Source organism: Juglans regia, chromosome 12 (genome assembly GCF_001411555.2).
Source record: "Juglans regia cultivar Chandler chromosome 12, Walnut 2.0, whole genome shotgun sequence".
In the NCBI taxonomy this organism is placed as follows: Eukaryota; Viridiplantae; Streptophyta; class Magnoliopsida; order Fagales; family Juglandaceae; genus Juglans; species Juglans regia.
In genome coordinates this window covers 19,735,400-19,794,322 of record NC_049912.1, presented here as the reverse complement: position 1 = coordinate 19,794,322, position 58,923 = coordinate 19,735,400, and the positions used below count along the sequence as shown (strand labels likewise).

General features: G+C 35.9%; 6 protein-coding genes across 12 annotated transcripts; 2 read left to right on the top strand and 4 right to left on the bottom strand.

The window, feature by feature from the left end:
- The first annotated feature begins 15,918 nt into the window (after positions 1-15,918).
- On the top strand, positions 15,919-17,568 carry LOC108994833 (glucan endo-1,3-beta-glucosidase, basic vacuolar isoform-like). The gene is made up of 2 exons (XM_018970219.2): positions 15,919-16,119; positions 16,299-17,568. The coding sequence occupies exons 1-2, from the start codon at positions 16,029-16,031 to the stop codon at positions 17,324-17,326; spliced, it is 1,119 nt and encodes a 372-aa protein (XP_018825764.1). The 5' UTR covers positions 15,919-16,028; the 3' UTR covers positions 17,327-17,568.
- A 711-nt stretch (positions 17,569-18,279) lies between these two features.
- On the top strand, positions 18,280-21,392 carry LOC108994789 (ubiquitin-conjugating enzyme E2 32-like). Its single transcript, XM_018970147.2, has 5 exons — positions 18,280-18,533; positions 19,147-19,278; positions 19,419-19,503; positions 20,514-20,677; positions 20,755-21,392. The coding sequence occupies exons 1-5, from the start codon at positions 18,423-18,425 to the stop codon at positions 21,172-21,174; spliced, it is 912 nt and encodes a 303-aa protein (XP_018825692.1). The 5' UTR covers positions 18,280-18,422; the 3' UTR covers positions 21,175-21,392.
- Positions 21,393-21,648: 256 nt separating this feature from the next.
- Positions 21,649-30,878, bottom strand: LOC108994788. 5 transcript variants are annotated; one of them, XM_035683298.1, is made up of 8 exons: positions 30,585-30,878; positions 29,244-29,636; positions 28,319-28,928; positions 28,040-28,140; positions 27,862-27,951; positions 27,618-27,745; positions 26,954-27,032; positions 21,649-21,994 (listed from the first exon to the last, which is right to left on the bottom strand). In XM_035683298.1, exons 2-7 carry the CDS (start codon positions 29,601-29,603, stop codon positions 26,969-26,971), a joined length of 1,353 nt encoding a protein of 450 aa, XP_035539191.1. In that variant the 5' UTR covers positions 29,604-29,636; positions 30,585-30,878; the 3' UTR covers positions 21,649-21,994; positions 26,954-26,968. The 5 variants fall into 5 exon arrangements, with proteins under 5 accessions (XP_035539191.1, XP_018825691.1, XP_018825689.1 ...); XM_018970144.2 differs by lacking the exon at positions 21,649-21,994 and adding an exon at positions 30,208-30,510 and having other exon boundaries at positions 26,611-27,473; positions 30,585-30,876; XM_018970146.2 differs by lacking the exon at positions 21,649-21,994 and having other exon boundaries at positions 26,608-27,032.
- Positions 30,879-33,670: 2,792 nt separating this feature from the next.
- LOC108994755 (pectinesterase inhibitor 10) lies at positions 33,671-35,043 on the bottom strand. The gene has a single exon (XM_018970076.2). It carries the CDS (start codon positions 34,871-34,873, stop codon positions 33,920-33,922), a length of 954 nt encoding a protein of 317 aa, XP_018825621.1. The 5' UTR covers positions 34,874-35,043; the 3' UTR covers positions 33,671-33,919.
- A 4,123-nt stretch (positions 35,044-39,166) lies between these two features.
- LOC108994810 (universal stress protein PHOS32-like) lies at positions 39,167-40,979 on the bottom strand. Its single transcript, XM_018970184.2, has 4 exons — positions 40,708-40,979; positions 40,401-40,510; positions 39,646-39,764; positions 39,167-39,546 (listed from the first exon to the last, which is right to left on the bottom strand). Exons 1-4 carry the CDS (start codon positions 40,883-40,885, stop codon positions 39,459-39,461), a joined length of 495 nt encoding a protein of 164 aa, XP_018825729.1. The 5' UTR covers positions 40,886-40,979; the 3' UTR covers positions 39,167-39,458.
- Positions 40,980-48,218: 7,239 nt separating this feature from the next.
- LOC108994809 (UPF0481 protein At3g47200-like) lies at positions 48,219-50,771 on the bottom strand. 3 transcript variants are annotated; one of them, XM_035683324.1, is made up of 2 exons: positions 50,037-50,771; positions 48,219-49,809 (listed from the first exon to the last, which is right to left on the bottom strand). In XM_035683324.1, exon 2 carries the CDS (start codon positions 49,636-49,638, stop codon positions 48,325-48,327), a length of 1,314 nt encoding a protein of 437 aa, XP_035539217.1. In that variant the 5' UTR covers positions 49,639-49,809; positions 50,037-50,771; the 3' UTR covers positions 48,219-48,324. The 3 variants fall into 3 exon arrangements, with proteins under 3 accessions (XP_035539217.1, XP_035539216.1, XP_035539215.1); XM_035683323.1 differs by having other exon boundaries at positions 48,219-49,666; XM_035683322.1 differs by having other exon boundaries at positions 48,219-49,658.
- Positions 50,772-58,923: the final 8,152 nt, after the last annotated feature.

The window sequence follows — 58,923 nt, the reverse complement described above, 5'->3', positions numbered from 1 at the left end:
GCCCTGTCGTACTGATGGCCAGGCCATGTGCTGCCGATGTGTGCTGAGGCATGTCACTAGCCTCACCCTGGGTTGTCAAGGGCATGCCATGGCATGCCTGCTGTGTGCTACTGAGTGTTAGGGACATGTCATGCCTACTGGGGTGTCCTGGGCGTGCCATGGCTGGGGTCGTGGCATGCTTGTGGGCATGTCAAGTGCGTGCCGTGACAGGGGCCATGACATGTATGTTGTGCTGATATAGGCGTGCCATGGCATGCTAGCGATAGTGCGTGCCATGACATGTCTATTGGGTTGTCATGGGCATGCCTTGGTAGGGGCCATGGCATGCCTGTGGTGCTTTCAGGTGGGCGACATGGCAGGAGACATGGCATGTCTGTGGGGTTGTCTTGGTCGTGCCATGGTAGGGGCCATGGCATACCTATGGTCGTGCTGATGGACTGTTGATGCTGCTCGACAAGCTGATGGGAGCTGAGGCTGTCTGTTGGCCATGCTTATGGGCTGTTGGGCATGCTGATAGGCATTGGGTTGCAACTGGGCACTCTGTTGGTCATTAGGTTGCTGTTGGGCATGCCATAGCATGTTAGTGACAGTGTCAAGGCATGTCAGCGACAGTGTCAAGGGGTTGTCATGGCATGTCAGTGACAGTGTCAAGGAGTTGTCATGGCATGTCAGAGGCTGTGTCGTGGGGCTGTCGTGGCATGTCAGCAGCAATGTCAAGGGGCTGTCAGGGCTACACCATGGCACGATCAAGAAGGAAAACTTGAGCCACGTTCTAATTGACCTGTGTCATTCCTACAATCTTCTTAGGGCATGCACTAGACCCCTAGGGAAGTTGGCCCAATCTCGGCTACCTATGCTTGCCTAGGACCTTGTGCTAGGGCGATTTTTGTTGGGGTCTTGACATGTGTGCTGCGCGCGCTGGGCATGCTGTTGCTGGCCTGAGCAGCCACTAACCTCGCTCGTTGTCCTAGTTGGGCTGCTGCACGCTGGCCTGGGCAGTCATTAACCTCGTTGGCTGCCTTGGGCGTGCCATGGCATGGGGCGTGCCATGGCATGGGGCATGCCTACAGGTCTGTCATGGGCCTTCCATGGCAGGGGCCATGGCATGCCTGTGTGGCTGACTTGTGTGTGCCATGTCTGGGGCTTTTGTGGCTTGAAACCTTGGTCACCATGGGGTGGCGAGGAGCTTCGTGGTGTAGAACCCTGATCACCCTCTCGTGAAACCTGAACATACTACATGCTTATTACCTGCTAAAGGTGTTGCATTCTGGTTGTCCACCATAAGGGTGGCGAGCTCAGTGGGAGTATCGCTAACTACCAAAGGTCGTGTTCCTTTAGGTGAGGTCGTTGCCTACCATTGGGATGGCGGGGACCATAGGAATGCTCCTTCTTGTCAGTGACAGAAAACGACGGTTGGTCAGGAGCAACTGCTGGTGGTCTGCCAGCTCACGACCATCTTGGTGTGGCGCTTCTCGGTACTCCAAACACCATCGACGATGACTCCATTCCTGCCAGTGGTCTGCCAGCTCACGACCATCTTGGTGTGGCTCTTCTCGATACTCCAATCGCCGTCAACGGTGACTCCATTCCATCACGAACAAGCTAGATCACCTTGCGTCGATGATAGAAAACTATGTGAGCAACAGTCGACATCGAGCAAGCTTCCCGTTTTGTGCACTGGTGAGAACGGAGAAGGACGGTTGCGAGGACTGCGACAGTGGTGGCAGACAGTGCCGCTGGCAATTTTTAAGCATCGTGCCAGTGGTGGGTTTGCACCTTTGATGTTACCGTTGCATTTGTGAGGGGCAGGTAGCGAGGCGGACTAACTTGATGCAGGCACAATCGTCAGGTGCATCGTGTTTGAGCTAGGGACCACCGCACTAGAGAAAAAATACTTCGATAGGTCCAATTGTGGCCGCTGGTGGCCTTACCGGGTTGTGCCCAGCAAGTGGTGCTGGTTGCTTACTCTTCCGCCAGCTTCTAGGCACTCGGCGGCGATGATCCGACTATAAGACGCCAATCAGCTCTGCCTGGTTATTCGTCCAGGTGACCAGACATGGACCACTCCCTGTGAAAGAACTGGGTGCACGGTGTCCCCTTACATCCGAATTGTATCACATGCACCGTGCATCCATCACATGCGTAATGCATGCCATGCACTCCACCAAATTGCTCTTTTTTTTTTTTTTAATAAGGTTAGCGAAATAAAAGGAAAAATAAAATATTAAAATCGAAGAAATCTTATCTATTAACTTGCAGACGATCTCACGAGCCGGGGAATCATCATCCTTCCAATTCTAGTGCAAAAAGATTAGTCAATCCCAAGGACGACACCAACTGTTAATGTATAAAATTCGCACAACAGACCGGAATGAAGGAAATAATCATACCAACCCACAATGATGGTTCAGGCGTCGATACGATACTCTTCGCATTCATCAGTAAAATAAATAATAATAAGCGAATAAAGAGAGACATAGAGATTTACATAGTTTGACATAATGCCTAAATCCACTGGTTGTTTGGGGCAAAATCCATTATGATAGGTGATTTTACAATCTCTCATGAATTCACATATCTCACAATACAATAGAAGAATTTTGGAAAGATCTTTTGGAGTCGTTATGTGCGGGGGAGTTTGTATGTATGGAGTTTTTGTGGAGAGTCTATGGAGAGTTTGTCAGATTTGTGGGGGATATTCTCCTTATATAGAGGTCTATTTTCTTGGAATGATTGAGTCCAACTTGCCTTGTGAACCATTTTCCTTTTAAAAGTCTGAGTCTCTTTCCTCTTAGGAGTCCGTGTGTCTTTTCTCTTAAGAGTTTGAGTCAACTTGTTTTATCTCTTTTTGTCTTTATCTCTTAGATTGGTTTTTGGTCTTATCTCTTAACTAAATTATGGGCTGTTGATTAGACCCCTGCAGTTCCCATTTATAGTCCATCGAAAAGAGCCTTAATTGATGAAGTTGGTAGGGAATTGAATGAGTTAGAAAGAGAAAAAAACAAAATATGGTAATGGCAGAGGAGAGTTGGTCATTTGTGATGAATTGGTGGAGGTTGTTGATCAGCCTAGTCAATCACCATGAAAATACTAAGTTGGAACTGTCGAGAGCTTAGACACCCTCTGACAGTTCAAGACATTTCCTCTATGGTAAATGATAAGAAACCTAATATAGTCTTTGTTATAAAGACTAAAATTAAAGCAAGAAGGTATGGTAGTTTGATGAAAAGATTGCACTGTGATGGATGTTTTGTAATTGAATCAGTGATAGAGGGGGTGGTTTGGGACTCTTGTGGAACAATATGGTGAATGTTGAGATTTTGGATTTTTTCAAAGGCATATCAATACGTGGGTCACATATGAGGAGGTAAAGATGAAATGGTTATTGACTGACTTCTATGGGCAAGTTGATGTTACCATAAGAAATGAGTCCTAAAACCTTTTGCCTTCCCTTAAACCCACTAGTAATGAAGGTTGGTGTGTGATAGATGATTTTAATGAGATAGTAGCGAATGATGAGAAAGAAGGGGGGCGACCAAGACTGGAAAAATAGATGGCTAATTTTAAAGAAACTTTAGAAAATTTGAGACTGCATGATTTAGGACGGAGGGGTGATAAATTTACATGGAGTGATAAGAATGAGGATAAGACATTCATGAAAGAAATGTTGGATAGGGCAATGGCTAATCCTAAATTTGAAGAGAAGCAAAGAGGCTCTAAACAGTTATGTGGGGATAGAGGAAAGGCCATTAAAGAGATGACAAACACCGTCCAATAGTTGTAATCAATTAAAGGAAGACACAATACATAAGAGATAAGAAGGGTTCAAAAGAAGCTAGGAATTTTGCTTGAAAATGAGGATCTAAAATGGAGACAAAGAGCTAAAAGAAACTGACATAAGCTTGGGGATAGGAACACAAAATATTTCCATACTTGTACCAGCCAAAGAAGAAGGAAAAATATCATAAAGCAAGTCTATGATGAACATAACATAATTCTTACAAACACTGCAAAAAATTAAAAGGCTTTTAGTACTTATTTTGAGTAGATATTCACTTTACTAGAGCCAACTCCAAAAGATATTGCAGAATATCTAAAGAATATGGAGCCACGAGTTATTAATGCAATGAATTAGATTCTTTCAAAGAGCTTCACAAAAATGGAAGTAGAGGTAGCAATCAATCAGATGGCCTCTCTGAAGCCAACCTAGCTCAAATGGCTTCGGGGCATGCTTCTCTCAAAATCACTAAAGCATTGTTGGAAATGAGGTGTGCAAAGCAGTTTTATCCTTCTTGAAGGGTAATAGTTTAAATTCCTTTGTGAATTATACTTACATTGCTCTCATTCCTAAGGTTAAGTGTCCAAAGTCTGTCAATGAATATAGATAGACCCATATGTCTATGTAATGTCCTATACAAGATAATTTAGAAGGTGGTGCTAATAGGCTCAAGAAGGTGATTTCAGTAATAATATCTCCAACATAAAGTGCATTTATACAAGAGAGGGTAATCACTGATAACATATGGTGGCTTAAAAAGTCTTCCACTCAATAAAAACTAGGCAAAGAGGAAGAATTGGAAGTATTGCTATAAAACTTTATATGTCTAAAGCATATGATCGAAAAGAGTGGGTTTTTTTGAAAATTGTGATGAAGAAGCTAGGGTTTTGTGAAAAATGGACATATTTAATAATGAATTGTGTATCTTCTGTCTCATACTCAATTCTTACTAACGGCAAGCCATGGGTACAATTCTTTCCTTTTAGGGGATTAAGACAGGGAAACCCCCTGTCTCCTTATTTGTTCATACTTTGTGCAGAAAGTTTAACCTCTTTGCTTAGTAATTCTAAGTATAGGAGGTTCACTAAATGAGTGACTGTGGAAAGGGGGACCAGTTAATCATTTGTTATTAGCTTATGACTGTATTTTATTTGGAAAAACAAAGTTAGATAAATGGAATAGATTACAATGGGTGTTTAAAAGTTATGAGAAAGCTTCTGGTCAGTTTTTGAACAAATATAAAACCTCCATTTTTTTTCAATAATAACACAAGAGCATAAGATAAAAGGAAAATATTGAGTGCAAGAGGAGCTCTAGTATATGGGCGCTATGAAAAGTACTTAGGTCTTCCAACTATGGTGGAGAGATCAAAATATAATACTTTTAGAGGTATAAAGGAGAGAGTTTGGCAGAAAATCAATAATTGGAAGAATAATTTTCTCTCTCAAGCAGGGAAGGAAATTTTGATGAAAGCAACATTATAAGTAATCCCTACTTAAACCATGAGGGTATTCAAACTCCCAAAAAATCTTCAAAAAATCTTAATGTGATGTTCTCAAAGTTCTGGTGGAGAAAAAAAAAAAAAAAAAAAAAAAAAGAGAATAAAGTGCAATGGAGAAGTTGGGAGAAGATGAGGAAAAAAAAGGTAAAGGAGGTCTGGATTTTAGGGACTTTGAGAGTTTTAATTCAGCATTATTAGTTAAACAAGGGTGGAGGTTCATTCAAACCCCAAACTAAATGGCTGCTATGGTATTTTGAGAAAAATATTATGGAACATCTTCTTTGTTAGAGGTAAAAATGGGGAATAAGTCTTCATTGATATGGAGGAGTTTATGGGCAACCATTAATCTGCTTAAAGGGGGTCTGAGATGGAGGTTGGGAAATGGGAATAGTATCCAGATCTGGGGTAAAAATGGTTATCTTCACCATCTGCTTTCTGTGTACAGTCACCAACTTTAGTTCTTATTGAGGACTCTAAGGTAAAGGAGTTGATAAACCAACGGTGTGGTGAGTGGAATGAAGACCTAGTAAGATCTATTTTTGAAAAGGATGAAGCAGAACAAATTCTACAGTATCCCTTTTAGCAAAGTGGGTACTGAAGATAAACTCATATTAAGCCCTTCTAAAAAAGGGATATTCACAGTAATAAGTGCTTATTTTGTTGAAATCGAAAGGAAGAAGGCAATTAAAGGAGAAACATCTATGGAGAATGAAATGGACAGTAGATGGAAGAATATTTGGGGTCTGAATGTACCTGGGGTGGTGAAGTTATTCCTATGAAAAGTAGGCAATGATCTGTTAGCAACAAAGAAGAATTTGTTTTGTAAAAAGATTGTAGAAGACTATTGTTGTCCTATCTGTTTCAGGGGAGGGGAGACAGTGATGCATGTAATGTGGCAATGTCCTACGGCTAACGTTGTATGGACAGAAGCATTAAGTCCAGTCCAAAAATGGAGTATTACAAAAAATGATTTTCTCAAACTTTGGGAAAAGCTGATGGGGAAGTTAAATAAGGCCTAATTGGAAGAGATAGAAGTAGTGATGAGAAGAGTATGGTTTAAAAGAAATGAGTTTCATTTTTAGAATAGATTCCACAACCCTAATAAAGTAATAAAGCTAGCTTGATAAGGTCTTGAAGAGTTTCAATTAGCTCAGAATTCTTTAAAGGGTTTTCTACCCTTAACAAATGAAGAGAAGAATAAGCATAAATAAAAGAAGCCACAAAAGAACTTTGTAAAGGCAAAGTGGAATGCATCTCTAGATCTAAAGAACAGAAAGATTGGGATAGAGATTATTATCATAGATGAGGAATGGGAGGTATTGGTTGTAGTCTGTGATAAAAAAAGACATGTCCATCAACTTGTATTGGAGGAATGTTTTGCTCTGTGTAAAGCTATGGAATTTTGCAGGGATCTGAACTTCCGTAAGGTGATTCTAGAAGGGGATGCTCAAGTTATCATCAATGTTGTTGAGGGTGCAAGTAAAGATTTTTTATATTATGGATATATATAGTTGAAGATGTAAAGGATTTTCTTCCTATAGAGTTGGATGGCAAGTGTGGTTTGTACATAGAGAAAGTAACATAGTGGCTCATCAGTTAGCAAAGGCAGCTTGGGTAGTTAACTAAAGCTTGCATGTGCTACAATGAATGGGTTGAGGTTGAGAACAATTAATTGGCTTTCTTACATTAAGTACCATATTATCGCTTTGTATATTCACGTTGAATTCTCCATATCGATTTTTCATAACTAAATTACACAAACATTTATATACAAGACCCTAACATTTATATCCAATACCCTAACATTAGACTTAACTTGCAGAACATGACTTTAACTGGAAAAGGTAGAGGTAGACCAAGCGGTGTATGCCCTGCTCGAGCTAGATCTTCATGCATAAGAGAACCTAGAAATACACCACTCAGTGCTACATTCAATCTTAGAGATGATGTTTCATCAAGCTCGGATGTCTCAACCGAGCCACCTCATGTATCCCGATATCAAAATCATTGAGGTTAGGGTTGATTCGCCTATATAAATTATATGGAATCATTTAGTGAGGTATTTATTGTTCTATTTTTTTATAATATGGTGGTTCATGCTGGGGCGGACTCACGTTCATAGGTGGGGGGCCATCACTACAACAAAAATGAGTTTTTGCAACGACTATTTGCAACAAAAATTATTTTCATTGCTATTAATACTCTTTTTATAACGATTAAACTTATATCATTGCAAAAAGTTACAATTGTAATGAAATATTTTCGTTGTAAGATTATCGTTGCAGTAAGTTTATGATCGTGCATGTGAACTTAGTTTTCAAATATCTTAATTATAGTACTAATGAATATATTCGTCCCAAAAAGTACCCTCTCAATTAGCAATGACTTCTTTCCGTAGTAAAAAATAATCTCAACCATAGCAACGACAACGTTCCGTTGCAAAAAATAATTCCTCAATTACCAACAAAAAGTTTCATTTGCAAAAATTAATTGCTTAGTTATCAACGACAAGTATCTGTTGTAAAAATTGATTCCTTAAATAACAATGACAAATAGTTCCATTGCAAAAAGGCCAACATCAGTTACCAACGAGACTTGTTCATTGCAAAAAATAAAATGATATTAGCAACGACAAACTTCCGTCGCAAAACATAATTCCAAAATATTTACACAAATTAGTAACGGTCTTCCTTTTTTTGTAAAAATTGTTTCTATCAATACCAACGAAAATATTTTCGTTACAATTGCAAAAAGTAAATGTATGATTACCAACGAGACTACATTTGTTGCAAAAAGTAAGGAATGTGTTGCAGTTCATAAATTTGCAACGAGTTTTCTAATTCGTTAGAAATGAAAAACTATTTGCAACGAATTCCTAAATTCGTTGCAATTCCTCATAATATCGATCGCAACCTCTGCGATTTTCTAGTGCCACCACCAGCCACACCGCCTCATTATCGATAAGCTTCATCCTCCTCATCTCCCATTTTCTCTGACCGCCTCCATTTCTCCTCCTCTCCATATCTTAATCCCTAAGCTTCATCATTTCCATTTCTCTCTCTGACCAGCCATGCAAGACGTCATTGCTGCCTAGCCCAACTCCTTCCACTGTCGCACAAAGCCACCTAGCACAGGACTCCACCTCGGTCACTCTGTCTACAATCGTCATACCATGAGAGACCAAGATTAGGACTTTTCCCTTAAGCCTCAGCCTTGCATTGTCGTGACCCGCAACAGAGCTGCTGAGAGGACCTCCAAGCACCATGAAGCTAGCCCTTGCGCATACATACATGAAGCCACAAATTTATGAGCCACCATGGAGTCAAGAACCGAGCACTGCCTTAACCAAGAACCACCTAGCTCTGAAGCCTAGCCACCAGTTCCACCTCCAAGACCCACACCCAGGTTTTTCAATCGTGGACGAGCAACACCTCAAGCCACTGTGAGTCTCCAAGCCACCAACTGGGAACTACCACAAGCATCCCTTCGAATTATGGTATAATTTCTATCTTTTTACATCTAGAATTTTTGTGTTTGTGAAACTGAAATTGTATAGTTTGTGATATGGTAGTATGATGTGAAGTGATGGAATAATTGTGAATTGTGAAATGTGTTCTGTGTTGTGAACTGTTCACTATGAATGGTGTAATTTATGATGTGTTTACTTGTAGTGTGAAGTGATAGGGATTATTGTATAGTTTATGTTGTGGTTGTTTATCGTGTGAAGTGATGAGATTATTGTGTAGTTTGGGATGTGGTTGTAAATTGTGTGAAGTGATGGGATGATTTTGTAGTTTGTGAAATGGTCAAATGATATGTGAAGTGTCGGGATGAGTTATGTAGTTTTGGTGTGCTATGTAAAATGTTATTTTGGTTTGGGTTTGTATAATTAGTTGTTGGTGTGTATAAAGCTTATAAAACTTTATGAGTGTGTTTATATTGGTGTATGAATGATATGGGTATATGTCATATATGGAATGGTGTGGTGTTGGACTTCATGGATCAAAGGAGGCCATGGTTGAGATTGTGAAGCTATGTGATTATGATTGTGTTAGTTTGTTGTATGTTGAGTTTAAATAGACTATGGATTGACTAATAATATGTTTATGGATTTCAAGAGTATTTTCAGATTGTATTATGGTTATAAAATGGACAGATTTTGTTTGATGTGGATTGGTATCAAGTATTGAAGTGCATAATGTATTAAATAGACTAGTGAAGCTTGAAAAGCCTGTATATATGTTGATGATTGTAGTATGGATAGATTTGTGTAATTTGGACATATTGTGTATGGATGAGTCTTGTAAAACTAAGTGGATACTTAAATGGATTGTATGTTGATATTATTATGTGATAAAAGGGTATGGTACATGTGTATGTTTGTAGTTTGATCGAGACCATTTGGCATAAAAATAATGATAGTTTTTTGGGTTATGATTTTGTTGGGTTGTGGGCTGAGATTATTCCCATTTTTATTTTTTTGGTTTTCCAATCTTACTGGCACCATTTTCTCATTACATATTGTATTTATTTTTGTAATCTTTGCATATTGTATTTGAAACTATAGTTTGATGTCATATTTCCTGCCCTTTCATACTCTGTACTCAATCTTGATGCCAAGGAAATTAGTAGAAAGCATTAGTAGAAAGCAACACCGTAACATTAGCTTTATTTTGGTGGTGGGGGGATTGTACCATATTAGCTGGGACATGTTTAATGAACTTTTAATATTAATTATTTTAGAAAGGAGATCCATGAGAATCAAGGCCAATATTTCGGATATTAGCTATAGAGAGTTACTTACTACTATTGCATGTATACGTGCCTTCATAATTGGGCTAGCCTTGAAGGTGTTTTAACTTTTTATTTTTCTTATTTGACTGATGTGGTTTTCTTTTGGTATCTTCTTATCTAGTTGTTCAAAATGGTAGTAGAAGCCATGGATATATATCTTCTACATGCTCAAGTAAGTGTTTATAGCTTGACTAGGTTTTGGTTCATAATGTGCAGACTATCTACATGTTGTAAAAATGCTCTTTGGTTAATTTTCTAATGAAATTTTTGCTATGTGTGATGGTTCAGCTGGAGTCTCTTAAATAAATATATGTTAGAATGTGGTTTAAAGATTGCATATTGTCTATGTTTAATTCATTTTTAATTATTATAACACGTGAATAAGTTTGAATGGATGATGAACCTTATCCCTAATGTGTGATATTGTATTTTTTTCTCATATATAAGACTATTTGTAACGAGATACATTCGCTGGAAATAATTTTTTTCGTTGAAAATAACTATTTGCAACCAAAGTATTGCAACAAATGTATATTTTGTTGCAAATAGACATATTTGCAATGAATATACATTTCATTGCAAATAGACATTTGCAACGAGTATGTTTCGTGTTGGGTTGTCCCTTATGAGTGGCAGAGGATATAGAATAGAAATAAATATAATAGGAAGAAGCAACAAACTAATTATACTGCTGGAAGAACCTCATTTGTGTGACTAATGGAAATGTGGGTAAGAATTATATATTAGTTGGTAGTTACTCATATTGGTCTTAACACCATATATTAATGATTGGTTTCCTTACAATAAGCTTGCATTTGCAGGTCATGACTGAGAAAGGAGTGGTTGATTTCTTTAAAGAGATGGGGTGGTCAAAGAAGAAAAGGAAATTTGTGACTCTCATGACTGAAGATATTTAAGTGAGTGTAAATAAATTTGGTAAGAAATGAGGGCATTTAATTCCATTTGAGGTCAATAATAAATCATTTTGCTTCATTGTATAAAATCTTATAGTTGCAAAGTTGTATAAGCTAAAGCCTAAGAACCGCACTAGAGAGTCGGCAACAACAATATTCAATGAGGTGTTGGGTCACATGTCAGGGGATGCAAAGGGGTTGTGAGAGATGGTTATTCCTAAGTCATCCAGAGGTAGCACTGATGAAATAATTGCATAATTAGTAGCAGCTGCAAAAAGGCATGAGAAAGATTGTTAGTATTATAAGAGCCCGTTGGATGAATTAATGGGGGATGTAAGGGTACTCTTGGAGGAGCAAGCTGAATACGATAAATTTATGAGCATATACATATCAAAAAGGTAGTCCTAAGGAGAGTCTCATAAATAGACTCAATGGGGTGCATAGCCATCCTACGACCAAAACAAAGCATTTTTTGCTATTTTGGGTTTAGAGATGACCATGCTGTTAAACCATAATTTGTTCTTTAATCATTTTGTTTATTGCATAAATTGTTGTGGGGTAGGATGCAGCTTTTTAGCTTTTGTGTTGAATTGTGCATGGTGTTGCCATTGGTCAATCAATGAGAGGATCCCCATATTTTTTTGATGGTTATGTTTTAAGTCAAACTTGAGTTTGCCCTATATAGGTAAAAATAATACTCCTTTCAACATGCTAAATAAAATGTATTATACACAAATTGAACATGGTATATTATTATTAGAGTCACAGACTTGATGACAGTAACAAGTTTGGTACGTAGATTAAAGTTTTGTCAGTGCATAGACTTGTTCACATGTTAAAAATACAACTTTATTGAGGTAGATGATATTTGTGGATACTCATTGTGTGCTTTGATTATTAGAGAATTGTATATCAATGTAACTAGTATGATCCACCTAAATATTCTGTTTTACCACTAGGTATTATTAAAACCACAAGTGGTGGCACAACAACACGTACAATTGGAAAATGTATATACTCTTGACATACACAGATTATGGGATACATGGTAAATAGACCATTGCGACATAGTGGCCAACATCGGAGGTATTTCTCACTCTTGTTGGGAATGTAATGTCATGGAATAGGGTTTTAGTTAGATTTATTGTTAGACTGTAACAATTCATATTTCATTGAAATTTAATTTTAACTGGTAATGACGACTGATTCAGTAAGTTTAAGTTGTTGGCACGTGGTACATATATAATTCATATATTCATTCACTGTCAAGTTTTTTATAGTAGTATAACTACAACAAGGGTTACTTGCGCATTGATACCATTCTTAGTTTAGTGAAAAATGTGTTGTGATAGAACTCATTTTTACCTATGGTTTACTTGGTTTGCATAGGAATGAGCAATAAATATAAATAGACCTTTAATTATATGCAGATTTTTCATAGCAGACCACAAGAATGAGTGAGTATGCTTTTTGTAATATTCTTACTGGCTTGCTGCCCTGGTTTGATGGTTCTCATAGGAAAGAGCTCATAGTTTACAAACTGTCTTTCTAGCTTCTTGTAATATGCATGATGGTTTGCTAGCCTCAATTTTTTCATGCACTTTTTGAACGTATAGATTCTAATATTTCAGCATTAACACTTGGATTATAATTTGGATTAACATCATAATAGTGTTTTTGAAAGCTATATTTAGAGTTTTTTGGTGGTTAATTTGGATTATAATTTAGAGATCTTGCCCCATTGTCCACATTGGAATTGACTTGTTCCATTTGGTAAACAGTTTGTGCCCAATTTCTTGTGATAATTCACCATAATATAGCTATTCTTGCTGAAAATATTATGGATGTGTCTTGGCGAAGAAATTATTATCTACTAAGCCGATGTGTCCAATTTTTGTTTTTGGATTTAGATGTTTTGTGTGCCCAAATGCTTATTTGGTTGTAATATTCATGTTTTAGAGTTTAAGATTGGTTGGATTGAGTAACTTATATTTGTATTATTCTTGTGCCTATATCCGTAGGACTTTAATAATGTAAAGGAAAATGTGGAGCTATAAAGAGGGTGATTATAAAGAGAGATCATCAAGAAGGCTGAAATGGACAAGCACTAGTTGGACAGAATTGGCAATCCCAATTGAAGATGGATGAGCAGTGGTTAGACAGAATCAAATGATTGTGTAATTACATTGTAGCAATATTGGTTGAATGAATGATAACTAATTGAACGAATTAAATTTAAGTGTAATTAACTCGAAAATGGCAGAAAAAGTTAAACAATATTGTAGGTTTCACATTCAAATTGCATTTGGGATGACCAATAAAAGTTTTATGGAGCAAACAAAACTTATTTTTGACAAGACATATTTATTGAAATAAATAATTTTTTACAGAAAAAAATGCCGCAAAAAGTCCTTTTCGCCGAATAAGTAGCTGCAAGAAAAAGTGCTCCATTTGCTCAGCCTTATTTTCAGCCGGGGAAAATCACCCAAAAAAATAATTACCAAAGAAAACCTTTGCCACAAAATACTTGTTCTAGCGTTTTAAAATCATGACAAAAAAGTGTCACATTTATTATCAGCGACACAAATTCACCACAAAATATTCATTTCGTGCGATAGCAAATCGTCCGAATAGGATCCAAAAAGGTAATTACAACGATTAGAAATCGCCAAAAAAGGATACTTATTTACTGCAATTTTTGGATAATCTGCATAGATTATTTTCGACCAATTTCCTACTATTTGTAGCAAGAATTTTGCCGCAAATGATAATGTATTTGCGACAATTTTCATTGTTCACCGCAAAAACTTATTTATGGCAAGACAAAAGCAACGACCCTATGATGAGAAAAAATACCACAAATACTTATTTATGATGATTTTGCCTATTATTTTCGATAATTTTAATTGTTGGAAAATGACAATATTCTTGTAGTAGTACTAGAACTTAGTTTTAGTACATTATCCATGAATATAATTTATTCGATCCCCATCTTTTAAAAATCAAACTGCATGTTTAGATTCATGTGCAACGTTACTTATTTTTCATTCGTCTTGACCTTCAAACGTTTACGAAGAGATAAATCACAACTAATCATGCAAGTTTCAAGCAAGGAGCTAATTAGGGACGTCAAATACCCTCAAATTAATTTATGATTTGTTTTACTTTTTTATTATTTTGAAATATACATTATAAGGTACTTGCATTAGGAAAATTAAAAAAGCATGAAAACTCCTGACCTCAACGTACGTAAACGGAAAATTCATTTCATCATCATTTAGCGGCGTGGACAGAAGTTAGTCACCAAAAGTCAATGAAGGTTGATAATCACCCATCTGGTTTTTTTCTCATTAATTTTGATGTGGCAGTCAGAGAACAAGGAAATAGTATTGCATCCCTGTGTTGGAATGAATCTGGTGAAATCATATTTGCACTCACAGATCACATCCGCAATGTGAGTCCAAATCTCGGTGAAGCAATGGCAACTAAGCCAAACGATTGGGGCTAAAAAAAATTATTCTAGAAGGCGACTCCAGCACCACAATAACAGCAATTAATAACTCTGCAGATGAAGATGACTGGATCACAAGCTCCATCATTCAGGATATGAAGCATCATCTCCTATCTTTCAAAGCTTGGAAAGTCAAGAAAATTCATCGGTCTAAAAACCAATGCGTACATGATTTGGCGCAATGGACAGCGGCAACGCAAGCCTATGATAATATTCTTTTAATCCAAATTTCCCTCCTTTTTATTGTCTTTTCATAGTGGAAAAGATTTTTTTTTTTTCTGTATAATTATGAGACTGAGACCTAAATTATTACTGCTGTATTTTGGTATCTTTTTTTAATATATCTGATAGTAACTTGCTAAAAAAAAAAAAAAAAAAAAGGAAAAATTAAGAAAAAGAAAAGAATATAAAGAAACATATATATAAAAGGTTCTACTTTTTGTCGTGCACGTTATAGGTATTCTTCCACTACGGCCAGTCAGCTAAACTTAGGGTAGGTTTGGATAGCGATTTATGATTTCTGGTCTTTGGTCTGTCCTTAGAAAATTATTGAGTTTGCTTTAAACATATATATCACTCTCACATGTTCAATTAATGAAGCCCGGCCTTTGCTACAGTGAAGCCGCCTGTGGTACTGTTATTTAGATAGTGTCAACAGCATTTATATTAATAGGTCCAAAAATCATAAACCAACTGAATGATAAGATGGATTGTCACGTAACTCATGTTGATTGTTTCATTGATAAAGACTGCATGCATGCTGTAGAATCATCATAGCATATTCAATTCAATGTGCCAAATTGATCGCTTTAAAGAAGTCTCAATCATTTAGTTGGAATTCCATTAATTGAAGGAGCTAACGAGGAAAAGCAACGCCAGCCAAGGAGGCATTGATGACTTGCTAACCTGAAAGTGAAGCTTTTCTCATTCCATATATATGTTCATGGTTGGCTATAAATTATTGTATATTAATCTATCTTTATTGACTTTAGGCTTTTTTGGTTAACAGTTGAGATGAAATCAGATAAAATATTTTGTTAAAAATTAAATAAAGTATTATTATAATATAATTTTTATTTTATGATTTGAAAAAATTAAATTATTTATTATATTTTATACGAATGTTTTGAAAAATTATAATATATGATAAGATAAGATGAAATAAAATATTTTGTATATCCAAACCGGACTTTTTTTTTTTTTTTCTTTCTTTCTCTTTTGGATAACATTTCTCCAATTCAAGATAGAGACATCAGCTTATCTACCCACAAAAAAAAAAGGGACTATGACCGAGAAACTTTGAAATTAGTAATTAATTGAGAGATAAGCTGCATGAATTGAATCAGTAAAGTACATAGGCTGCTATGAAACTGATCGTACGAGTAAACTGGAATATATATCATAATATAGTTGGAAAAAAATCAACTCTCTACGTCTATATAAAGATCAGTAGAAATGGATCAGGTGGTAACTCGAATATATCTATACAAGCTTTCGAGCTAATTGCTTTGTGCTAGCTTTTTCTTCTTTATGTCTGCGTTCTTCAAAACAAGCAAAAGATCCTTCATGGCTGCTATCGTGATTCTTCTGGGATTCTTACTGGCCAACCTTGGCACAACAGGTTAATTTCCATCCTCTCTCGATCTGATCGACTGCGTTTCTGATCTGCATGTGCATGTGCATATCTGTGCCTGCCTTGTTAGATACTTGATATTTCTTTCACAGAGCACGTAGCTCCGATATTTGCATGATTTTCTTGTCTAGTTCATGAATTTACCCGATTCCGAATCAATACTTCAGGTGCACAATCGGTTGGCGTTTGTTATGGAATGCTGGGCAACAATCTACCACCAGCCTCAGAAGTTATAGCTCTCTACAAATCGAACAACATCAAGCGAATGAGAATCTATGATCCGAATCAAGCAGCTCTGCAAGCCCTTAGAGGCTCCAACATTCAACTCATGCTGGGTGTTCCAAACTCAGACCTTCAGCGCCTTGCCACCGACCCTTCCAATGCACGTTCATGGGTACAGAATAATGTACTGAACTTCTGGCCCAGTGTCAGATTTCAATACATTGCAGTCGGAAATGAAGTGAGCCCTGTTAATGGAGGTACGTCTTGGTTAGCAAAGTTCGTTCTCCCTGCCATGCAGAACATATACAACGCAATCAGAGCCGCCGGACTTCAGGACAACATCAAGGTTTCAACCGCCATTGACATGACCTTGATTGGAAACTCCTACCCTCCATCGCAAGGGGCATTCCGGGGTGATGTCAGGTCGTATTTAGATCCCATCATCGGCTTCCTAGTATATGCAAAGGCACCTTTACTTGCCAACGTGTATACTTACTTCAGCTACGCCGGAAACCCACGAGACATCTCTCTTTCCTATGCTTTGTTCACTTCCCCGTCGGTGGTGGTCTGGGATGGTCAGAGAGGGTACCAAAACCTTTTTGATGCGATGTTGGATGCATTGTACTCGGCACTCGAGAGAGCTGGGGGGCCTTCGTTGGAGGTTGTCGTGTCGGAGAGTGGATGGCCATCGGCAGGTGGGTTTGCTACAACATTTGACAATGCACGCACGTATTGCTCGAACTTGATCCGACATGTCAAAGGGGGAACACCCAAGAGGCCTGGAAGAGCTATTGAGACTTACCTCTTTGCCATGTTTAATGAGAACCAGAAACAACCAGAGCTGGAGAAAAACTTTGGGCTTTTCTTCCCAAACAAACAGCCTAAATATAACCTCAATTTCGGTGGAGAAAGAATGATCTGGGATATCTCTGCAGAATATAATACAACAGTTTCCCTCAGGAGTGATACCTAAGATCATCGAAATTAGGCATATATATATATATATATATAGGAGTCCTCTTTTTCTGCGTGCCTTCATCATAAAGCTACTCTGTTTTCTATATCAATAACAGAATCACCAATCAATGCGTGATTTTTTTTGTGCGATGAATATAGACATCAAATAAACTGTAGTGGTGTTGTTGAAGTTTCAGATTATGAGATGCCATACAATCTTTTTGGTCTTTATAATATTTTTATGAGATGTTCTTGGAATGGCAATCTTTTTGGTCTTTATAATATTTTTATGCGATGTTCTTGGACCGACCGGACCGATAGCTAACAGTTTGGTCCCAGTCCGATCCGGCAAAACTAATAGACTGAAATTTTCGATCCCTGACCTCTCCCGAACCGGACTCATTACATTCCTAAATAAAACATTTCAACTCAAATCACCACTATTTACATATTATTTTATTATTATTTATAAAATTTTAATTTCATCTCATTCTCCAAGCATTCCTTTAATTTTTTCCATCCCAACATATTTAAAGATAAGACACATTTTTAGTATTGCATTAACCAATGTAATTAGAATAACAACATATATAACAAAAAAATATCATTACTTTGTTTAAAGATCTTAATATGATACTTTTTGTAAAGAAAGTTTATAAAAGGAAATGTGTGTTTTATATTTTTTTTCTTAAAATTTTTTTTATAATTTAATATATCATAATAAATAGCATTATTTTTTAAATTTTATTTTGGTGGTATCTCTATCCAAACTAATATGAATTCATCGATCGGATTGGAAATGCAAGGTCGGATCCTGTTAAATGGAGAAACGAACGGCCCAACTTCTAAGCAAACATTTTTATCTGGGCTGGGCTTTTCTTTGAAAAATGGTCCATAATCTCAAAGTTCGTTTGGTGATCCAATGAATGGCTGACACGTTTAAAATATCTGTCACCGACTCTGGATCTGAAACAGACCATTTAACACCGCGTTCTCTCTATCTTCTAGATAGTCAAGGACGCCCTCGATGTTTTTACACGTATAGGTGTCGCGTATATACGGTTTAATCAGACGGTGGCAGGTGGATCGGCGTCAGATCCGATCAAGATCGAATGGCGGAGGACAAGTACAACCTGAAGAACCCGGCGGTGAAGCGGATTCTGCAGGAGCTCAAGGAGATGCAATCTAATCCTTCTGATGATTTCATGAGCCTACCTCTCGAGGTTTTTCCCTTTTAACACTTTCCATGTTCTTTCGTTTAAGTTCTTTTATGTAGTTATTTACATTTGTGAATTCTGGGGTATTCAAATGGATTCAACTTAAATATGTACTTCATTGGATCTGTGCGGCAATTGGGAATGGGATTTTCTCTTTGTTTTTGGGGTTTATGCAATTAGCTGAAATTAGAGAATTGATGGCCTCGTATTAATCTAGTTGATTAAGTTTTTAACATAACCTTGTGATTTATTGGATCTGTGCTGTAATCATCGCGTATGGAACACCCCCCCCCCTCCTCTCTCTCTCTCTCTCTCTCTCTCTCTCTACATATATATATATATATATATATATTGTGTGTGTGTGTGGTAGGGTATGTGCGATAAGCTGAATATAGAGAACTAAATGGCCTTATTAATCATATGATTGATGTCGGATTAGTAGATTTTTCTCGTTTGATCTATTGTGGAGGTTTAGATATTTTGGTAGCTGTTGAATGGTTTTATTATCTTTAGCATGTTTCCCTTGTTTTTGTTATTACTGCAGTCTTCCCTTGATTATGTCTAGCTTGGGCTTGTTGTGTTATCATTATGAAAGCTTGCTCTCGATATTTGTTTTCAGGAGAATATATTTGAATGGCAATTTGCAATTATGGGACCCCGCGATACTGAATTTGAGGGTGGAATCTACCATGGACGGATCCAGTTACCTGCAGAATACCCGTTCAAGCCGCCTTCTTATATGTTGTTGACTGTAAGACTTTACTCTATCCTAAATACACTTCCATTTTAATAGCTTGTCATCTTTCTATTGTGGTCGGTGAGCTATCTTGCGTTGAACAGCTGTCCATTTAATGATGCACTTGCTAATAAGTTATGCTGCTGTTCTTTCAGCCAAATGGTCGTTTCGAAACCCAAACCAAGATTTGCTTGAGCATATCAAATCATCATCCTGAGCACTGGCAGCCATCTTGGAGTGGTAAATATTGTCCTTCTAAACATGCATCCCCCTTGTTAGCATTAAAATATGTCCAGAGATTTTGTTTCAGATTTGTGAACACATAGGTTGCTATAGTTGGCTTATGTTTATAAACATGAATGCAGCATGAACGTGCTAAGTTGCTATAGCAAATATCCTGTTTTAAATTTAAAATTTTTTGGCTTGCACCGACTACCATTTTTTCCAAAAATAAAAGTTATAAACCCCAAACTACCAAATCCTTCAATTTGCATCCCAACTATCATTTTTTGGGCATCAAGATCGTTGAAATATTAGATGTGCTACAATCTTGATGGTTAGGTCGTGATCGAGGGTATCTTTTGATAGTTTGATTGTAGAAATTGAAAGAAAAAAAAGGTACTCTGGGTTGTAGCATGTACTTTACTCTAAATTTTTCATGCAATAATTTGGGTTGGCATTACGACTTATAAAAGAAAAGGGTTGGCTGCACTATTCATTTGTATGGTTTTTCCATGCTTTCCCTACCCCATTGCCTGACCTGCGCTTAGTTTGAAGTTTGATTGCTTAACTCATGATGGCATCAATATCGATAAATTGGTTTATTATTATTATTATTATTGCTAGTGCATAAATGGTATATTGTGTCATTGCCTTTTTCTCAGTTTCATGGGAATTGATTGTATAGTACTTCATCTTGGTCTTCTTATTTCTACCTTTTAATGTTTTGCACAATTCTTTACATGTTCATAAGAGTAGACTGGGCTATGTGGTGGACATCATTTGGTATATTAGGCGAAGTTTGATCAATACATCTCTATCTGTTTGTTTCTTGATTTATATAGTGCAGTGCTTGATTGGGATTCCACTTGCAATATATCAATGTAAAAGCTACATAATCATTAGTTTTGCTACCCATCTTTGCTTTAAGGAGTAATGATAATCAAGGTTCATATGGATAAAGATGCAATCTTTAAATGCCCATCCTGACAATGGTTCTAACCTGGATAATGTACTGTTGCTGTTGGCAGTGCGGACGGCATTAGTTGCCCTCATCGCATTTATGCCCACCAACCCAAATGGTGCATTGGGCTCACTGGACTACAAGAAAGAAGAGAGGCGAGCTCTGGCCATAAAATCTCGTGAAGCAGCCCCAACCTTTGGGAATCCTGAACGTCAAAAGCTAATTGATGAGGTAGATATAGTAGTGTTTTCCCCCTTGCATGTTTCTTCATTATTTCCAAGTCTTGTTTTAATGAAAAATTGTCACAGATTCATGAATCCATGCTAAGGAAGGCACCTGCTGTTCCTCAACTCAGCTCTTTAGAAGCTCCTAAACGACACCATACAAACAGTGAGAGTGAAGCCCAGGCAAGTTCGCAAGATGGGGCTATGACCATCAGTGAGGAGCTCCAAAATCCACCAGTGGGTGATAGAATTGTTGAAGAAGTGCATGAGGCTCCTGTAAATGCTGATTCCAGCCTCCCTGAAGTTAGGGTATCAAGGGAGGTTTCAGCCAGGGTATCCAGTGATCAGCTGCCGCAAAAGCCTGAAATTAGGGTTCATAAACCGGCTGATGATCGCTTGTTTACATGGGCTGCTGTTGGACTTACTATTGCAATTGTAGTTCTTTTGCTGAAAAAGTTCATGAAATCTAGTGGACATGGTGCTCTATTCACCGATGGATCATAGATTCATGGATGGCTCAAGTTGGATTGACAACTCAAATTATGCAGTAAAGTATTTGAAATATATGTATATCCATTCAAGATTTTTGATTAATTTGGAAGAGATTGTAACATATATTAAGATCCTCCAGATATACCTAGTTATTGTAATAACATTCGAGTGCTACCCGTTTGCGTATGTAAGCAAGGTCGGAAGTATTTTCTTCGTACCCGTTTGCTGGCTAGGCACTTGTTAAAACATATACAGCCAAATCCGAGAAATATAGATCCACTGCTCTCTTCAATGACTGCTTATAATCTAATCAGTAAGGTCGACATGGATCCATTTCTCGGATCCAGTTGGAAAAGTCAAAAGCTCTAACGAGAGTACCTTGGCAAGTTGATATTAGAAATTTGTAACAAGCCTATTGTAAAAAGGCTAGAGAAAACTAGGGTTGCTCTCTTCGAGGGGAGCTCCTCCAGAAATAAGAGATAGAGAGAGAGGATAGAAGATGACAAAATAGTCTGAATATTCATTCGCCTCCATTGCATACAGGTACTGCCCAGCTTATAAGGATCAGCTGGCTAACGGTTTAGGAAACAAACAAAATAGCAAAACAATAAAGCAGCAGACCACTAAGGTCAAAATGTCGCAGGGCCAAACGGCTAAATTATGGAAATGGAAAACATGAAACAAATGGGCCATTAAAACAAATGGGCCTTCATTAAACATAAAACGCACTCCCAGCCCATTAACGAATTAAAGGCTGAAGCGCTGAAGCTCGGCCCGCTGAAGCTCGGCCCGTTTTATTGCCTTCTTGAAACTTCTTCTTCTTTCTCCCGAACTCAGACTTCTTCTTCTAAGTGTGTTCGATCAAGCCGTGTAACAAGCCTCCCTTCTTCAGAACACCTTGCCCGCAAGGTGTGGGAAATCCTCTCTCAACTTCGAATGTCTCTCCCATGTGGCTTCATTGCTGTCCTGGCTGTACCAGCGCACCAAAACTTCGGCCTTTGCTTGGTTACCCACCTTCACCATTCGGCGGGCTAATATCTCGACAGGCTCTGGTCGGAGGACTCCGTCGTGATCTACTGGAGGAAGATCGGGCATGGCTGTCGTTGAAGCTCCGATTTTTTTCTTGAGCAACGATACATGAAACGTGGGGTGAATCCGCGCTTGTGGTGGTAGATCTAATCGGTAAGCAACCTTACCCACCCTTTGGAGAATCTGAAACGGTCCAAAAAATTTCGGAGCCAGTTTGTGATCTCGACGTAGAGCTACCGTTGCTTGTTTGTATGGCTGGAGTCTAAGGTAAACCCATTCCCCTTCCGTGAATTCCCTCTCTTTTCTTCTCAGATCAGCGTATTTTTTCATTCGGTCTTGGGCTTTTTGCAGGTTGTGCTGGATGACCCGTGAGACCCGATCCCTGTTTTGGAGGTGTTCTTCTACTGTTGCGACCCGAGCCGTGCCAGGTACATATTCTAACCAACGGGGAGGGGGATATCCATATAGGGCCTCAAATGGGGTTAATTTAGTAGACCCATGTTGAGAAGAATTATACCACCACTCAGCAAGTGGTATCCACGTTACCCAGTCCCTTGGTCTGTCCCCTGAGAAACATCTCAAAAAATTTTCAAGGGTTTTATTTACAGCTTCTGTTTGACCATCCGTCTGAGGGTGGTAGGCTGTACTTAATGCCATTTGGACTCCTTGTAAACTGAATAGCTCATGCCAAAATTTACTTGTGAAGGTTCTGTCTCTGTCTGACACTATTGAGAGGGGTAAGCCATGTAATTTAAAAATATGTTTGATGAACAATTTAGCGAGGTCTTGGGCTGTGTATGGGTGCTTTAGGGGTGTTATGTGGCTGTATTTTGTGAGTCTATCAACTACTACCCACAAGCTGTTAAATCCCTGAGAATTAGGTAAACCCTCAACAAAGTCCATCGTGATGTGGGTCCAAGGTTGAGTGGGGATGGGAAGGGGTTGTAGTAACCCACTTGGAAGCGTATTAGAGGATTTAACTCTTTGACAGAGATCACATCCTCTAATAAACTGCTTAACCTCACTTTTTAAACCGGGCCAATAAAAATCTCTCCTCATTCTTTGAATGGTCTTATCAAAGCCCGAGTGTCCCCCCCATGGGCTGCTATGGCCCAATTCCAGCAAACGGGTCTTAAATTCCTTATGTTGGGGAATGTACAGCCTTTGTTTGTATAATAACAAATCTGACCTCATGGTATACTTGGGACCTAATTTATCTTCTTTGAAAAGAGAGATTAGAGCTTGTACCTTAGGGTCTTTTTCATAGGCAGCCTTTAGGTCCTCCAGCCATTCCACAGTGGGAAAGGAGATAAGCATTAATGTCTCCTCTTCATTCTGCTCCTTTCGGGACAGGGCATCAGCCACTTTATTTTCAGCACCCTTTTTGTATTCCACAATAAAATCATAACCCAATAATTTGGAAACCCATTTTTGTTGCATTGGGGTTCCTACTCTTTGGTCCAGAAGATGCTTGAGGCTTTGTTGGTCTGTCTTAACTTTGAAAGTTCCCCCAAGTAAATACGGTCTCCATTTTACCACTGCACTCACAAGTGCAAATAATTCCTTCTCGTAAGTGGATAAGTGTAGAGACTTCCCTTTTAGAGATTGGCTGAAATAAGCAATGGGTCTTCCTTGTTGCATGAGGACAGCCCCAATAGCTGTGCCCGAAGCATCACATTCAATGGTAAATGTTGCTGTAAAATCTGGTAAAGCTAGCACCGGGGGACAAGAAACAGCCTCCTTCAACTTGTGGAAAGCTATTTTAGCTTCTTCACTCCACTTGAATCCATCCTTTCTCAACATTCTGGTCAGTGGGCCAGCAATGTCTCCATAGCCTTTAATGAACCTCCTGTAGTATCCGGTCAGCCCCAAGAATCCCCGTAATGCCTTGATAGACTTGGGAAGAGGCCATTCTTGCATGGCTTGTAATTTTTCTAGATCAGCCTTCACCCCTTGTCCAGAAATTAAATGTCCCAAGTAAGCTATCTCCTTACACCCAAACCTGCATTTAGAAAGCTTAGCAAACAACTTGTGCTCTCTTAAAGTTTCGAGAGTCACCTGTAAATGCCTCAAATGGTCAGTTTCAGATTTACTGTAGATCAGTATATCATCAAAAAATACAAGTATAAACTTCCTCAAATGAGGTTTGAACACCTCGTTCATCAAGCTTTGGAAAGTAGAAGGGGCATTAGTTAGCCCGAAGGGCATCACTAAGAATTCATAATGACCCTCATGGGTCCTAAAGGCTGTTTTGTGTACATCAGAAGGTTTTACTCGAATTTGGTGGTACCCCGACCTTAGATCCAGCTTAGAAAAAATCATGGCACCATGTAACTCATCCATCAACTCCTCCACTATAGGGATAGGGAATTTATCCTTAATAGTGACTGCATTAAGGCCCCTATAGTCCACACATAACCTCCACGACCCATCCGCCTTCCTAACCAACAGCACCGGGGAAGAATAGGGGCTTTGGCTAGGCCTTATTGCTCCTGAATGTAATAATTCCTTGACTATCTTTTCAATCTCATCTTTTTGAAAATATGGGTAACGGTAGGGACGCATGGAAATGGGTTTGGTGTTGGGTATGAGATTTATAGAATGGTCATGGGTTCGGGTGGGGGGTAGGCTTTTTGGTTCCTCAAACACTTCAGGATATTCCCTGAGTTTACTCTTTATAGTTGCTGGAATTTGCTCTTCAACCAAGTTGATTTCATTTTCCATGACATGCAAAATTATGCCCCTTTTTTCCAGCTTATTAAATGTGTTTAGAGATCCTTCCTCAATCAATTTCTTTGCTGTCAGCCCTTGTAACTGCACTCTTTTATTTTTAACCGAAAATTCCATGGTTAACTTTTGGAAGTCCCACAAAACAGTACCCAACTCTTGCAGCCAATGGATGCCTAGCACCATATCACAACCTGCTAGGACTAAAACATGCACCTCAATTGTAAAGTTGGCACCCTGAATATTAACACTCACCCCCTTGCACTTTCCCTCACTAGGTAGGATTTCCCCACTTGCCACCTTCACCTTAACTCTTTCTTCCAGATTAATGGGTAGTTTGACTCGGTTTAACACAGCTGGATCCAAAAAATTATGGGTTGATCCAGTGTCTATTAGTATTGTCACCCACTGAGGTCCAATCTTCCCCATCACTCTCATGGTTTTTGGATTTTGGGATCCTGTTAAGGCATGGAGAGATATTTCTGGGTTTATGGTTAAGTCTGTTTCTGTTTTTAAACTGTCTAGGCTCTCTCTCTCACCCACGGTTTCCTCCATATCCCTTTGCTTTTCAGATTCAAACAACACCTCTTCTAACAGATACAACTTTGGATTTTGGCATTTATGTCCTACTGTCCACTTAGAGTCACAGTAGTAGCATAATCCCTTTTCTCTCCTTTCTTTCATTTGGCTTTGGTTTATTTTTTGGATCTGCAGGTTTGGTTTGGGAAATGTTTTAGGATGTTCATTGTTAGGTAGGTTGGGTCTTTTGAGTATTCCTGGGTCAGGTGAATACATAAAACCAGATCTGTTTGGTTTCTTGGAGAGGTTCACTTTTTCTTCTTGTATTTTTGCTAGACTGTAAGCTGTGGTCAGATTTGGTGGGTTGAACATTCTCACAGATAGTCTAATCTCATCTTTTAGTCCACTGAGAAAACAACTTAGCTTATATGGTTCTGATAAGCCTCTCAGCCTATTAGATAAATATTCAAATTTATCTTTATATTCCTCCACTGTATTGCTTTGTTTTAACCGAGTCAAAGATTCCATTGGGTCATCATACCCATTTGGACCAAATCTGGCCAGCAATGCCTTAGTCATAGGCTCCCATTCAAGTTCTGGTCCTGAATCTTCCCAATCTTGAAACCAAGTTAAAGCTTTACCACTCATGTGAAATGAGGCTAACTTAACTTTTTGATGTGGCAGGGTATTATGAAAAACAAAGAATTGTTGTACCTTGTAGATCCATCCATTTGGATCATCTCCATGAAAAGTTGGGAAGTCAAGCCTTACAGTCCTTGTCTGCACGTCACCCGCAGGCCTCCTGTCCCCATCTTCCTCGTGCTCATGCATTGCTGATGTGGACTCTCCATAGCTGTGATTGCGACCCTTCTTCTGCAGCTCACTCGATATTATTGTCATTTGTTGTAGCATTGTCTCCATCTGTCTTTTTATTGACAGCATTTCGGTTTCCAGATTATTATATTGGCCATCAGTATTTTTTTTGAGGTTGTTCAGACCTTCTTGTAATTCCTTGAGCCTTTTGTTTTCTGGCATTACTGTAAAGGGAAATGTAGACTTTCACAGAAGGTGTCTCTGGTACCACTTTGTAACAAGCCTATTGTAAAAAGGCTAGAGAAAACTAGGGTTGCTCTCTTCGAGGGGAGCTCCTCCAGAAATAAGAGATAGAGAGAGAGGATAGAAGATGACAAAATAGTCTGAATATTCATTCGCCTCCATTGCATACAGGTACTGCCCAGCTTATAAGGATCAGCTGGCTAACGGTTTAGGAAACAAACAAAATAGCAAAACAATAAAGCAGCAGACCACTAAGGTCAAAATGTCGCAGGGCCAAACGGCTAAATTATGGAAATGGAAAACATGAAACAAATGGGCCATTAAAACAAATGGGCCTTCATTAAACATAAAACGCACTCCCAGCCCATTAACGAATTAAAGGCTGAAGCGCTGAAGCTCGGCCCGCTGAAGCTCGGCCCGTTTTATTGCCTTCTTGAAACTTCTTCTTCTTTCTCCCGAACTCAGACTTCTTCTTCTAAGTGTGTTCGATCAAGCCGTGTAACAAAATTGCAGCCACCCTCGATTTCACATAAATCACCCTTACAAAAAGAAGAAACCCGATTCTCTCGATGAAGGAAAGTGTTAGGTGATTACAAAAAGTAAGAAAAGAAACGAACACTTCATTGAAATAATTGCATCCAAAATCTTAACTGCTAGTTTTCATTTGTATTGATATCCTTCACCTTCCCCTAAAATTTAGTTCTCAAGAAAGGGTTTTGACCGGGATGTAAGGCTGGTCCATGTGACAATATTCAGCCCTACCTGCCTAATCCCAACCTTCACCAGACAAACAACAATGTACAGAAATTATGTGGGAAGAACGGATGGCATAGCATCAGCAGGCAATTAGAGGATGCATCTTTTGGTGTATTGCCCTGTAACAATGGAGGCTGCAGAGGGGAAGCTTGGACTTAGAATCCCGATACTTGTATGAATTCGTGCAATTTGGACCCGCACATTTTTCTCGAGGGGGAGGATAACTGAAATTTAAATAATAAACACCGCAAAATAATCTACGTGACATAGGTCAAGTGCAATAAGGAAAACATGACCATATACATTTGAAGAAAGAAAAGAGGGAGAAAATAAAAAATAATAATACTAACAATACAGCAAACTCGTACCTGCGTGGTACAGGAGCAAATATAGTTGGTAGACCGATATCTTCCGAAAATGTAACAATTGTCCCAGTAGGACCAATGACCCATCTGACAGTGTTTGATGCAAGTGTGATGGTGTTCGTAGCCTTTCCCTGCATGACATAAGATTGATACTTGAATTGAAATGTTAAGTAAAAACAAATTACATGGAGGGGAGAAGAAAAAGGAAAGGAAGAGCATGCAGGATGTTCCTCAATTCTTCACCTACCTGTGCTAATTGGCATTGCCGCTGCTTCATCTTCTCTTCCCTCTTCTTTCTTCCAGAATCTTGACCAAGTATTTTTCTGATTGCCTCGGCCTAAAACACAAAGAAAGTGAGGTTGTTTCTGCCATTTATTGCCAAGAGACAAAAAAAAAGCATGATATGATGGGAGCATGGGGCAAACCTCAGCTTCCCTAGCAGCTTTCTCTGATTGCATTTTCCGTCTCTGTGCAGCCTCAGCTCTTCTACATTGCTGTTCTACCTCAGAAAGTTTATCCTTTTTTCCTGTCATCAACCAACCAATGATGGAATTATACAAGTAAAAAAAGTGGTTCAATGGAAGACTTTAGATAAAACCTTATTGATGTGATCATTAAAAACTCAGTTCATTAATGATACTACATAGAAACACGTACACAGGAATGAAGAAGTATAACAATAGCAAAAAAACTAGAGTGCTCACTTCTAGATGGAGCACCATTTGAGAGGTCGGTATGACATACACCAGATCCAGATAAAACATCCTCTCCAGATTGAAGTGCCCGATTTCGTGTAATGGGAGTTGATACATTTCTTCCTTCGAAAAGTAAATCAGGAGATCCCCTTTTCAACTTCTTTCCTGGACATTCAAGTTCAACATCCGAGGTTGCTCTTTTTTCTTCTTCCTTATATTCATTATCCTCATATGATTTATCTGATCTTAACTGCTTTCTACCATCCATTCCTGATCCTGGTGATCCATAGTACTCCACATCATCACCATACATGGCATCGGCCATTTGAGTACACTTCTCATCTTCGTAATCTTCAGAAATATGAGAAGCATTCAGTCTCCCAAGATATCGGAGTTCCTCATCTTCATCATCATTATCCTCAATTGCTAGATCCAAGACGCGTCTTTTAGGAACCCGCTTGCTCTTACGAACCGGCTCATAAATAGCAGAAGGACTTCCCTCAGAGGTCATCCCCCTCGAAGAAAATTCCTTTCTGTCATTACGACAACTTTGTGAAAAACCCTTCCATTTGAATTTAAGGCCATTGCCCTTGCCAACATGATTGCCATATATATTATCCTGCATCAACCATAATAATAAGAAGCTATTATGCCTAATGTAAGAAGCTATCACGTAATATTATCCCCTAAAGAGAATAAGCATCACAATAGTATAAGAATTAAATATTCCATAATGCAGGACAAAAAAGTCCAGCACAATGGAGGGAAGAGATCATATAGGAAGGGGTGTTTTCAAAAGCCAGCTATATTTGAATATATAAATCACATTAACAAATCGATATAATACCCATTGGAATAGAACTATAGGGCATGATAAATTGTCCCTTATAGGCAATGACAATTGCAATGATTGACAGAGATCAACAAAATATACCTGAAGTAGATGCTTGTCATGATGCTTGGGGCCATCAAAATACTGAGAAAAATTTGTGGCCAGGGAATCACCTCTGAAGTCGCTGCCATACTTGGTGTGAATTGTGTGAGTAACACCGCCAACCTTAAGCTTAAGTTTTTTTAGCTTGTTCCCGGTCCCTAATCCATCGGAAACAACTATCATATTGCTAGAATTCTTGTTTTCATTGTATCTTCCACCGCAGAAAGGTTGTGCGGATGATGGAAAGAAATTAAGTCTCTGTAGTAATGCCTGAGAATCAGGGTGGGGTCTGCGACTACTCCTCTTCTTTCTCATAGTAGAGCCAACATCAGCATTGTCAAACCCACGAAAGCTTTCCATTAACTACACCGTTATGCCGGTTTGCCACAGCAGCTAAAAATTTAGAAAATGAGGGGAGGAAGATCAGCAGAACTCGAAAACAACACAGCAGGAGATCTTACGGTGCTATGCCTAATAGGAATGGAAAAAACTAAACTATGATCAGTTCCAGACTGAGAACTAAGCTGATACTAATCCTTACGCGATATGGAAACAAACCAGAAACTACCACAAATACTCAATCAAGCATTCACAAGTAGGATAAAACAGCAGTAGTACTAATTACACGCCCCATTGTTTGTGAGAATCAATTTTATTTAACATGTTATTTCGGGCCCCTTACTAATGATTAATTAAATTACACGATCACTTGAGTGCATGTCTCAGTTTTCACATAGAACAGCGAGAAGAAGTAAACATAAAATATTAAAAAGCATTCGACTAAATCAAATGAACTAACAACAAATGGACTGGAGAAACGCATATAAATCTAAAGACAAAAAGCGAAAATTAAAAAAAACAAATAACGGTAAGTTAAGAGATAATCATCAATGAAAGGTGGTTACAATGTAGAACTCCTCAAAACCAATGAATAGAATGAGCAGAAATCTTTGGGAGAACAAACCGTTTTGAAGCTAGATTATTTCTGCGGAGCCTCAAAAACAATTAGATGTCCAATTTTTAATCCTCGACCACTTGGACAGAAGTTAGCAAAGTACATTAAGCGTTCACAACTTGTTTCCTTCGTTTTCTTTTCCTCTGTTTTCTCAAAGCAACCAATCCGAGAATCAATGTTGCATTTATGTCAGTAAACTCTACTTTTGAATATCAATAATCATTTTTTTTCCTTCTCTTATTGTTATTTTCCCGATCTTCATTGTTCCAAGAAAATAACGTTTGCCGTAAAAATTTTCCGGAAAATATTTCCCTGGAAAAGAACAATGCTTAAAAGATAGCATTTCTCATATAAAACAGAAAATAAAAAGAAAGGAAAGTGCTTACGTTAAGAGACGGAAACCTCAGGGAACCATGAGAAGCGAGTACTAACCCTAGGTGGCCAGGAAAAGAGTCTCCAGAAGTGAAGAAGAGGAGGAGGGAGTAGAAGGCAGCGTTGGAGAACGAAAGAGGATTCCAGAAACTCTTGGCTTTATTCAAGTCTAGTGTAAGAGCAAGTCGTTAAGAGAGAGTGAGAGTGGATTTTGCCATTAGAGACTGCTCTCGGTATTTGCTTGAATGTTGGCCGGGACTCTTTTTATCTGCTCCATCCATTTTTCTCCGTCTCTCGAGTTGCACTAATGTACGAGCTTTCTTACAAGGGATTTGGTGAATCGCGTACGATATAATTTTTTTTATTAAAAGAAAAATAAAATAAAAAAGTTTTGAAAGAAAAAAAAGTCGTCTGTTTTATAAAAATTATTTATGTCTTTAATTTATACCGTTCTATTAAATAAATACCTTATAAATTTGTACTGTTTTATAAAAATTATTTATGTCTTTAATTTATACCGATCTATTAAATAAATACCTTATAAATTTGTACAATTTGATACGCAGACTCTTTTACAAGAAGACTTTTTCATATTTTATTTTTCCCCTCTCTTTCTGTAGTTTTTTTTTTTTTGTAATATTTTTCAAAATAGGAGTTAAAATTTATAATTTGCTATGCTCATAAGTATTTTTATATAATTTATAATATATATTTAAAAATTAAATTATTTTATTCTCAAATTAATGAACAAATGTTTTAAATTATAATATTTGATTTATAATATTTAAATTTTAAAATTTTTTTTATAAATTAAATTATATCAAATAAATATTTTACTAGGTGTATTCTCAGCGTATCGACTTGAAATATAATTTTTTTAATTTTGACGCCAAGACGTTTATCATCCTGCATTTACAGTACCACATCATTCAAATGGTATTTTTTTTATTGCTATTTTCTAATTATTTGATGGCAAATGATGGGAAGATGAAAAAAAAATAGTATTTACACTTCGAGTAATTTTAGGTATAAATTTCAAATAGATAAATCTTATATAAATACTTTATATATAAAAAAAAATGGTCCCACTATCAGGATTTGTCGTATACTGTCGTTGCAACCCGTTCATCCTACCACCAGCATCTCCGACCTTTGGTCTACCGACACAAAAATATATGAGCGATACTACTCTGCTGTCTGAGTAGCACCACTCCAAGTAACCGTTAAGTTAAATTGATTTTTCATTTTTTTAAATTTTTATTCATATATTTTTATCATTTTAAAACATTTTTAAAAAATAAAAAATATATATATCAATACACCAATAGTCATTTCCTTCACTATTACATAAAGAAAAAAAATTAAAAAAATTTAAAATCCATGAGGTGTCAAAATGAGGAGGCAAGTTGAGTGTGCAAAATAGCATTTTTTAAAATATATTGATTCTGCCACTTTTCCGCATGGATGAATTTTTGGGTCTATTGCACCTACAGAGTATGAGATATCTTCCTCTGGTTCGCAAGGGATCACGAAGGATACACCATGTCCAGGTCCTTCTATAAATAACCCATGAGAGGTAACCAACATCATCATCTTTATTTTATATACCATTACTCTCATATTGTTATTGACGTAAGCATCAGAGTTTATCCAGGGCGACCAGCGTTACCTCTTCAGTGTTGCAGGTTATCCGTATGGTTGGTAGTGTGAAACACGTCCTTTACAACCACAAACTATCAAATCATCTCATCTCATCTAATCATTATAATTTTTTCAAACTCTCACACAAAATACAATAAATAATTCAACTTTTTCAAATTTCAAAATAAAAATTATATTAAAAATTTATATTTTAACAATATTTTATTCAATTTTTAACTTTCTTCTTATCTCATCCGCGTAACCCAACGTGCCCTTGATATGTCTTAACAAAAGGTGCAAAACGTTGGATTTTTATATATAATATAATAGTTTTGATAATTTGGAGTGCAAACTATAAAAAATCTTAATTCTCTATAGACACATCAAGTGTATTTATGCTTATAAAAAGATTCGAGCTAATGGCCGGCTCTGGTCGATGGTTTCAATTGGACAAGCCCAATGACTAGTCATCGGATCTTCTTTATATAGACACATTAAGTATAGCCTACAATATTAATTGATATTATTACATAGAAAAATTATAAATATGCATCACTTTTCACAATACTTTACACAATAATATTTTAAAAGAAAAAGTATTTTTATAAAATATCTTATAAAACTAACATCATTTTATAAAATATACTTACTTTACGACATATATTATGAAATATATGACGTAGATATCATTATTCTATTATATATACAAGCAATAAATACTAGCCGGAAGACTCACTTGATATGTCTTATATCTAATATATCTCTCTCATACTTAAAAGTCCCTCAAATATTGACAAGAACTTGAAATGATCGTTTTTTCAAATTAATTGACCAAGGTTCTCTCAATTTTTATGCTATAGAGCACACTTTTAGGTTTGGATTAATTTCACAAACTTTTTATTTTATCTCGATATCCAAACATAATTTAAATATAAACAATTTTCAATTTTAAATTTTTAACCTTCAATTTTTTTATTTAATTATTACTTAATCATTATAATTTTTCTAAACTTTCAAACAAAACATAATAAACAATTCAACTTTTTTAAATTTCAAAACAATAATAATATTAAAAAATAATATTTTATTTAATTTTCATCTCAACTAACTATCTAAACCTCATATTAATCTTGTTTGGTTATACAAATAAGATGAGATGAGAAATCTGTAACTAGTAATGAGATAATTTATAAATAGTAATGAAATGATTTTAATTAAGATTTTTATAGAATTTTGAGAAATGAAATAAAAAAAACTGAATAAAAAAATTATAAAGTTAAAAGAGTGTTAGAATATAATTTTTGTTTTGATATTTAAAAAAATTGAATTATTTTTTATATTTTTTTAAAAAATTATAATAATTTAAATAAGATGAAATGAATTGAAAACATCTCTAAATCCAAATAGGACAAGCCGACAAGGTTTCACTTTGACTACGTTCCACTTGAAGCCAGAAGGATTTTTTTCCAATTAATAATGCAATATTATATTATATATCTTGGATACAAGTAGGTAATGGCGTAAGAACTGCATGCACGCTCAATGTTGTAATAAAACAATGATGATACAAAAGATATACGTACGACCTCTCATTCAAACCAAACCTCACGTACGCATCCTCAATCCCCGCAACCAAACTTAATTTCCCGACAGTCATAATTGAGAGACGCGCGTACATGACAATTATAGGTAAGGAAGTAGATGATGATCACTTGATTAAAGAAGCAATGGCAAGGCAATTGCTAGCCAACTTGGTGCCCTTATCATCGACCTCAGATAATGGAGATCTCTCTCCAGCGAACCCATCCTCGCATGTCCCATAGTCTGTCAAAACCGCGCTAAGCATGGCATTGAATGTGCCAGTGTCACGAGTTGAGAGGGCATCCACTGCACTCTCAATGTTATCTAAAACATCGTTGTACATATCCATGCAGTCGCTGACAGAAGCAGAAATGCTCGGTTCCGTTTTAAGGGCTTTCGAAGCGATGTTTAGTGCTATCTTTGCATGAAGGGAGCAAGCCTTCACTGCAACTTCAAGCACAGAAATGACATCGACTTTGCCGGTCAGAAATGGGGCTGTAGAGGCGAGGCAAACAAGAGGGTAATCTGTGGCTTCACATATCTTTTTGATGGCCGGATTCAGAGGAAAGTTGAACGGGGGTTCGCCTATTAATGGAGCTGGGGCTATTGAAGGTTGAGATGACTTCGGAGCTGCAGGAATATCGGGAGTTGGGGCTGGGTTGGGGCTTATAATTGGTGTTGGAGTTGGTTTTGACAGCAGATAAGAAAACGGGCGCGGCCATGGGGAGTGCGATGGTGTTGGTGCAGATTCGTAAGAAAGATATGAGGCGGGAGATGGAGCCGAGATATGACTAACCGGAGGATATGCATCTGGACTAGTACTCGGCTGCGGAGAAGATGATGGCGCAGACTGATCAGGGGAATGGTCGGAGAAAGAAGATGGGTTGGCCGCAATATGGCTAACCGGGGGATCATATGCTTTGGGAGTACTAATCGACAGCGGAGAAGAGAAGCTGCCGTGCGTATTGTTTCGAGGCACGCAAATGGCTTGTGCAGAGTGGAAGAAGATGGGATAGAAGAATGAGATCAGGATGATCATGAGCAGTGCTGGTATTGCCTTAATATTTTTGTGAGACTCCATTAATGTTTTGTTTGGAAGAAATTAGAAAGGAAGAAAATGGACAAATGGGAAGGTAAAAAGAGCCTTAAAAAAATGGAGAGTGGCATTACTGGCTGGTTCGTTAGTTACAATATCCCCAGGACAATAGGATGGCAAAACAAAAGACTGGGCGTCGGCATGGTTTCACGGAGTTTGGGTGTTCTTCTTGGCCATCTACAGATAAATGCCTACACGGTACAGCTACCTATAAATAAACGGTCATGGGTGGTCACGATGGCTTTGTAAATTTTACCACCACTCGGAATAATTGAATTGGTGGCTGGTATATATATATATATATATATATAGTATACATCATTTTTTGTGAACTTAATTAATTGCTCTATTAGTCAGTCTTTCTTAAGTCAATTGACTAATTAAGAAGATTTATAATAGAAATAACAGGAAATGAATATTAATGCAATAACAGGAAATGGAGATCAACCACCGCTAGCAAGTGTCAGTGGTTGATTTGTTTGGAGGCGTAAGATGCGACATCTCATCTTATTATTATAATTTTTTTTTAATTTTTATATAAAATATAATAAATAATTCAACTTTTTTAAATCTTAAAATAATATTTCTTTTAAAATTTTTGTTTGTACATATTTTTTCCATTAATGCGAAACGCTTCGGAACAACCCAATTGATAATAGGAGAAAAACAGCCCGCCAATAACAGTTAGACATGCAGGAAAGTTGGAAAAATACACACTACACAAACTCACACATGATTAAAACCCATAACAAACAAATGAAAAAAGAAAAGCCCCTTTCACCTTCTTTGCTCGGGGAAAATGGCTCTTGTCCAAGACCTCCATCTGCAGTCGGTAGCCAATCTTTGCCAAGCACCAAACTTAGACTACGCCTAGCACCAGTCCGTTGGCTTTCCTTTTGAATTCCTTTTCTCTTGAGCTTCTTTTAAAAATTGTCGTAAGTGTATTTTATGCCCAAGATCGTCTACTGCTTGTTTGAGTGCAAGTCTCAACCTGGCATTTTCACTTTAACTGCATCCCTCTATCTCAGCATATCATTTTATCAAGCAGGTGAGGAAAACTAAAAATGTATAGAATTTAACCACAAAATCTTCAGTGAAGGGAATGAATTGGGCTTTTAAAAAATCGGGTTTCAACTTCCTCAGATTTCTAAGAAATTGAAGTATGAGCAAAGTATCAAAACTCCATTAACAAATTTAACTGCTGTGCACTCAAATAAGTGCATATTTTAATTCAATTACAAGGGCAAGCTGATTAAGCAGTCTTGATCCAAATACAAAACCACAAAACATGTAGTTGGCTGTGAAAAATCCAGGCATTCTTTCCCATTCTAATTGCAAAGAATCTTCTTCTGAGAGCACCAAACAGCATAAAACCATATTTTCCGGTGATTTCACTACTTACCCTTCCCTCTTCTGCCATTTCTATTAAAATTTTTCTCCTTACCAGACTTGCTAGATTTGTTCTTCATGAAGAAGAGAGACACTGAGAAAGAGACAGGGATAGCTAGATAGAAAGTGAGAGAGAGAGAGAGAGGGAGGGAGATCGAGTGTTTTGGGTCTAAGAGGAGATCACACTTTCACTGAAAAAGAGGGATATGCACTGTTGTCGTATTGAATCTATTTCAAAACTGGACAATTCAGGATTCTTTAGTGGAAGACAGGAGAGGTTTGATCATTGTTCATTGGAATAAAAATCGGCATAAAAAAAATCTCTCTCTAGAAAAATCCTCTCCCTTCTCTCTAAAGTCTTAGTTTCTAAAACTCCAGATTCATTGAAAGGGGGTGGGAGCTCCGGCTCCTCCCCCTTCCTTTTCTTTTTTGTCTATTTTATTTATGTGTAGTGTTTTTGTTTTGTTTTTATATTTTTTAGGCCAAATAAAAGAGGATCGCCGTTCGAGTCTTTCCAACCATCACATTTCTACACGCGCTCCGCCGGCATGACGCCCAGCCGCCGATCTTCAAGACCTCAAAATTCGGCGTCCATCGGAGTGAAGCATAGCCCGCACGCGCGGGACGGAGTTCTGGATATCGTTGGCGCGTGGCCTTCCCGCGCCACCGATGAGCCCTCTCCCGACGCCACGCTCGATTTCTGTGGAACCTTTGACTCCGGGACTTTCAAGTCTAACCGTCGGCTTTCCTCCCAGAGTGAACAGTTTCTGCACGAGCCAATGCCGACCCATTGTGCATTGTTCATCCGTTTTTATTTTTTATGTTTCTTTTTTGTTTCCGTTTCATTGTTTTGTAGTTGTTTTGTTTATGTTTTTTGTTGGCTCGAGTGAGGTTTGGGCTTTTGGATCGTACGTAATCCGGGGCAATGAGTCTTTCGAGAGTGGTGGGCGATGCTACGGCAGGTGGTTGTACGGCCGAGCTGTTGTGGTCCGTACGTGAGCTGGGTGCTCGTTCTATCGGGGCTTGAGATGACGATACTTGCGGTAGGCATGACGTCTGAGATCTCACCAGTGCTTATGGTCTTATAGTTGTTAATGTGTTTATTTGTAGTTGTTTATTAGTTTAGTTTTTAATAAAATATGAATAGGCTATTGGATTTGATATCTATAGCAGTGTTCTGTACTCCTCTTCTTTGGGAGGATAGAGAGGGCCTTTAAGTTCTGTTTTATAGAGTGCTTTCTCTATTACGAGAGAGTTTGGTTAGAATTTAAGACAATGTCTGCTATAAAAGAATTTGTGTGTGAGAAAGCCCCAGAGTTGATGCGTAAGTTGGTTTATAGACTGAATTTTTTATGTATTAGATTTTTTATATTGATAAATCATATTTGTAACTTTAGTTCATTAACGAAATGAGTATGTTTTATTCAAAAAAAAAAAAAAAAAAGAAGTGAAAGACAGGGGACATGAGAAATTTAAGAGTTTTGTATTTTTTGATCAGACGTTGACAAGCACAAGAGAGGTAAATTAAACGATATATGTGGAGGGCCGTCATTAGAGGGTTGCTTTTTGAGGTTAGACAGCCCGACCGGCAAGAAAGTATAATTCTCTTTTTCATTTCATTGTGATTTTTAATGTTTTTTTTTATGCTAATGTAGCTAGTTGACAGACTGTGTACGTAGTTTTTTATTTTTAAAAATTAACACTTTTTTACATTATATGTGTCATTCCGTAATTGAACATAATGCATGTCACATGCGTCACGTCAACATTTCCCCTGCTAAATTAATAAAAATAGAGTTATAACGAATGGAATTTTTTTGAAATAGACACCTAATTTTAAGGACGAGTTTTGCCACACGTTTGAGATGAAATGAAGTAAAATAATTTATTAAAAATTAAATAAAATATTATTATAATATTATTTTTATTATAAAATATGAAAAAATTAAATTATTTATTATAAAAATTTAAAATAATTATAATAATTATATGAGATAAAATAAAATGTGATACTTTAATTTTGTGGAACCAAATCAATCCTATAAATTTTAAATCACAAGTAACAATCTAAAAGTTGAGATTTGGATTTAGAGATGAGTTGAGATGGTTTGTGAATAGTAAAATAAAAATTAAATTATTTATTATATTTTGTGTAGAAATTTAAAAAACTTAAATTGTTTATTATATTTTATATGAAAATTTGAAAAAATTATAATAATGAGATTATATGAGTTGAAATAAATTTTGAATGCAAACAAGAAAGGTCAAAAACCTAAACAGTAATTTTCCCGAATAGCATAGAGGACACAAAAATGTAATCTTACATCAAGTGCATGTCCTTCCTTATGCTAAACCCTTGTAATCCATAAAGTTTTCCTAATGGCCATTCACATTTATCTAGAAAATGATGATCTTACAAGTTATGTCAAATATAGGATAGGCAAGTTACCTCAAATTGAGATTATATTTAACGAAGTGATACAATTAAATTAATAAAATGAGTTTAACGGGGATGTCGTTATCCTTTTACCCAGAAAAGGAAACGAGAAATGGTTGTTTAATTGAAATAGACTCATAGCTTCAAATAAGGTCTCGTTAGTTTTCATAATTTTTTTAAATTATTTTATTTTATTTTATCTAATTATTATAATTTTTTTAAATTTTTACATAAAATAAAATAAATAATTCAATTTTTTTAAATCTCAAAATAAAAATAATATTAAAAAAATATATTCTAACAATATTTTATTCAACTTTTAACTTTAATTTCAACTCATCTCATCTGTAAAAATAAACGAACCGTTGACAAATAAAAGTTGCCAACCCCAAAAAGGAGAAAAAAACTAAAGGAATTTGTCTCAAAAAAATGAATTAAAGAAAAAGATGCAATTGGTCTGAAAGTTCAAAGATTCTCCCTTTCCAATTGGTAATACTAAAGCTAGCAACTTGTTACACTAATTGTGCATAAATCCAACTGTTTCTAAGGCATAGCCATAGTTTGTTTGATTATTTAACTTCAAAGCAAAACTTGCTTTGATTGTGTTACCAACACCAACAAAAGCAATACAAGATATTGTATAGAATGGTTTATTTGCCTTGAGCCAAAGGGAAAAAGCAACCCATCATGGACAAAGAGAATAGCGCGCGCGCGCGCACAGGCTAAGCTAGCTGGTAACACAAACTAGTGTTCAAGCTCCACCTGCTTCACTACTGTAACAGGACAAGAACCATTATTCACCACATAGTTGCTCACACTGCCTAATATAGCCCTGCAAAAATTCAATCCCAAAAACAAAAAATAACCACAGATGATTCCGGAAAGCTAGAATCCAATTTGAACTAAAACCAAGAATGGAGTTTAAATTTACCTCTTAAGCTTGCCCAGACCTCTGTTTCCTATAACAAGGCAGCTCAGAGGAATCTTATCGATTGCTTCACATATCTTCTCGCGAGCATCTCCCCAGTAGATCTTCATGATCACCATAATCTGCTCCCACCTCACAAGGTTATTATTGTGGTTGATAATGATAAGCACTAAGAGCATTTTCATTGGATTAGTTAAAGTTAAAGTATATTTTTAATGAATGTAAGATGAATTTAGCATTTAGCTATTACATTCACATAAAATTTTATATTGGAATAGCCATTTTTTCATTATATGACAATAAAATAATATAAGATGAATTTAACTTTGACTATTCACATCAAATCTCCATATTGGATTATCTATTTATTCATTATATAGTAATGAGTAATTAATAATTTTAAAAAAATTTTAACTCTTTTAATTATGAATTTATTTTATTTTATCATATTTTACTATTCATAATATTATATATTAATTAGTAATTGTATTCTAATTATATTTTTTCAATTGTCGTTTAAAATGGAGAGAGAAATAATTAATATTAAAATGAGAGAAAAATAAATAATATAAAAATAATTTGATGAATAAATAGTATGTTCTAAATTTAAAAATTAGTTTAGAATTTACTGTAGTTGTAGCTAATTCAATGTTACCAATTTTATGACCTAATAGTTAAATTCTCGTTGGATTTAACTTTTAGCTAATCCGAGGAGAATGCTCTAAGATCTCGGAGATCTGAAGATGATATGTATGTACCTTTTTTTGCATAGCAGCAGTGTTTACAATGTCCAGGGTCTCAGGGTCAGGCTTCACTCCATACTTCTTCATGATGATAGGATCAGATAAATCACTTAGAGGGATTAAAGCTGTATAAAAGAAAACAAACAAACATGCGTCCATGAGCAACAACAAAAGGAATGGAAAAGGATTCTTGACTTTAATAGATTAGATAATCCACTCGGTAATGATAGAGAGATCGAGATTGAGATCGAGAGAGTGAATTTCTCAGGAAACAAACAGAGATCAGAAAGAACCGATATAGAAACAGAAAGAAGATAATTACGGGAGCCGGTGGCTTCCCAGAGCTGTATCTCGCCCTCCTCGTAGTTCCCTTCGGGGCGTACAGTAACTAGTATAAGGTGATCCCCGTCCCGTACCACGTTGTCCACCGCCCATTTCAGCGCTTTCTTGCTGCACGCCGAGAAGTCCACCGCCACCCCAACTCTCCGATCACACTCCATCTGATCTCTCTTTTCTCTACGCGTTTTGGTCGACTGAGTGCTTGTCCAGTTGTCCGAAAGTTAAAAAGAGGAATATCGGCTACTTGGTTTTCCTTGCACGCGGTCTGATAACATTCAAGAGCATGGTTTAATCTTTTTCTAGCCGTTGATCTACAAGCGGATGGGGATCGGACGGTGCATATATGTTCAAAGGTTGGTTCAGAGGAAGTTTTAAAAAGAATAAATATAGATTGAGAGCATTCATTTTATACACATGATGTAGCATCATTTAGATCACACATCTCTTTAAATGAGTGTTAAAAATAATTAATTAAAAGTAATTACGTAGTGAATACAAAATATACACTGTTATAGTGACTTCTCTCTAACATTACTCTTTTAAAAAAGATTATAATACAACGGGACCCACCAGCACAATGCAAAGTTGAAGTGAAACTCGTTAAGCGCTTTGAATGGTGAAAATGTAAACTTCACTCGTTTAATTATTATAATTTTTTTAAAATTTTAAATTAAATATAACAAATAATTTAATTTTTTTAATTTTAAAATAATATTTTATTTAATTTTTAATTTTCATTTAAATTCAGTCCAAATGATACCTAAAAAGCGCAGGAAGAAGGAAGTATCATTGTCAGCTTTAAGTGGTGGGGGACAATGGAGATTAACAGCACAAGATCTTTAAAAATGAGCCACAGCCACTCAACCCATTTACTTATCTTTTGAATAATTGCTCCATCTGCTTTCTTTGTAACATAAGCACAGTGATATATACACAGCCATGATTATCCATTCCAAGATTTTGAAGTGCTGGAGTGCTTAGAAACTTCATCATGACTATAGGGGTACTGTGTCCTTAGAGATGTGTCCATATTCATGTATCTATCGTTTGAGTACGTAATTTAGACGAAAAGAGATGATATATTTTATTAAAAATTAAATAAAATATTATTATAATATAATTTTTTAATATTATTTATATTTAAAATTTTAAAAAAATTAAATTATTTATTATATTTTATATAAAAATTTAAAATTTTTTTAACAATTATATAAAATAAAATGAGATAATTAAATTTTCTTAACCAAATCCATCTTTAAACTCAAAAGAATGAAACTAAAAAAGGAAAGCTTTGTATGATGATGATCGAAATCATGGCAATCATCTTGTCAGCTTTTTGCCTGCACAAAACAAGTGTCATAATTATAATTCGTTATTTTTATCTTTATGGTTATTGTTATTTTTTTTAAGTAAATATAAAAAAAAAAATCTCTTAGATATTTTATCTATAGAGTGAAAGTTATTTCCTTCTCTAGAATGCAAGGTTTAAAATCTCTACTTTAGATAGAGTGTAATTTCTCAGACGATTTATTTATAAAGAGTTATAGAAGTGAAGATCATACCAGTCACAAAAAAATTTATGTACTAATAGAACCTCAACGGTGAGTAATTAACTTATAATCTGAGATTTTTTTTTATATATATTAGATCACAGTTGTAATTTTATTTTCATAAATAATGAAATCTATTTCTCATAAAAAAAACAACAATAAAAACAAAAACAAAAATAAAAACGAAAAAGACAAGTGTCAGTAGGAACATATACGGTGACCAAATGTACTGAGGCTAAGATCTTTGACATGGGGTGTCCAAAATCTCGACCAAGAGTAAATACAAATTATCAATAATGGCATTAGCCCAAAAAATATTCAATGCGATAGGATGTAAATGCAAACTATTAATTATGACTACCTGGATGGACAACGGAACGTCCAAGGTTCTGACCAAGAATCGAACGGGCTGAAGAGCATTCAATTTTAAAAAATTATATTTATCATCATCACATCATATATTATACATGATTTTTTTTTTCTTATCAAATATATAATATAAAGATAATCAGTAAAAGAACTCAATTAATTTTAAAAAAATAAAACAAAAAAATAAAATAAATATTATGTATAGTATATAGAAGGATAAATAGCAAAATTCTTCAATTTAATATTACATAAATATAACGCATTCAATGCAACAAGAATTTGTTACGCCTTTTTGGTGGACTTTCGATGAAACTTAGACTATAGCCTTGTTTGTTTTTATTAATAAAATAAGAAGAAAGTTAAAAATTGAATAAAATATTATTACGCTTAATGATGACGAGCATTCCCACGAAAATTTGTTATGCCTTTTTGGTGGACTTTTGATGAATTTCGACCATAGCATCGTTCATTTTTACAGATAAAATAAGAAGAAAGTTAATAATTAAATAAAATATTTTTAAAATATTTTTTAATTTTAGAATCTGAAAAAATTGAATTATTTATTTTATTTTATGTGTAAATTTGAGAAAATTATAATTATGAGATGAGATGAGATGAGTTGAGAGAAATTGTAAAAACAAATAAGGTCAGTGGAGAGCTCATGAATAAGTCTTTGTGGTGGTCCAGTGGCGAAGACCCTAAGAAAATTTTTAATCATTTTTCACTCTTAATCTGACTCGACCTAATACACGTTGATTAAGATTTGCTACATATTGTATTATTCTTTTGGGCGCTACTACAACAACCGCTCTTCCTTCTCGCTTTCAGTTACCGTTTGACGTGGAATGTCATGTTGCCTCCTTCTTCTTCTTCTTCTTCTTTTTAAACTTTCATTAACTTCTTCCCTGTAAAAAAAATAACCCCAAACCCCTCCCTGACAGATCTCGTTTGGCACCGGTACCAGTTCGCACGGCACAAGAGACTCATTTCCGGCATTCTTTGTTGCAACTATACTCCGTCCAACCTCTAATCCGAGAGGTGGATTTCTTTCATTCTTCCTCAAACTAAACTACCTCTGTTATTTTTTAATTTTGCATGGTTTGTTTGGATGTGTAGAAAGTGGAGAAAAATAGGGATGGATCTAATCGACAAATGTCTATTTATTTATTTTTCAAATGTAGAGAAATTTATTTAGTAGAAGAAATCAGGAATTGATTGCCATGGGGGCAAGTGACGGGCTGGTGGTGAGCTTCGATTTCAGGTGAGATATCTGCATGGCTTGAAGAACACCAAATGCAGGGAGAGGGGAGAGCGTTTTCGAGAGGGAGGAGATGGCTTGACCAGACCAAAATGTAGGGAGAGGGGAGAGGGTTTTCGAGACTGAAGGGTGGCTTGAAGAAGACGAAATGCAGGAATTTTTTAATCTATTAAATCATGCCACATGGATGCCACATCAAGCAGGACACTCAAGCGAGAAGGAAGAGTGGTGGGGCTAGCATTTTCCTATTCTTTTAGACGGTCATTGCACTGTATCTTTGACTATCAACAGAAATAACATTCTCTGTAACATAAACACGTTATCGAACCACGTAACTCTTATGTCGTGTATGATTGATTTCACTTTTTGTTTTAATTTTTTTCTTTATCTTTCCTAACACCCATCCCCCGTAGCCTTAAGAAGGGCGGGATAGATTTTGGTGCCTATGCCACACCCCTCCTTAATTGGTGGGGGCTATGTATTGTGAGCTAGGCAGCTCTAAAATGTATTTTTCATAAAAATTAAAATTTGTATTTTATAAGTTTTTTTCTTAAAAATTTTAAACGGCTTTTTTTTGCTTTATATAATATTTCTATATATATTTTTCTTATATATGATGCACACATGTCAAGTATTCAATGACTCTAACGCGGTGGTTTTAACAATTAACCAAACTTCTGACAATAAGTGATTTTATTAAAGTTAAAACTTAAAAGTTCAAATGCAAGCAAAATTATAATAAAAGTAAGTCGTGCAACATGTGCAAAGGTCTCCTCATAGTTAATATCATATTCTTGGCAACAAGGCAAGCCTTGTATCACTCTGCTAATCTATCTGCATGAGTCTTAATTTCATATAACCATTTGCATCCAACAACAAATTTTCTAAGAGGCAAATCCACTAGGTCCCAAGTATGAATTCTGGTAAGGGCATCTAATTTATTTGACATGGCTTTTTGCCAAAGAGAATATAAACTAGCTTAACAATAAGTGCAAGGTCCATAAAGAGCAACAAAATTATAAAAATAGTGAAAATCTTGGAGATGTATAGGAGGTGCTGTTACCCGACTAAAGTGACATGGTTCTAGTACCTGGGAGGACTTTAAGACATGTGGTGCGACTAGAGGATCCTGAATCTCATTAGGGGTATCAGGAGGGACCATAGAGAGTTTGTCTGAGGAGCTGGATGGTTCTGCAATGAAATCAGGGACTAAATCGATGGAAATATTAGTTAAAACAGGAGAATACTGCAAATGTGAAGAAGGAAACAATAAAGGTTGATAAACATTCTATGTTCCAAAAATGTCACATAACGATAAGCACGAAAATGTCTAGTGATAGGATCATAACAACGATAATCCTTTTGTGAAATGCCATAACCAAGAAAACAACATAACTGGTAATGTGGTTCAAGTTTGGTGTGTTCATATAGAGACAAAGCGACAAAATAAGCACACCTAAAAACAGGAAGTAAAGAGTAATCAAGGATTTACTGTAGAGAAGCTCAAAGGTGTTTGTTGTGAATAGTTTGTGAGGGAACCCGATTGATAGTGTATACAGCAGTGAGAGCAGCTTAACCCCACAATCGTTTAGGAACAAAGGTAGAGACAAGAAGAGTACATACAATGTCTAAGATGTGTCTGTGTTTTCTTTCAACACGTCCATTCTGTTTAGAGGTATAAGGACAAGAGCGTTGAGAGATAGTCCCGTGTTGAGATAAATAGTCAAAAAAAGATTTTTTTTTCATTATACTCTATAGAATTGTTTGAACGAAATATTTTGATGGAACAAGAAAACTGAGTTTGGATCATTTTGTGAATTGTTTGATAAATATTTGCAAGTTCATATCGTTGCTGCAAAAGATATATTTAAGTATAACGAGAATAATCATCTACAAAAATAACGAAATAATGAGACCTCTTCTCAGTCGGGATGGAGGCAGGTCCCTAAATATCATAATGAATTAGAACAAAAGGTGCAGAATAAGTCAAATCACTATTGTTAAATGAAAATTTTGTTTGTTTTCCAAGATGAAAAGAGACACAATCAAAATACTTGAAATCAACTGACCTTATATGACCTTGAAAAGCTAAAAGTTGAACAATTTGTTAAGGAGGCATAACCCAAACGAGAATGCCATAAGCTAGAGGAAGTAGCAAGAAGCAACAAGAAAAGTCTTTGTGTGAGGTAGGATTTGTAGAGACGCAAGCTTGAAAAGACATTCAACTTTACGGCTTGTCCCAAGAGGCTGACCCATTTGATGATCCTGCACAACAATACCATTGTTGTTAAAAATTAGTCTCGGGCCTAATTCACAAAGCTGACTAACGGAAAGAAGATTTAGGGATAGTTTTGGAACTAAGTATGCATCATCAACAGATGAGGGAGAGGATGAGATAGATCCAATGTAAGTGACAGGCATGTAAGAACCATTAGCAACACAAATGACAGGATTAGGAGAAATGATAGTTTTGTGGGAAAACATGGTAGTGTCAAATGTCATATGGTTACAACATGTAGAACTGATGAACCACAAAGACTTACTTGAGATGACAGACAACACAGTAGAGGATCGAGATAAAACCAGATGAATTAGTGCCTCAACATCAGCTACAATGAGAGTAAAAGGGTGAGATGGAACTCCAAGGAAGAGGCTAACCTGATTCTTGATGCATTTGATAAAATTTACTCTCAAGTTGGAACTCTAAGGATGCATCATGAGTGCAGTTGTATTAACGTACTAGAAATTGCCAAACAGCTTTTGCATTCCCAAACTTTGGAAGCAGACTATGAATATAAGGAATTGAAATGTTGATAAACCAGCAAACTATCTTACAATGTATATTATCTCAATCTTCAAGATGTGAAGTAAAATCATCTTCATCTCACCATTTTTAGACTTAGGTGGAGAGAGTTTTCCAGACACATAACCCAATAATTGACGTCCTCATAGAGAAACCTCCATATGTTGGCCCACATATTGTAATTGGGCCCATTCAAAATAGGATCAATCAGACAAACAATATTGTCCAAATTAGAATAACTTTGAGCCATTGGGAGTAGTCTAATGCAAAAACAAATCGAAAAATCGAGTAGGAAGCACCTTATCAACGGTCAAAGTCAACAATCAAATTTAACGGTCAATGGCTAATGCGTCTCTGGTGACATGGCACTAGGATTGGCGTGGTGCTCTAAGATGGTGACATGTGGCGTGTGTTTATGTTTGTCGTGCATGGAACATTATGTTGTCGAGTGGACGACGGGCAAAGTCTTTGTTTGGCACATGGGGGCACCTGTAGTATCCTCTGGTGTTGATTTTAGTCACGTTGAACTCTTCGACGGCATTTCTAGCAGGATATGTTGTTAAAAAATTTGAAAAAACAAATCTTGGTGGTTGACCATGGTGTTAAGGGCCAAATGTTGTGGTGGGTCATGGCGGTGCATGTGACGGAGGATAAGATCGATTCTTTCACATATCAGATGATTTATACTTTGCAAACTTAATTATGAAATTTGGTTTCATAATGAGCAACAATAAAGGTTAAAAAGCACCGAGTGGGGACAGGCTTGCCAGAGAAAAATGCTGGAAAAATTATGCAAAGAGTCTACAGGGAATCTAGGTCTCTGATACCATGATGAAAATAAGTAAAAATAGAATTTAAAAGAGATTTCTATTATTTTTAATGAGTATTATGTACAGTGAGAGGGCCTATTTATAGAGAAAGTGACCAAATGAAATAAGGAAGCATTCTAGTCAAAATAATATACATCAACGTAATCTAGCTAGTAATCTACTCAAACTAATATACATAACAAAGTGAATTCGTATGAACATGGCTATTGAACAAATGAGATCACTAGACTTCTTTAACAAATTAATCAAGATTTGACTGGAAGGAGTTTAATAAGAAATAATCAACAGAGATTCATAAGAGGTGCAATGGCAACAACTTCTTTCTGGTGGAGTGGAAGAAGTACATTAGGTTGGATTGGTATGAAATCTTCTCTAGTTTGTAAGCTCCTTCATTTACTATGAATTCAAGTAATTTTTCTTTTCCTAACAAAAGAAGAGAGGGTGGTCTTGGTCTTTTACTAGCTTTACTTTGGGATAAACAGTGATTTGACATGGTATCAAAACAATGTTTTGAGTTTAAATTCTGACTGTATAGTACTTAAATATAATTAAAATAATTAAATTTAATTAAAGCTTATGGACAACTGACATGAGTTAAGTTGAAGTAGGGGAAGAAGGTGCAAGTGTGGTCAAGATCTGGGAGATTCGGCATATTTGTGCAGCAAAAAAAAAAACAGTCCTCGCTACAGTAGAATGCAGTGTTTAATCATCTTTGCTACATTTGATGGATACCGAAGATAATCATGTTTTTATTTTCTCACTTTGTTTGAGGATAAGATCCTCATCTTCCCTATATATGGTGGAGACAGAATGTGAGTACAGAAAAAAATGCTCCAACAAAGGTGAGAACAATAAGCATAATGGCCAAGATGAACACCACAAGTGAAGCAGGAGATTTTGCACGACTGTGCTTCAATCGCTGCCAAAATCCAAGCCAATGGGTTCTTCTGTACTCATTCACATGTTCAAAAAGCCCCCTATAATAGGAGTCCATTGGTTTCGCAGCCACGCAGAGTTTCCCGAATAGTTCAGAAGCCTCTTTCCGTTTGTCCTTTTCATAGATGAGAATCTGTTGTTTGCCAAGCAACTTCAAATCTTTCTCAGAGCATACAAGGCTACCCATCAGAAAGGCATAAGATGTGAAGCTGTGCTGTGTGCTATCACAGTGACTCTGCTCAAGAGCAATGAGGTTCCGGAAAAGGATTTCTGTATCTTTATTGACTTTTAACGAAGGCAATTCAAGGACTCCATTAACAAACTTGATGTCTAACAAGCTTTTGCCATGAGACTTCTTGAACCTAATTCTTGCTTTTTTGAGTTTTGTTGCACAATCCAAGCCCTGCTGCTGCTGGGTTCCACCTTCTTTCGGTTGAACTCTTGGATATGTTGGAAGGAAACAGTGGTGGATCAAGTCAAGTAAATGATACCCTTCATGGTTAAATCTCTCCTGAAGAACTTTCAGTTGCAGATCTCCGGGGATCATTCTTTTGAAGAATCGGAAGGCGAGCTCATTGAGGGACAGGCCACAATTTCTTGGAATTGGTACAATTTGAAATAACCTTTGGAGAATGAAATAGGGAATCTGGTTTTCAAGTAACATCAAGTTGCACCTCAGGTCAGAGAGCATTCCATGTGTGCTAAATATAGGATCATTTCTGTGTCTTAGATTCTTTAAGGTATACTTTAAGAATAGCTCTATGATGAAACAGCCATCAACTAACATCATCTGCACGAAATCATCAGTTGGGAGGTTGACTCCATCTTTATAAGATAACCGTGCTCTGTGCTCCAATCCTCTGAGTAATTCCACACATCTATCTAAGCTTGCCTCGAGATTTGGCTTTCGATTGAGGAGTGCATACACATATAGCCACTTGTTGTCATCCATGGATTTTAGAGTGTTTCCATGGTGCAAAGGGCCAATGGAAACTTTATCAGGAATATACATATTCTCATTTCCCTTACGAAGATCATCGGGGACTCTGGAGATGCTAATAGAAGTAATTGCAGTTTCCATCTTGTCTTTGATAGAAGATACAAGAGCATCCTCTTTGACATCAACAGAAACATGGTCCCTGGTTTGTGACTGTCGCCTGTTGTCCATCTTTTAGTGCAGATATGTATCTGTAGAACTTGCCAAATGAAAAATCTCAAAAATACTTGATAATGGGTCAAGTTTCAAACCAATTTGGTGTACAGAAGTAACTTGGAAGATCCTATTATTGAAGTTTTGGTAATTCTTGTATGCTATCAACTCAATATCCTTCTCTTTTTCCTAATCAGATAATAAAAGAAGCATAAATATCATACGTACTTAAATGCAAGGAAAAGTAAAAAAGTAAACAAATTACATTTATAATGGAGAATTGCATTGACATTTATCAAAGAACTAAGGTGTTTTGGCCTTAATGATTCATAATTTGAGGGAAAACCAACAGTGTAAATGATAGACAAAGTATGCAAACAAGATAACTAAAAGAAATGGATTTAGAGGCACAATACCTTTGCTGGGGACTTGCAGGTGGTTCCAAAGAATACTGGAAGTGGAAGAGATATCAGGCTTCTTGAATGGCAATACCAATGCGGCAAGAATTGCATCATCTGGCATTGGCATCACTACATATTTATTGACCCACTTCAGAGCACAGGGAACCCAAGAATCTATTCATCTCCAAAAACTCGTTAAAAAAACCAGAGAATTGATTGGAATCCAAGATGACTTGGGGAGTTTGGTAAAGAGAAGTAATATTAAAAAATATAATGAACAGAGATGAAAATGAAGCAGGCTTCGAAAAGCAAAATCCAAAACTCCGACAGAAAGCATTAGGCTTGTTTGAAGTAAAGCTAAACTTGTTTACTTGAAATCAAATTCAAGTATTGAGTACAGTAAAGTCACAGTTCTTGTAATAAGAACAGATGGACGGATGGAGTGAGCCTGATGTCTTGCTTGTTTTAGCTTTACAAAAAGTTCACAATTTATTTGATCAAGTATGCATTAGCCACACCAACTCTGATTGAAACTCGTGGGTGAAGCAAAGATCATTTTCTATATACTTTGCTCAGAAACTGATTAATGGTTTCATCAAGGAAAACACAACAAAGGGTGAGCATCAGATACAAACTACATGTAAGTCCATTTTCTATATACTTTGCTTCAAACCAGAATATTAGTTAATTACTTGTTATATTAAATATGGAATCTGTGCAGTGATTTCACCCGCACCTTCTGTAAAACAATTTGGCTATTCATTTCAAACTCGTTTGCCTAACAATTTCTCTCTCTTACAAAAATATTTCTCTAGTTGAAGAAAGAAAGACTCAGTATTTATTGCTATCTGTACAAATATTTAGTGTAACATTGAGAAAGGTTTGAATTCAGAGATGAATTGAGATAGATTGAGATGATTTGTAAATAATAAAATAAAAATTAAATTATTTATTATATTTAATGTAAAAATTTAAAAAAATTATTTTGAGATTTAAAAAAGTTGAATTATTTTTTATATTTTATGTAAGAATTTAAGAAAATTGTAATAATGAGATAAGATGAATTAAGTTAAAAGGTGAATTTTGAATCCATACCAATAAACATTTAATAGTGTACGACGTGGCCTCATTTATTTTTAGGAAAATGATACAGCCACCGTTCTTATACACCATTTTTTGAGTCCCGTTTGACGTGTGAACGCCACTTGCCATTTCTTTCCCCTTTTTTTTCATTTGCTTCCAGCTTTTGACCATTTCATCTGTGCCCATGAGTCATGACCATGCCCTTTCATTTTCATCTCTGCACCCATTTCATTTTTCCTACACCAGTGTCCCCTCTGCGACCATCACATTCCGACCGGCACAAGAGACCCATTTCCGACGCCGGTATCTCCTTCGTCCGACCTCAAATCCAGCGCTGTGTTTCAACTTTTCCATTAAATGTCAAATCTCTGGATATTTAAATGAGCTGCAAAAATGCCTTAGTTCATGCCTGGATCGCTGAAAAGCAGCTGGAGTTCAACTTCTTTGCTGTGAAGTACATTTATAAGCCAAAACCAGTGCCCCCGATTGATTGCCCCCATTTCCACCACACCTAAAACTTAGAACTATTTACAGAAGCAGCATAATAAGCCAAAAGAGGTGTACTCACAATTAATTGATGGGTGTGGAATCTGTGGACAATTATATTGTTTATAGTTAGCGCTGGCTAGTGCAGGTGCATTCCATTGACTATATGTTCTTCAACTTCTTGAATTCTAGCTTCAGCCCATGCAACTGAAGTTTTCGTGCATCCGACTAATTTTTGTGTTGACTTGTGGGCATACTCTGTTAACATTTTTAACGTTTTTCATTGTCGGAACTCAGTTCTTTTCCACATTTTGCTTCATTTTGCAGAGAGCAACAAATAGATGGAACAGTGGCTCTCTCCTCTGCCAAGCAGCTGACATCCAGGACTGTTGTTGGTTGAAACACAGCGCCGGATTTGAGGTCGGACGAAGGAGATTCCGGCGTCGGAAATGGGTCTCTTGTGCCGGTCGGAATGTGACGGTCGCAGAGGGGGCACTGGTTGGGGGGCAGACAATTGGGGGCACTGGTTTGGAGAAAGTGAAAGAGAATAACTTCTGGCCGGAGACTCCTATAAAGTGAGCATATCGGAGAGCAGTAGGAAGCTGACACGTAAGCGAGCACATGACCAAGTAAGGGAAAAAAACACTTGAAGTTTGATCAATCTTTTTCTGAGACACTTGAAACTTTAATCACACTTCTTGTAAAGAAACTTAAAGCAGTGTATACCAAACAGTAAACTAAGATTGGATATTTCTCAGATTTCTTCAACAAAACGAAAAACACTAAAGGAAAAATTCAGGCTTTACAAGTGAGAGCGAAAGAAGGTAAAGATCAAAAGAAAAATGGAAGGCAGAGACTTTGAAAACCCAAAGATAAAGCAAAGATAACACGAAATGGAGTCAATCCAACAGTGATCTTCTTTTTATGGTTTTCCAGTTGCAGATCTAACAGGAATACGAACACCGAAGCACTCAACCTGCTAAAAACGGCAAAAAACTCTCAACACCAAAATAGAATCACCTTTTTTTTCTCTTTCAAAAAATCAACTTGGAGATCTAAATTAAAGAAATATGACTTAGAAAATAGAAGGAAGCAGTTTTGATGGTTTTACATTGCCTTTTGTGGTTTGGAGGGTGCAAAAGTGGTTTTGTTGTTTTGGTGAATACCTTGAACTGCTGCAAAACTCGTACAGCTTTCCTCTATTGGAGAAGATGATGAGAGCAACCTCGGCATCGCAAAGGACGGAGAGAGAGGGAGAGTCGTTCGGGAGAAATATGTTTGCTTTCCCTTTTTTAAGTGAGAGGGGCATCAAGATTCTTTTAAGTTATTATTCGAAATTGAGATCTTTAAATGGGGTGATGCTACAACCGTTGCTGGGGCTCCGCTGGGGTGTTGTGTTATTTTATATGTGTTTTATTTAAGTAATTTTTTATATAAATATTTTAAAAAAATAAAATAAATTTAAAATATTATTAAGAAAATAATTTCTTAATTAGAAAGTAAAAAAATATATATTAAAAAATATTTTCTTAATCATGAAGTAAAATAAAAAATTATAAAAAATATTTTTAAAAAAATAAAATAAATTTAGAACATCATTAAAAATACTTTCTTAATTAGAAAGTAAAAAAAAAATTCATTAAAAAATACTTTCTTAATCATAAAGTAAAATAAAAAATTATTTTACTTCGTGATTAAAAAAATATTTTTTTTAATAATATTTTGAATTTTTTTTACTTTTTAAAAATATTTAAAATTATAAAAAAAATCTATATAAAAAATAATTTAAAAATACACATAAAAAATACACTACTAATCTCCAGTGGGAGCTCCCAGCGGGAGATATAGCATTTCTCCTTTAAATGGGAGAGAGATCTAATCTCATTTATTTTCTTAATTTCTTTTGATTCATTTAATTTAATTATTATAATTTTTTAATTTTTTTTAAAATAAAATAAATAATTCATTTTTTTTAATTTTTAAAATAAAAATAATATTAAAAAATAACTGTTCTTATACAACATTTTTTAATTGAGTAGGGCTACTATGTCGTGCCACTCTTACCACTATGCATACAGTCGAGTGATTTTTTTTGTATTTTTTAATATTTTTAAATATTTTTAAAAAATAAAAAAATATATATCAATATATTTAAAATTATTTTTTTAATTATTAAGTAAAAATAAAATAAAAATTTAACTGACGGTCAAATTGAGCGATCAAAATAAAGAGATAAAATAATTTTATTCTTTTTAATTCGGTTTGACGTGTGCAAGCCACTATAGTTTTTTTTTTTTTTTTTTTTTTTGTCATTTGCTTCCGTCGTTTGACCATTTTATGTGCACCCGTGACCATGGCCCTTCATTTTCTTCAGAAATGAGATACTTAAAATGTGGTTTTATCGGAGGCGAATAGAGATGTGATACATAAACCTTCCTCAATTGTTAATGTGGGGACGCATACAGGATTATCCTGAGTTTTGCTACGTACAACTGGCTTGCGTAAACAGGATGCAACCGGTTGTACGTGGCAAAATTTACGTAGAAGAAAAAAATAAGTAAAATTAAAAATAAAAAGCCAAAAGCCAAAAGCCAAAAGCCAAAAGCCAAAAGCCAAAAGCAGAAAAGGACAAAGTTTTTTTTTTTCTTCCTTCAGTAGCAGACTACACTTTGAATATTTTTTATTCTCTTCTTCTTCTTCGGTGGAGTAGCAGACCACTGGCAACAAAGGTTAAGACAAATTTTTCTTCTTCCTTCGGTGTAGCAGACCACGCTTTGAAGCAAACAACATTATCTATTTTCCTTCTTCGATCGATAGCAGACCATTACGGCAATAAAGGTTCACACATATATTTTTTTCTTCTTTTGCGGACCACACTTTTCATTTCTTTCATTTCCCTTCTCTTTTTCCTTCTCCAGATAATTTCACTTTTTCTGAGTTACTGGTTCTCAGATAATTTCATCTTCATATAATTGCTCTAAATCGCATGTGCTTCCATTTCAGATGGGTTTCGGTTGATTTTAGATTTGGGAGTTCGATTCTGAGTTCTATTTCTTCATGGCTCTGTTTTGATTTGTAATTAATTTTCAGTTGTGGAGCTTGGTTGGGTTTTCTTCTAGTTTGTAGACATGGGTTTTGGTCTATTTTAATTTTGGATTTCGATTTCGAATTTTTTCATCTTTGATTTTAATGGATTTTTATCAATTTGGTTTTTCTCCATGTTGATTCTAAACTTTGGTTATTGTTCTAACCCATTGAAATCTCACTAGTCCGAACCAGATGCTAGGAAGGCCATATCCTCTACTGCTTACAAGCTAGTGAGGAAAAAAACGAGGGCCTCGTTATTGAAACAATATGTAAAAAAAGGATATCAGAAGAGCATGAAACAGATCTCTACCAGCAGGAGAAATGCACCCACAGAGAAGCATCCGCTCGTTGACCATTGTTCTTCCATTTAAGATATTTTTTTTTCTTAAAACAACCGGCCACGTGGGATGCGGTGCCCCCGCGGTTTCCCTGGCCGGTTGTAAATAGATTTTTTTCATTTGTCAAAGCACTCCCAACGGATCAACATCAACTATTTGCATGTAAAATATAAATGCAAAATAGCTAATCATGTCTTAAAAGATATCTGAAAAGAGACGTGCTACATCCAGCAAGAGACGGCTCCCGAAAAGAACCAAAAAAATATTTTTTTTATTTAATTTTTTCATTCATTTTTATATAATTTAAAACATTCTTTAAAAAAAAAAGTACTACATCACTAAAAAATATTTACTTAATCATTAAATAAAAAAAATGAGGACCCATTTTTTTTATGACAATAGCATTTCTGATATGAAAATAAGCTCCTATCAATTTATGTAAAATAAAATAAAAAGATTCCAATTTGATGAAATATATATTTTTTAATTTTTATATTTGATATATTATATAATATATATTATACATATTATAAAATTAATATAAGATAAAATTTTAATATTATTATTTATATCTCCTTGATATAAATTTATTCTTAAATATAAATATTAATATTAAGTCTATTAACAACCTGTTTCACATACCTGTCACCAGGCTCAATCACCTATAACACGAGAAAAGTGGGGGCTTGGAGTTGATGGAATACCTGCAATGCCTATGTCATTTTTCTGCTCCTTAGAGAAAATTTTTGGTATTAGAGAGAATGTACGAGAGTAATTCTAACCTGGTTCTCGACTTTTGTACTGCTTGTCGAGATGGTCCTCCGTATCCCATATTAGAGGTGCTTGTCTTCCGTACGAGACACCATGTTATCGCCTTTAATACGGTATGGCCTCCTTGGGTTATGTCCTTGTGGCAGGTTGGGGTCTTATCGTGATCCCTATTCGCAGGGACGAAACTAGGATTTAGTGTTTGGGAGGGCAATTAATAAAGTGTATGGTATGTGTGAGTATAAGTAATATGTGTTTTTTGTATGTGACTATATAAAAAACAATAATCATGCGTCATAAAATTGTATACAAAAAATACATGTCTATAAATCATCTTATAAGATAATTTTTCTTAGGATTTCCATTATTTGCTAGAGACCATTGCAAAAAGAAAAGAAAAGAAAATATCAACTTAGGGTTTTCTCTTCAAATTAAGCTCGACGACGATTTTTCATAGAATAAAATTCATTTATTATCATATCTGAAGTGAAATTCTTGACAATTTTTTTTTAATATAAACTAGTAAATGATCTGCAAGAAACTCATCTTCCATTTGAGTATGCAATCTAGTTTTTACAAATTTCATGGCATAAAATGCTCGCTCAGTAGTAGTAGCTGTAGAAACAGGAAAAGTTAATACTAGACGAATTAACATGTCAATCAAATAATAAATTTTTGACTTTTTTGAAATTGCTAGTCATCTGCATAGCTCAAATAATGTAGACATATTTTGAAAATCTAGATGCGTCAGTACTTCAAACTCATAATGTTGCAATTAAATTCTCAAAAGGAATTTTTCTTGCTCAATAAATGTGGATAAAAATTCTCAATCAATTTGTATATATTATCAATTTTAAATGATTTATATGCACCTTTAAGGTTTAAAGCAGCACTAAGAATGAGAAGTTTCATTCTATGGTCGTTAAATCTATTGTTCAATTCTTGCAACTGGAAGTCTATTGTAGTAGTAAATATATCAATCTTAAAATGATGTTCCATTGTTGTCATTGACTTGTCAACGAGATTTGCCTCGAGTTCTAGTATATTGGTCATTCATATCAGAAATGTCAATTTGGTGTTTTCATAAAATGATTTAACATTAGTAAGCAAAGACTCCCACCCATCATCTCTCAACTTTTGAATTAGTACTTTTGTGGTTGAAGCTAGGCTCATGTCATTCACAATATATTGGAAATTTTGTTGCAAAGATTGGCAAAGCGTATTAGTGATTCTCATGATTTTTTTTATCACATGTAATATCAGAATAAATTCAAAAGATGTTAATACTATGTAAGCCGATTCAAGATCACCACATTGAGAATAATTTGATCCCTCATTTGAGATAGTATTGATAACTAAGCAAGTAGCATCGAACATCCTCATTGTAGCGTACCAATTTGATTTAACCATTTTCCAGTCTCAATCTCAATCTCATTGGAAGTAATCAAATTTTTAATTTCAGCAGATTGAGCATATTGCAATTCATCATTATGTTTAGAAGAACCAATAATAATATTGATAATGGATGTCAAATGGACAAAAAGTTGATGAACATGTTTGGCTTCTTTAGAGACTGCAACTAAAACTAATTGTAGTTTTTGAGCCCAACAATGCACATGATATGCATAAGGACAATCTTTAAGAAATAAAACTTGTAATTCATTCCATTTACCACACATATTACTTCCTTCATCATATTCATGTCCTTGAATATTCTCAATTTGAAGGTGGTAACGAGAAAGAAGAACGCATATATTATTTTTTAGAGTTAATGCCATAGTATCTTTGACATGCACAATATGAAAAAATCGCTATCTAATAAAACCATATTTATCAACAAACCTCAAAATGATGGCCATTTGTTTTGTTTTAAACTCATCCCGAGTTTCGTCAACAAGAATACAAAAGTTGGCATTCCAGATTCCTTCACGAATCGCATTTCGCACTTCATTTACAAATATATGCAAAATTTCCTTTTAAATTTTGGGTGATGTATATTTGGCATTCTGTGGAGCATTTTTCATGACAACTCCATAAACTTGATCATATTATAACTTACCAGAAGTTTTATTAGTTCAATGAAGTTACCTTGATTTTTTGAGTTAGAGCTTTCGTCATGGCCTCTAAAGGCATAAGCTTGGAATGTAAGCCATCAAACACTACCTATCGAAATCTTGAGCCACAACCGATTATTCTCCATCTCTTGTGATACTTATTTTTCAATTAACTTGTCAATATGTTTTGATTGATTCATTAGATTCTCACAACATTTCATAGCATTTTTATGTGGTAAATTTGGATCTCTCCCCACATGTCCTATTAAAGGACAACTCATTATATCATTCACTTTTTTCCAATTGTCAAAATCTTTATTGGTAAATACACTGATCCTGGACGGCCTGTTAATTTCTTAGCAAAAACGTAACATGAAAGACAAAATACAACATTCTTCGATGGTGAGTACTTCAACGAATTTGAATATCTTTAAAATCAAGAAAATTGAAATCGGCGACTTTGATTGTCTATTCCTGAAAATGGATATTCTGAAAGTTTAGGTTGATATGGACCAGATTTAAGATAGGCATGTAGGATCTCATCTTGTAGGTTAGTGGGAAATTCTCATCTTTGTGGACGTAATCCTGGATCATGTTCCAAAGAGGTAGCATCCATCTGTTCAGGTTGGATTCTTAAAGTTTTAGAGGGACGCTCATTAGTGATAGAAACATCATGTTCCATTGTTACTGAGCTCTCTAAACGTATATTACTCTCCGAATTGTCCACATCTTTCTTTTTTTAAAAAAATCAATTGTTTTTGGCTTACTCATATTTTTCTATACTTTTAAGAAAAATTTATAGATCAAGAATAAATCTGAAGAGTACCTAATAAGTAATGATATAAAGTTGTTAGATTATTTTTGTATAATTTGTATTTATTACTAAATGAACAAAAATACATGTGAATAACAAATAAATTTCACAAAAGTAAGTGAACAAAAAAAAATGTGACTATGTGAGTCTCTCGCAAATAAATTATAATCAATGGGTCATCACAAATAAAAAAAAAAATGTGGCTCATCAATCGCTTAGGCAGTCAGGCTCAAGATAAATTATAATCATCATGATTCATAAACTTCTAGATC

Excerpts from the sequence above, each read along its gene's own strand:
- LOC108994809 (XM_035683324.1), bottom strand. The coding sequence starts at position 49,638 with ATGGACAACAGGCGACAGTCACAAACCAGGGACCATGTTTCTGTTGAT.
- LOC108994755 (XM_018970076.2), bottom strand. The coding sequence starts at position 34,873 with ATGGAGTCTCACAAAAATATTAAGGCAATACCAGCACTGCTCATGATC.
- LOC108994789 (XM_018970147.2), top strand. The coding sequence starts at position 18,423 with ATGGCGGAGGACAAGTACAACCTGAAGAACCCGGCGGTGAAGCGGATT. Across the intron at positions 19,279-19,418 it reads CTTCTTATATGTTGTTGACT|CCAAATGGTCGTTTCGAAAC; the intron begins GTAAGACTTTAC and ends CTGTTCTTTCAG. Across the intron at positions 20,678-20,754 it reads GTCAAAAGCTAATTGATGAG|ATTCATGAATCCATGCTAAG; the intron begins GTAGATATAGTA and ends AAATTGTCACAG.
- LOC108994833 (XM_018970219.2), top strand. The coding sequence starts at position 16,029 with ATGTCTGCGTTCTTCAAAACAAGCAAAAGATCCTTCATGGCTGCTATC. Across the intron at positions 16,120-16,298 it reads GGCCAACCTTGGCACAACAG|GTGCACAATCGGTTGGCGTT; the intron begins GTTAATTTCCAT and ends TCAATACTTCAG.
- LOC108994788 (XM_018970144.2), bottom strand. The coding sequence starts at position 29,603 with ATGGAAAGCTTTCGTGGGTTTGACAATGCTGATGTTGGCTCTACTATG. Across the intron at positions 28,141-28,318 it reads AAATGGTGCTCCATCTAGAA|GAAAAAAGGATAAACTTTCT; the intron begins GTGAGCACTCTA and ends GGTTGATGACAG. Across the intron at positions 27,746-27,861 it reads GGCAATGCCAATTAGCACAG|GGAAAGGCTACGAACACCAT; the intron begins GTAGGTGAAGAA and ends TATGTCATGCAG.
- LOC108994810 (XM_018970184.2), bottom strand. The coding sequence starts at position 40,885 with ATGGAGTGTGATCGGAGAGTTGGGGTGGCGGTGGACTTCTCGGCGTGC. Across the intron at positions 39,765-40,400 it reads CTGCTGCTATGCAAAAAAAG|ATTATGGTGATCATGAAGAT; the intron begins GTACATACATAT and ends AGGTGGGAGCAG. Across the intron at positions 39,547-39,645 it reads GGTCTGGGCAAGCTTAAGAG|GGCTATATTAGGCAGTGTGA; the intron begins GTAAATTTAAAC and ends GAATTTTTGCAG.